At 35.4% G+C, this 72,089-nt stretch overlaps 1 protein-coding gene and 2 pseudogenes across 1 annotated transcript; 2 read left to right on the top strand and 1 right to left on the bottom strand.

Moving 5' to 3' along the window:
• Positions 1-24,414: 24,414 nt before the first annotated feature.
• LOC150032229 (uncharacterized) lies at positions 24,415-26,139 on the top strand (annotated as a pseudogene).
• An 8,667-nt stretch (positions 26,140-34,806) lies between these two features.
• Positions 34,807-37,717, top strand: LOC120067926 (proton pump-interactor BIP131-like). The gene is made up of 8 exons (XM_039019567.2): positions 34,807-35,019; positions 35,241-35,517; positions 35,704-35,895; positions 35,983-36,105; positions 36,217-36,408; positions 36,492-36,686; positions 37,009-37,107; positions 37,311-37,717. The coding sequence occupies exons 1-8, from the start codon at positions 34,937-34,939 to the stop codon at positions 37,542-37,544; spliced, it is 1,395 nt and encodes a 464-aa protein (XP_038875495.1). The 5' UTR covers positions 34,807-34,936; the 3' UTR covers positions 37,545-37,717.
• Positions 37,718-38,395: 678 nt separating this feature from the next.
• On the bottom strand, positions 38,396-59,159 carry LOC120067648 (GDP-mannose 3,5-epimerase 2-like; annotated as a pseudogene).
• Between the last annotated feature and the right edge of the window lie 12,930 nt (positions 59,160-72,089).

Below are 72,089 nucleotides of genomic sequence, written 5' to 3'. Positions count from 1 at the left end.
CTATAACAACTAAATCTACAATTATTTCATTTTTCATATATGATTCAGTTTTTTTAATCTATTTTATCCATGAAAAAGCTAGCCTATTTGTCCAATTTTGTAAGCTAAGAAATGGAAAGTTCGGGCATTTTTTAGAATAGAGATCCACTATTAAGATTATCAATAAACAAAAACAAGTTTTCAAAAGTTATTTTTTTTAATTTTAAAAATCTGACTTAGTTTTTTAAACCATTGGTAGAAGATAGATAACAATATAAGAAATTTGGAGGTAATAGTAGTGTCTATAGACTTAATTTTAAAAAAAACTAACTAAAAAACTAAATGATTACAGGCTATAATTATCTCCTTTTGGATAATGGAAAAGAATAACATTTGAAACAAACTTATAGATAAACCTTAATTAGTTTTTTATTTTTGAGAAACAAATTTGAAACTTATCTCATGAGTAGCTCCTTATTTTATTTTATTTATTTATTTGAAAAACCTTCGATTATTTTTTTAACAACAATTATAGAGATGAAGTTCAAACTTTTAACCCCAAAAAAGGACTATATACCAATTAGTAGTCGGCTTAACTCTCTTCAGTTGTTATCTTATTATTCTTTTTTTAAGAATTAAATTAAACAAGGGAGGACGAAAACAGGACAAATGAAAGTGAGCAATTTAAATTTTTAAAGACCGCTCAATGAGCGTGTTGAGGGATATATAATTTTTCCATTTCTACCTTTTACTTCCATTTCATATACTTGAAAGAGTTATTACAAAAAGCAAGACAAAGAAGTTCAAAACTTTGATACATCTCCAATGATTGGCTTATGCACAAGCAATGATAAAGATTTATTAGCCTAAATTTATTTTAAGACAAAATACACTTTTGATCCCTAGAAATTTGAGATTAATGTCTTTTTTTTTTTTTTTTTCAAATCAGCTGGTTATCTAATCATCTAGCAACCACATCATTTTTCCGTTAATCAACTAACGGTTCAAGAGGCCTTAGGGACCATTTAGAATAATTTCTTATAGCTCGAGGACCAAAGTATTCGTTTTGAAATTTCAAGAACTAAATAGACATCAACTTCAAATCGAAGGGGAATAAAAACGTATTTTGCCCTTTATTTTATAATGTTAGTTGAATAAGTAATTCTACCTTTTTAATTTTGTAATTTGACTTCTCAATTGATGTGCAATTGAATTTCAATTTCCTAAGTCTTATTTTCTCCACTTTTCATTTATCTGCTATCTTTTGAGGAGTTGGACATTTGTTAATTTGGCCTTTAAAATGATTAGTAATGATCTAAAAAACTCAAATGAATGTTATCAAAATCTTGTGTTTAATTAATGTTTATTTGGTGTTGTATCTTTCAAGTCTTGCTTTAGGTTTGATAATTAAACCGTTTCATTGGATTAATGTTAATCAAACTAATTTTGGAGTAAATTCTTTTAAGATCTAAGATTGAATCATAGATTATAAGTTTGATTTAAGAGTTATTCATCCTTCTAAGTTATTGGTTAGAATCAATCAGTACACTAATCTTAATTACGAGTGTACAAAATCATTCAAATAGTTTAACTTTGAAATAATGAATATCATCTTGATAGATTTATTAGGCTTGCTTTCAAATTCTACGTAGACCCATTCATTTTTTAAAAATAAAATAAAATCTTTTATAAAATATAATTATTATAAATATGTTAAATTAGGTGTAACATAGATGCCAATTATTAGCATCCATTGGCCATGTGTCACTTATCCAATAGTCTACGTGTTGTCCATGTATCTCAAGATTACATACTATTAGTGTGTATGTAATCCATCTTCTACTTGTCAAATTGCCTATAAATAGTGGCATTTGGTGGGTTTTGAGAGACACATAATGGTGATCAATCCAAAAAGATTTGAGAAAGTGTAGAAATTCATTTTTGTTATTTTATTTACTTTTTGTTATTTATTTATTTTATATATTTATATATTATATTATATTTATTTTATTATATATTATTATTATTATATTATATTTTCTCCATATCTGTGTTCTTGTTGTGCATCATTGTGCTCCTCAAATTTACAACACGTTATCAGCAAAAACTCCTATCGTTTTTCTCGCTGAAGGTATGTTCTAAAGGTATGTCAGTTTTTCCCTCTTTGTTATAATTAATAAATTTAACCTTATTTTGAATATTTAATATCTATTAAATTTCTTAAATATAATATTTTATGATAGTGCTGCCATGACAAATTTCACAAATTAGAATTTGTCGCCCTGATATTAACGACAGTAATTATTTGTCATGGGTACTTGATGCCGAAATCCACTTGGATACTATGAATCTTGAAAAAGAAGGAAATACGACATCTAGTCAGGATAAAGCAAAAACTATGATTTTCCTTTATCATCATCTCCACGAGGGATTGAATGAAGTATCTTACAATAAAAGATCCTCGTATCTTGTGGAAAAATTTGAAAGAGAGGTATGATCATCAAAAAACAGTTATTCTTCCTAAAGCTCGTTATGAGTCGATGCACTTGAGGCTTCAAGATTTAAAATAGTAAAGTGATTACAACGCCACATTATTAAAAATTAGTTTGAAACTGTTGTTATGTGGAGAGAAAATGACTGATGCTAATATGTTAGATAAGACATTTTCTACATTTCATGTCTCGAATATGCTCCTAGAGCAGCAACATCGAGAGAAAGGTTTTAAACAATATTCTAAACTAATTTCATGTCTTTTCGTGGCCGAACAAAATAACGAGTTATTAATGAAAAATCATGACTCTCTACTAACTGGGAGGACACCATTCCATGAAGTGAATGCTGTGAATTTTAATAATAATTGTGGTCAAGGTTGTGTCATGATCGAGGTCCTGACTGTAGCAAAGGAATAAATAATTATTATTTTCGTGGTCGTCATTCTAATCATTCAAATTTCAAAATAACCACACAAAATGATGATCACAAAAGAAAAGTTCCAAAAGATAAGAGTTCAAAAAGTGTTGAAAATAAATGCTTCTGATGCGGAATGACTAGGCATTGGTCACGTACCTATCATATGTCGAAACACTTAGTTGATCTCTATCAAGCATCCCTGAAGGAAAAAGAGAAATGTGTGGAAGCAAATTTTGCATACCAGGATAATGACATATTTCCGCCCATCCCATATGACAATTTTAGTTGTGGTGGAATTTTTTTAATCTCCTGAAGAGAAAATCGGTAGAATTGATGGAACATCGAGTATTTCCTTTAACTTTGAAATTATCTAGACTTAATGTTGTTTTTTTTTCATCTCCATGTTTTTTTCCTCTTAGTGACCTTTTTATATTCCAAATGTTGTTCTTATTGTAATTATTTTCTTTAATGAAGAAACCTGAATCATTTTCATATGTTCAGTGACTAAAAAATGGATAAAGAAGGTCTATGTCTGACAGACAGTGCAACTACCATACAATACTTAAAAGTAGAAAATATGTTTCCAAATTGACAATGCTGGAAGCAAAGGTTGATACAATATTAGGTTCTGCAAACCTAATTGAAGGATTTGGAAAAGCAAATATTATTTTGCCTAGAGGAACAAAACTTACAATTGACAATGCATTATTTTCTCGTTAATCAAAGAGAAATCTACTTAGTTTTAAAGATATACGTTACAATGGTTATCATATTGAGACTGATAGAAAGAACAATATGGAGTATCTTTATATCATATCTACTATCTCGTATCAAAAACGTATATTGGAAGAGTTGTCTGCTTTATCTTCTAGATTATAATATACTCATATATGAGTAATTGAAACATATTCAACAATGAACCTAAAGTTCATGAGTCCAGACATATTTACAATATGGCATGACATATTAGATCATCCAGGGTCTATAATGATGAAAAGAATTATTTGAAGGAATCAAATTTCCATGGAAGTATGTAAACGCCTTGCATTTATATATTCGAATTTTATGGAAACAAAAACAGTAAATAAAACATGCATTTGTAGAATAAACATTCAAACAAAATTATAAACATATTAGAAAAGAGGAAGAAGAGAATAAATCAAAACTCACCTTTGTTGATTCCTCTAGCTTTCTTCTCTTGCTATTATCGACGATCTCGAACTTCTCCAAGAAGGATACCACCAACAAAGTCATCTTGCTATTCTCTAGGATTCCAAAAGAACTTGGAAGAGTGGTCTCAAAGAAATTTTGAGGAGGAAAAGGGTAGAGAATTTCTAGGGAGAAGTTAGAGAAAAGATAGAAGCTTGGAGGCTAGGTTTTGCATGATCAAAAAACTCTTGCCCTAAGTGGGTCATAAGGATATATTTATATGGCGAAGGGTTAACCCTTTCTCTAAGAATTTCCCTTTATACTCTTAGTGCTAATTAATTAAATAACCCTTATTTAACTAATTAGCACAATAATTAAATAACCATATATTAAATTCTATTTAATATACATTTCATTTAATATCATAAATATCATATATTTATACTACTCTCCAATCTCCATTATTTATTAATAAATTAATTAACCATTACTTAATAAATTAAATAACTATATTAAATAATATTTAATATGGAGTTATTTAACATATAAATATGTCTATCTTCAATCATTAATAAAAACTAAAAAAGTCAAGGTTAATTCAAACCGTGAAAATGGGGTTGTAGGAGAGCAATACAAGCGTCATGTTGCTAGGCGAAGTAGTGGAGGGTTGCACCTTAAATGGCGAGAGTCTAGTAGTCGAAAGCATCACAAGCTTACGCTCTAACGATTTCCCGTTCCTTCTTTGTTGAGCCACCTCTCTTCGCTATTCGAGGTACTACTTCTGTCTTCCCTTTCGAGAACATACCCAGGTGCCTTCCTTTTCCAATAAAAAAAATACCATAAAGCTTCTTCTGTGATTTTACCAGAAAGAAAACGACCGTGATCATTCAATACAACGGTATGAACATGATACCAAGGCAAACCCATGAAAAATAGATACTATGTAACTTTATTGCACTGAAATAAATAAAAAAAAAATGTTGCGATGATTTACTTCACGGACGAGGTCTCTGATTCAAGTCCAGGATGGCTCAGCTACAGCAAGAAAAAGAATAGGCATATCTAGGAAAATTTTTTTAAACAATACCTTTATTTACATGTCTCCGCGAATCCAATTCATTCAAATATATCTCTTTTACATAATTTGACTTAAAGATCATATCTATAATTAACCATTATATATTAATCTGAAGGGATCAAATCTTAAGCGAAGCATGTGAATGCCTTGCATTTCAATTTTTCGGTTTATATGAAACAAATTTAGAATAGAATAAAATAAAAAATAGAAGATAAATCATGTTTATATATTCAACATGCCTTTTAATAAGAAGAAAAAGGAAGAAGAACATTTTCTTACCTTTTGTAGATCCCTTTGTCCTCATGAAAATCCCAAGCTTTTTCTCCGCAACGTATCTCTAATGAACAATGAACACCACCGTAAGAGAGTCCTTGATATTCTCTTGGAATCGAAGGGGACAAGAGTAGTCTCTAACCCTTGGAGGAGGAATGGTGGGAAGGAGAAAATATTGAGAGAATTTTTTGGAGAACTTTGGAGGCTAGGTTTTCAAAATGAAATCCTTCACCTTAATTTGGGCAAAAGAAATAATTTATAAGGAGAAGGGTTTTTCCCTTCTCCAAGTATTTCCATATTTTCCCTTAGGACTCACTTAATCAAATAAAATTTATTTGATTAATTAGAAAACCTAATAAATGACTATATACTTCAAATCTAATTTAATGAATATAGTTAATTAATTAAATAAACATCATATATTTATTTGCCCCCACCTATCAAAATTAACTAATTCCTTATGAATCTGATTCATAAAAAAAATTCATCATTTGAACCTATTCAATATTTCTCTTAATTATAGATCAAATCTATAATTAACCATATCATATTAATCTCATTGATATGTTATTCCATCAATTAATTTGAACAATTCAAATCATTCTTCTTGTATTTCCTTTTGTGAGCTACTGAGGGGACCTTATGGACCTACAGATTAAAAGCTCCAATGATATGAGATTAATTAATTAAACTCTTTTAATCAAATTAATTAATATTCATTAACTACCGAGCACTCCACTAAAAACCGATAGCGGCATTCTTCATACTGTAGATTTATTTACGTGTCCATGGATATAACCAATCAATAGAGTGATGACCCTTCACAAATTCTCATTACTACAACTGGGTCAAAATACCGTTTTACCCTTGTAGTTACATTTAACTTCTTAAGTACTATTGATTCCTCTAATGAACAAACAGTTTATAGTCTAACTATAAACTAACACCTTTCGGCCCAGTGAGAGGTTGAGGCCTCATTGTTCAAGACCCGAACCAGCTAGTAAGGGAGCAATTTATCTACTTTCCAAGGAATGAGAAAAATAAATTCCATCTTGTATAGTTGTGTTCCCAGCTCCCTAATCAGGCAAATCTCCAAAATGGTAGGCTTATTGAGTTGGTTATCATGGTCACTCTCACCCATATAGATCAAAAGACTACCATCATAAACAGGAGTTTACAACTCATTCAGGATTAAGGTTAAGTTCTCTATGGTCATCCTAGTGAAATGTAAGTTTCTTCTAGTAACAATGTTCTATAGAGAGTTTATTCTTTTCGTAGCCTGGTCTTATACAAACTTTTTGTATAGAATATCTTCACTCGCATGACTCCGTATAAATCATCTGGATCAAATTATTTATAGCACTTTACAATAATTGTAACATCTACAAAGCGGGTTGTATTCATAGTATCACCAGGATAAGGTACCCAACCTTATCCATCTACTATAGACCATTTAGGTTCTTACTTAAACATGATCCACCCATATGTCTCCACATACATGTTTAAGTTTCATAAAATAACCTTCGATCTTAGTTTATTGGATTGAATTAGTGCAGTCTAATCGTCAAATAAAATACCTCTAATTTTATTATATAAATAATTTATGTCAACATAACGACAAACCATGAGATACACTAGATTTAGGACATCAATCCCAACAATTTTTCACTTGTCCAAAGCTAGTGGAATGTATCAAAATACAATGAAAAACGAGTGGGAAAGTAATATATCAATATACAATGTAAGGTAAAGTATCAATATACAATACAATAAATTGGGGCATACAATATACTCAATAAAACGTCCAACTTGTTCAAGCTTGGATGACTCATATCTCGTAGACCCAAACCCTTCAGCTAACCCTTAAAAACTTTAGCCGTGAAAGTCTTTGTAAATGGATCAATAATATTATGTAAGACAATCTTTGTGATAATCACATCTCCTTATTGCACAATTTCTCTAAAAAGATGTTACTTGCGCTTTATATGCTTTCCACGTTTGTGGCTACAGACTCCTTGGAGTTTGCCACAATACCATTGTTATTACAATAAAGTGTGATAGGCAACGACATTTTTTGAACAACTTCTAAATCTATGGGAAATTTTCTGATCCAAACGGCTTCTTTAGTAGCTTCACAGGCAACTACATATTCAGCCTCCATGGTGGAATCCACAATATAACCTTGCTTAATGTTGGACCATACTATAGCTCCTTCATTCAGAGTGAACACTTATCCTAATGTGGATTTCCTTGAATCCTTATTAGTCTGAAAATTTAAGTTAGTGTATCCTATAAAGATCAAATTCTTAGTACCATACACAAGCATATAGCTTCTCTTTCTCTAAGATACTTGAGAATATCTTTAACTACTATCCAGTGATCAAATACTGGATTAGATTGATATCTATTGACTATTCATACTACATGGCAGATGTCGGGTCTAGTACACAATATGGAAAACATTAGGCTACTCACTACATATGCATAGAGAATTCGTCTCATTTCCTCAATCTCTTAGGGTGTCTTAGAACACTATTCCTTAGACAAGATAATTCAATGTCTGAAAGATTTTGCATCAAATATCTGACAAGCACTTTGTCAGTATAGGATGCCTGAGACAAGGCTAGTGATTTTTTCTTTCGATCCTTTATAATCTGGATCCCTAGAACAAATTGTGCTTTACCCAAATCTTTCCTTTGGAATTGAGAAGCTAGCCATTCTTTAATGGTAGTCGGGTAATTACATCATTACCAAGTAGGATATCATCCACATACAAACAAGAAAAGCTATTAAACTGTTGATGATCTTCTTGTAAACACAAGATTCATCAACATTTTGATCAAGGCCATAAGATTTTACTGCAACATCAAACCTTGTATTCCAAGATTGAGATGCTTATTTCAATCCATAAATGGACCAATTAAGCTTACAAACCTTTTGCTCTTGACCTTGTTCAATGAATCCCTCTGGTTAGGTCATGTAGATGGTTTCGTCAAGATTACCATTCAAAAAGGCAGTCTTGACCTTCATTTGTCATATCTCATAGTCATAATATGTAGCAATAGATAATAAAATCTGAATAGATTTAATCATAGCAACAGGTGATAAAGTTTCTTCATAGTCCACTCACTCAACTTGGGAATAACCTTTTGCTACTAGTCTAGCCTTAAAGGTTTGCACCTTTCCATCTACACCCAGTTTCCTCTTGTAGATCCATTTGCAACCAATGAGTTTAACTCCATCAGGTTGATCTACAAGTTCTTAGATAGAATTGGAGTGCATAGACTCCATTTTTTGATCCATGGATTTGATTCATTCATCTTTGTCAACATCAACCATTGCCTTCTTGTAAGATGATGGATCCTCAACCTTATCATCTAATATGATGTTTTGAGCTTTTGTTAAACCCAAATAGCGAATAGGTTGGGTTACAATCCTCCCACTACGTTGAAGCTCTTTCAATACTTGAGAATGATGCATTTGACTAGATGAAGCAACATCAACAACTCCTGTTGAAGTTTCAGTAGTTTCTCTGGAAATTTCATTTAATACGATTTGGCTCCTTGGCTTATGTTCACTAATGTGATTTTCTTCTAATAAAGTAGCATTTTTCGATACAAAAACTTTGTTTTCTTTTGGAACGAAGAACAAATCACCTATCTTCTCTATAGAATAGCCTATAATAGGCATAATCTGATAGAGTAAAGATGCATAAAATGGAAGCTAAAAAAATCATTAAGCACACTTATTACACTTAATTTGAGCACAAAGCATCTTGAATTTTAACAAAATGAGGGTTTCAACACGTATACGTTTGAAGAGTTCCTCTAAATCCTTGCAATTTAATGAATTTGACCTTCAAATATTTAGTAGACCACCAAAAGAATCTTCTCTACTATTTCCAGTCTTGGATTTGAGTTGTGGAACTCTGAATTAAGAGGGATTGAAATGGGTTTGAGAGAGCTTGAGAGCAAAACTATTTTTTACTGAAAATTTCTCAAAAAACAGATTGCATGAAGCTTCAATCTCAAATTATTGAAGCTTTTATCATCTTCAAGCGTGCAACCACTAACTAATTCAGCTAATTGACACTTCAAATAGCACTTAGTGAGTGCGATATGTGTTAAAATGTGGATTAATCCATTATCTAATTGAAATTGGGGTAAACCCACTTTCAACAATTAAAAATCATTTTAATTTGATTTTTAAATCTAATTAATTTTACTTTAAAATTAATTTAGAGAAAAAACTAAAATTCAATTCTAAAATTGAATTTTATAAATTAAAATAATTTATTTAAATAATTAATTAATAATTTAATATCAAATATTAAATTAATAAAACACCTAATTCAATGATAAATCTTATTCATGTAATCAATATTTAAATATTTTAAACTCTCCAATTACGTTTAATTATGACAAAATTAAACGTTAATTATATCAAATATAATTATCGAAATCCTAAATTGAAATTGAACATTTCAAATTTCAAACCCTAAATTGAAATTGAACATTTCAATTTCACTCAATTTTCTAATCCAATCTTTAATCTTTACAAACTAGTAGAGGGACCTCATGGACCTACAAATCATGAGCTCCAACGATTTGAGATTGATTGACTAAACTCTTTAAACCGAATTAATTAATATTCGTTAACTATCGGACATACCACTATAGCTCGATAGTCGCACTCTTCTTACTATAGATATATTTCTGTCCACATGATTTAACCATAATTAATAAAGTGATCCTTCACAGGTCGTTTGTATTTATAGCTAGTCAAAATTATCATTTTACTCCTGTAAATATATCTTGCTCCTTAAACTCCCATTGATCCTCTATTAAACAATTGGTTTATAGTCCAACTAATAAACCATATCTCTCTTAACCATGAAAGGGTGGGCCCCTTTTGTTCAAGACCAAGAATTAGTAAAGGGAACAACTTATCTACTAACCTTAAATTGGGTAGGAGTAAATTCCATCTTGCAGGATGGTGATGGAAATTTAGATGTCAATTACTCGACAACTAAGATCGAGTGAAATGTGATATGTGATGCATGTTCTTAATGTATGCGCTGATTATCATGCATCATGGTCATGCGTTGGAATGACTATGCGTTAACAAATGTATGCGATGACCATGCGTTCCTGTCACAAGTTTTCTTGCGCTCACGCCAAGTATAACGTAAACACAAGTTTCTCGGGTGATCCAAGGTTGAACTCAGGGACTTGTAGCTAGAGGAATGCGGTAATGTGCATGCAGCGGTTGAATAAAAGAATGGATGGTAGGTTTCTATGCTAACACTACTCCCACTCTTAAGTAACAAACAATGCAATGAGAATATGAATGAGAGGTAAAAACATGAAAACTCTTGACATGAAGTAAATGGATGGGAAAAATAGATAAAATGTGGAGATGTCTTCATTGAAACCCTTAAAAATGACGGCAAGGGCAACCTAGTCAACGCAAGCCATGCGATCATTGTACACACACTTGAGCCTAGGAATCCTTAGTCAACACAAGCCATGAGATCATGCTACACACACTTAAGCCTAACTCTAGAACATATGCGATGTATCTATGATAGTGTCAGGAAGCCTACGCCGGCCTAAACCTACATAACCCGCTCACGTGCTCTCGCCACATGAGCATGATAGCTGAATACCATCGTATCCTACTTCCTGGACGCATGCAATATCCTCTCCGTAGGGTGCATACGATGTGTGATAGCAAACGGAGCTTATCTCTAAGTTTTCCATTCTTGTTTATGCGTTCCAATCCGCTCTCTCGAGTCTTAGATTTAGATTTTAGACTACTCTCCCAAGTATGCCTAAATGATGAATGAAGTGCTCATAAGACAAGGTAACCACATAAACTTTGCTGACATAAGATTATTCCTATTTCTAGTGAACAATAGCTTACATTGCTTAATGCGACCAACCACTTACCTTTTCAGGCAGTTAGGTGTTGCTAACTTTACTCATAGACAAGCGTTGTGTTAGCTTCACACTAAGCAAATAAGGTTTACTCACACACTCGCGCAACGCACACCTCTCGGTGGTTTGCTACATGCTTCATATCCTTAATCCACATGACTAAATGTGCGATACTTTAGCAATATCACTAAGTGATACAATGAAAGTTAAGGATGCTAAGTAAAGAAAGATGGAGATGGAATCGAAGGAAACATAGAAATGCATTGAACACATCATGTATTAATTCCTTAATCACAAAATGTAATACAATACAATGTAAGAAAAGAAGAGAAAATGAAATGACCAGTAGAAAGCAATAACTTGCTTCCAACGGATGTGCGTCAATGCTGTTGGTGGTGCCATGGAAGGGCGGTGAAGCTGACTCTCTCAAGATCTAACTTCGGTTGAAGGCTCCGGTCGTCACTTGGAATGGAGGAAGGAGATGAAGAACTCTCAATCTTTCTTCTCACGCATTAGTTTGGAACGCAGGGGAACCCTCGATGAGTTGAAATTCTGCTCGTCGACTTCTTTATATAGAGCTTGGATCGTCGACAGCATTAATGGACTACTCTGATTCTGACATTCGGGCGCGTTAGTCCTTTTCTGAATCTCTACTGCTAATGACGTGGTAGGTGAAATGTCAACATCACCTTTTGATTTCCTCGAGATATATGCTGATGCATTCATTCCACCAACCTTGCGTTGATCCTTTATTATGTGTTATCGTGTAGCCGCAATCGTACAGTGACCGCATTTGCTTAATACCGCAACTTCTACACGATGACCGAAATTTCTTGACGAGCGCAACTCCCATGCAATGGATGCATACGGTTGATTACCACAACACCCATGCGTTGATCGAATGCATTCGCTTTGCGATGGAGAATTTCTCCTCATGCAGTCGTCTATGCGGTAGTCCGGCTTCCGCATTTGCGTCTACTTCCTACATTAGCTACAAAAATAGTCAATTCAACACATAATAACACATAATAATGGGTTAGCCGAGATTCATCATGCTGATCAACACAAATTCATTTTCTCATGAATTCCTAACATAATTGTCGCATATTCTGCTTAATAGTCTCATAGTTCCAAATAAAAGGCCTAAGATGACATGACATCACAGGACTATGTCCTCAGTTATCTATCCAGTCTTATGCCCAAAATGGGAGGCTTATTGAGCAGTGTTGTTGAACTACTCTCACTTATGCAGATCAAAGGTTAATCCTGAATAAACAGAAGTTCATAGTTAGCTCATGATTAAGATCTAGTTACCCTAAATCATCGAATTGAAATAGTTAGTTTTAACAGGTCTTATGCAAACATCTTTTGCATAGGATGCCTCGATTCGTATGTCTCCACATGAACAATTCTGGGATCACATCGTTTGTATCAGTATACAAAGTGGGCCACATCCATAGTGTTCTCAGAATGAGGTGCTGAATCTCATCCATATACTTATAGACCTTTTAGGCTATATACTATAACTTGATCCTATTTTATATCTCTACATAAAGTTAAAGTATTCATACTATAGCCCTAGGTTCGTTTATTGGATTTTATAACAGAATGCAATTTCAAGCATACTTTTATTGATAAATAGAATATGTTTCCATGATTATAAACTACGAGTTTTAGGACATTCCCAACATAATCTTGATCGCGATTCCAATTTCTTTGGATTTGCCACAAGCACATGTGCTGGACATCCCCAAATCTTGAGATTTCATAAACTACTTTTACGACCTCTCGATTATTCAAAAAGTGTTCTAGTGACACTCTTTGATGGAACCTAGTTTACAAGGTAAGCTGCAATCTCCACTACATAACCCCAGAATGAAATAGGTAGAGAAGCATAGCTAATCATAGAGCAAACCATGTCCAATAGGGTTCTATTTCTCCTTTTTGATACACCGTTTTGTTGAGGTGTACCAAGTGCTAAGAGTTGAGATATGATTCCATGTTCTATCATATAGTTTTAAGTGTTTTAATCTTTTTGCCTAATAAATTTTCAAATTCAATATTATACTCTTTGAACTTTTCAAGTGTGTCAGACTTATGTTGCATTAGATAAACATGCTCATATCTTGAATAATCGTCCATAAAAGTGACAAAATATTCAAACCCTCATTTGGCTTTTACACTCATCGGACCACAAAGGTTTGAATGTATAAGCTCCAAGGGTTCTTTGGCTCTATAATTTTTTCCAATGAAATGTCATTTTGTCATTTTCCCTTTTAAATAAGATTCACAAGGTAAAGAATTTTCTTCTAACTCATTTAGAAGTCAATTCTTAACCAAACTCTCAATCCTATTCTGATTAATGTCATCTAGTCTTAGATGCCAAAGATGAGCATTATCTTTAAGATAAAATTTTCTTTTCTTAGTTTTAATGGTTGCCATGTTGAACATTTCAATATTGTGGAGCATTTTAGATACTAATGGCCTTCGTACATTTAAGTTATTTTCATTTGTTGCAAAACAAATATCAATACCATTTTTTTGAGACAAATGCTTAATCCCGAATAAAAGATACATTAAAAGAGTGTCTCTAACAAACATAAAACTGAAATCAAGTTCCTTTAAAATTATTAACATAGTAAACATTGTCTAACAACATATACTTTGATCCAAAAAGCAACTTCCAACTTCAAATTGCAACTGCCAAGACAACCTCTCTTGTTCCAACCCAAAGAGTCATCTCTCCCACTGTCAACTGTTTCTAGGAACTAGTTTCCTGCAAAGAAGTACAAATGTGGTTAGTGGCTCCTAAATCAAGTATCCAAGTATTGTTATCATTTTCCACCAAATATGTTTCCAGGACCAGTAAATCATATTTACCTTCTTTTTTCTTCTTTTACTCGACCAAATATTTTGGGCAATTCCTCTTCTAATGCCCATCTTTGTTGCAATGAAAACAGATTCCTTTTGTAACTTTGACCCTCTTACCTTTTTGGATAGAAACAGTAGTGGTGGCTTTATTCCTCTTTCCACCCTTCTTCTTTTTCCACATTTTCATACTAGATGAAGAGGGAGGCACAGATTTAGTTCCAGAGGTCAAACCTTTAATGAACTTTTTCTTGTTGGAGAAGGCAACATTTGCCTCCCCATTATTTCTTTTGGTTTTCATTAAAGACTAAAAAACCTGTAGCTCATTAAGGAGGGTAGTGAGGTTGTAGTCAATTTTGTTTATAACACAATTGCTACAAAATAGCAGAAACCTATCTAACAACGATTGCATGACAAAGCTCACCTGACTGGGCTCATTTATGAGACCTCCATTCATTTCAGCGATATTGAAATGGTTCATCATGTTAAGGACACGTTCCCTAATAGACAATCCTTCAGCCATCCGCGTGCTAAAGATGAACTTAAGAGCATCATGCATGGCTTGTGAGGAAGGTTTTCCAAACATGTCACGCAATGATTCCACGATCTAGCGTGCAATGATCATGGTCTCATACTTTTTGGCCAGCACTTCAGATAATCCTGCCAAAATATAGACCTTTGCCTTATCATTGGCCTTGGTCCACCTCTCATAAGCACCACAACACTTCGTGATGCGTTGTGCCCAGAAGCTGGAGGACATTCCTCCGTGAGAACGAATTTGAGGTCATCAACTACCAAAACCATATTCATCATATTTTTCCAAGTTGTATAATTTTCTCAAGTTAATTTTTCGGCGCCAACAAAGTAACAACTGAGCTAGACATGCTGATACAAAACAAATTACTTATTAGTTAGACACTTGTGCAAAAAATAATTTTTCATTTTTACTCAATCAGTTTAGCAAAAAACTAATAATGAACCAAACATAATTTATTTTGCAATGAAATATTCGATGATTTGGAATAAATGCCACTTCAGGGTGTACGATTATTACTTATCATTGAAGTGAGACACTTTCAATCAAGTATTATCCCAATAACTCCTTATTCACCATTCATTTAAAATCATTAACCACCTTAATGCTTTATCGTAAATGTAACCCTTCATTTTCAACTCTATAACCCTGCCTCAGGGAAGAACATGATTGAAACAATTGCTTATAGCAATCTTATCCATTTATGGAGTTCGATACATCGCTTTCCCATGCAAACACCTTCCTAAGGGGGACGCTCCCAACATGCTACGAGGTTGAGTATGAAAATGACGTTTTAAACCAATGAAGGAGATCGCGGGATGTGTTGACACGTCTTTCTCCCACTTATTGTAAACATTTTCTCCATTCACCTTGATATTGACCTATGTAAATTCCTTCCTAAGGAAGGGTGCATCCAGGACACCACAAGGCTGAGCATGAATCTCACCTTGTGAACTTTTAGGGAGAACGAAGGTGGAGAAACGATATTCATATATATATTTTTCCTCCCACTAAGTGTTCTGCAAAAGGTGGGTTTATTAACTTAGTAAAATTTGACTATTCAATTTTTAGCTAAGTCCATGTTAATTTGCTCAATATAACACTTATATTGAATATTTTAACAATATGTGATCTCATTCATTAAACTTTTTAACAAAATTGATCACTTATTGGATACCTATAAAATATTTGCCCAATTCACCTTCCAGGTCAGTTTCCAAGTAGAGGAGTTCAGTTTCCATTAGCTTAAAAACCTCAGCTAGACAGAACGTTCCTTAGACAAAGGTCCTTATGGGCAATCATTTTATAAATTTAATCTTTTAATCGGAGTTCATTTTAATCTTATTAAAATAAATCAAAAGATTAACCTATTTCTAATCTCATTAGAAACATGTTTAACATAAGTCTAGGTGATTAATTTTAAACCATTTAAAATTAATTTTGACCTATGTTTGCATGTAACTCTTGATTATAGATTTTAATTCTAATTTCATTACTTTTATAACCATTATAAAACAATGAAGAATAAAATCTATAAATTTGCATTTGGTGATATTGATTAAAATATAACGCTTATATTAATCTAAGTAATGTCATGCTCAATGCAAATTCCTTTTTCATTGTAGAATATAACTCTTATATTAAACAATCATTAAGCATCATCAACCATCATGTCATCATACATTATAACAATTATATTATTGCATTATGCATGAACATGCTTAATTTACCATACATCTAGATACTATAACATTTATATTAAGATGCATGAGCATGCTAATTTAATCATGCATCCAAATATATAACATTTTATATTTATGCATGATGCATGAACATGTTTATCCTAAGGTGAGATTTTAAATCTAAATGACATACATTATGCACCATTCTAAACTAATTTAAATCATACATCTCATGTATAATTAAATTAATCAGCAATTAATTGGACTGATTTCTAGCATCCTAGAGAGTAATTAATTAATTAAATAAATATAACATTTATACTAATTTAATTAATTAAACTAATTAATTAAAATTAAGTTACAAGCAAAGTAGGGCAAAAAAAAAAAAAAAAAACTCAAGGGACAACCTTTAACGCACGTGCGCACCGCTTCTTCTGTCAGGCCCTCGGAGCGTCGCAATGCTGAGGGCTTAGCGTTGCGATGCTACGAACATAGCACGTGCCTCTTGCCTTTGCACCGTTGCAAGCAAAATGCCTCAGATTTGCAATTTTCTAGCTTCGAACATCTCTGAAAGCCTCCGTTTCTACCCGATCTCCTTAGCAACTGATGCTCTTTCGATTGACATGGAGTTATAGACTCGAAACAAGAAATTTAATGCCTACAAACACAGGCCCTTATATTTTAATCAAGATAAAATGCAAAATCTATGTGACAAAAACTGTAAACATCCAATATTGCAAACCAAAATTCAAACATTTCAAATGTAGAATATTAAACTCACCTCTAAGCTAGATTTTTGTTTCAAAAGCAAAACCAAAAATTGAAAATGCAAGAAAATTGGCTCTGATACCAATTAAAAGGATCGAATCCCGAGCGGAATCGTGTGAATGCCTTACATTTCAATTTTTCAATTTATATGAAGCAAAATCAGAACAGAATAAACAAAAAATAGAGGATAACTCATGTTTATACATTCAACATGCCTTTTAATAAGAAGAAAGAGGAAGAAGAACATTTTCTTACTTTTGTAGATCCCTTTGTCTTCACGAAAATCCTAAGCTTTTTCTCCGCAACGTATCTCCAACGAACAATAAACACCACCATAAGAGAGTCCTCGATATTCTTTTGGAATCCAAGGGTAGAAGGGTGATCTCTAACCCTTGGAGAAGGAATGGTGGGAAGGAGAAAATGTTAGAGAGAATTTTTGGGAGAACTTTGGAGGCTAGGTTTTGAAAGTGAAATCCTTCACCTTAATTTGGGCAAAAGAAACAACTTATATGGAGAAGGGTTTTCCCCTTCTCTAAGTATTTCTATATTTTCCCTTAGGGCTCAATTAATCAAATAATATTTATTTGATTAATTAGCAAACCTAATAAATAATTGATAGCTTGTAGAAATACATGATATTGTAGCCTTTTACTTAGAATTATGAGGGCTAACAAGTAGAATCTGCGTTAATAATACCAAAAATTCATGCAAAAAAGTGAGCTTGCGTCGACCAGCATCAGAAATCCTCACTAACCTTATATCATGCGTTATTATTTATCAAAGCATCTATTTTTGTAGCCATTTCAAGAATTTACCGCATGCGACGACCTCAGATTTTCACAAGAATAATCGCATGCAAAGGTTCATAAAGATTAGTTTGCCGCATGGAATGTTGCATCCACAATGATCATCGTAATGGAGGATTGATCGCCAAGTGGGTGAAATGTGTTGACACTTCAGGAGAAACAAGCTTGAACACATACCTTGGGAGTATCAACAAAATAAGGTGATGCTGACATTTCCCGTACCACGACAAAGGTAGCAGTGATTCAGAACACAATCATTAATGTTGTCGACATTTGAACTCTATAAATAGCGCCTTGGATCTTCACTTCAAACCATCTGAGTTTCTGCCTTAAGGCAGATCCTTGTGATCATAGATGAGAGCATGAGTAGACACTCTTTGAGGATTCTCCACCTCCACAACCCCTTCTGGGTGACGACCAGAGTTTCGTGGAAGATAGAGCTCGAGAAAGACTTCTCCACCATCCATCCATGGTGCCACCAGTAGCCTTGACGCATTTTGGATGAAAAACAAGAGATTACTTGCATCTAGCCTTCCACCTCTCCTCTTATCTCTATATTGTATTACATTTTGTTTTAAGACATTAATACATTTTGTAATCAACGCATATCTTAGTTCCTTCAGCACCATATTCATCATCTTCTTTGTCTTTATAATCGTTAAGTTGAGTATCGAAAATAGTTGCATACTCAGTCATGTTGCTTAGAGATAGGACGCATGTAGCAATCCACCGAAAGGTATGCGTTGCGAGAGTATAGCGAGTTAATCCTCTTCGCTTGATGTGAGGCTGTCGCAACACTTGTCTATGAGCTGATTAGCTGCAACTAACTGCCCGAGAGGGTAAGTAATGGAACACACCAAAGCAAGGTATGCTTTGTTCCTAAAGATAGGAACGATCTTATGCTCGACACAACCATGCATTATAGAGATATAAGCATGCGGCTGGCCACTTAGAGGTGTGCGATGCGTTAGTGTGGCAAGCTAGGATTACTAGAGCAACCTAACATAATGAACATTATTATACGTTAACAGTTGCTGCATCTCTACCAATTCTCATAGTTAAACTCTTATTGCTTAATCTGTTTAGTTAGGAGTAGGAGTAGTGCATAATCCATTAACTTCTGTCTTTTTACTTTTATTCATCGCCTCAAACACATTGATTCATGAACATTATTGAGTTACAAGTCCCCGTGTTCGACCTCGGATCATCACGAGAAACTTGCGTTCTTGTTATACTTAGCGAGAAAACAAGAAAACTTGTGATAGGAATGCATGGTCATCATATTGTGCTTAACGCATATTTCATATTTTCTAGTGCAACGCATGGCTGTCGACGCATGGAGATTAACGCATAACATATGACGCATATTTTCCTCTCCTCTTTTCCAACCAACAATAACTATGCATATTAAATCTAATTTAATGTATATAATTAATTAACTAAATAAACATCATATATTTATTTGCCTCAACCTCTCAAAATTACTAATTCCTTATGAATCTGATTCATAAAAAAATTCATTATTTGAATCCTATTCAAATATTTTTCTCTTAATTATAGATCAAATCTATAATTAACCTTATCATATCAATCTTACTAATATGCTATTCCATCAATTGATTTGAACAATTCAAATCATTCCTCTTGTATTTCCTTTAGTGAGCTATCAAGGGGACCTTATGGACCTATAGATTAGAAGCTCCAATGATATGAAATTATTGATTAAAATCCTTTAATCCAATTGATCAATATTCATTAATTACTGAGCACTCTACTAAAGATCGATAGTTGCACTCTTTGCACTGTAGATTAATTTTTGTGTCCATGGATATAACCAATCGATAGAGCGATGATGCTTCACAAATGCTCATAACTACAGCTGGGTCAAAATACCGTTTTATCCTTACAGTTATATCTAACTCCTTAAGTACCACTGATTTCTCTAATGAACAAACAATTTAGTCCATCTGTACACTAACACTTCTCAAGCCAGTGAAAGGTTGAGGCCTCATTGTTCAAGATCCAGAACTAGCTATCAAGGGAGAAATTTATCTATTTTCCCAAGGAATGGGAATGAGTGAATTTCATCTTGTGTAGCTGTGTTCCTAGCTCCCTAATACGACAAATCCCCGAAATAGTAGGCTTATTGTGTCAGCTATCATGGTCACTCTCACCCATACAAATCAAAGGAAAGTCATCATAAAAAGGATTTCACAATTCACTTAGGATTAAGGTCAAATCTTCTATGGTCATCCTAGTGAAATGTAAATCTCTTCTAGTAATAGTGTTATATAGAGAGTCTATTCATTTTGTGGTCTAGTCTATGTATAAAATTCTTTATATAGGATAACCCCACTTACATGCCTTTACAAAACAATATGGTTCATATTGTTTGTATCACTTATATCTCATGTAACAATTACAAAGTGGTTGTATCCGTAGTGTTACCAGGATAAGGCACCCAACCTTCATCTATTTACTTCAGACCTTTTAGGTTATTACTTGAACATGAACCACCTGTATGTCAACCATATACTGTTCAAATGACATCATATAACCTTAGATCTTAGTCTATTGGATTGAATTATTGATGTCTAAATTTTAAATAAAATACCTTTGATTCTATTAGATAAATTATTTGTGTTAACAAAACTACAAATCACGAGATACACTAGATTTAGGACATCAATCCCAACATTATTTAGAATTCAAATGGACATCAATTGAAGAGCCAAAAGATTCTTCAATCTAATGAATTATCTTGTGATGCTTGCTCTCAAGTCAAATTAATCATTAGACCATCACCAGTTGGAGTGGGGAAGGAATCACCTGCATTTTTAAAACGAATTCATGGTGATATATATGGACCAATTTGTTGGATTGGTGTCCTAATTTTCCAAGCGGATGTGTCCTATACAAAGAGTTTGTATAAGACCAGACCATGAGATGATTAGTCTCTTTATATAACACCGTTGATAATTGAGACTTACATTTCACTAAAATGACCATAGTTGACATGACTTTAATCCTGAGTGTTTTGGGAACTCCTGCCTATGAGGATGGTCCTTTGATTAGTATGGGTGAAAGTGACCAAATTGCTAACTCAACAAGCCTACCTTTTTGAGGATTCGTCTGACTGGGGAGCTGGGAACTTAGTTACACAAGACAGAATTCACTCCTTCCCAAAGCAAGGGTAAGTAGAAAAATTCCTCCGTTAAGGGCTGATTTCGGGTCTTGAACATAATGGCCACACCCTCTCTTTGGAAGAGAGTACTCAGTCATAGTAGGACTATGACTTATTGTTCATTAGAGGAATTAGTGGTACATAAGAAGTTAGATGTAACTATAGGGGCAAAACGGTGAATTGGCCCAACAGTACTTATGAGCGATTTGTGAAGGGTTATCGCACTGTTGACTGGTTATATGGACACAGAAATATATCTGTAATGAGAAGAATGCAGTTGTTGGTCTTTAGTAGAGTGCCCGACGATTAACGGATGGTGGATCTCGTGACTAAGAGTTACAAGTCTATAAGGTCCCCTTGGTAGCTCAAGGGTTCAAGTTGAGAATCAGGTTTTTGGTTAGTATGAACTTTTTAAATTAACAAGAGGAAATTCAATTATATGTGATATAATTGGTGTAAACCCGAGACTTTCCTTGGATTATTTGCTCTTGTTACATATTGTAGGATGTAGGATTTAAGTTATTGTTGTTTCATTGTTGAAGAAAAATGGCAAAGCTTTTGGTTGAAGTTGTCTTTGATAATTTTGGAATTTATTAATAAAGAAAAGAAAAGAAAGGAAATAAAGAAAATGAAAAGAAAAGAAAAGAAAAGGAAAAGGAAAAAGGAAAAAAAATGAAAGGAAATGGAAACCCATTCGGCACCACCGCCTAACTCATTTCAGCCCATTTCTCCATAATTTTCCATCATATTTTTAGAGCATTTCGAGAGAGAGAGTGAAGGAAGAGGAAGAAGAAGCTTGCTGCAGGTTAGAAGTTGAAGAAGGGAGGAAAAAGTTCATGCAAGTGCAACCATGGAAGAATTTGGGTTCAACCTGCCTATCTAGGGTTTTTAAGTCGGTTTGAGCTACACAAGAAGAACTAAGAGGTGAAGTTTGACTTCCTTGAAATTTAATCCATTTTTTAACAAATTTCATGAATGAAGCTTGAGCTAAATCTGATGATAAGTTAATGGTTTTTGAAAAGGAAAACAGAGCATAGAATTTTCGTGCAAATCAGAAGGATCTAGGGTTTTCTCTGGTTTTTCGAACATTTTGGGGTGTACAGATTGAATTAGAAGCTCAATTAGGTATGGTTGAAAATATTATTCAATTTCCTATAACTTATATGAGGAATTCGTGAGCCAAAAACGATTAGAATTAGGTTTAGTTTCAGGAGAAAAGTAGAGGGTAGCAGAGAAGCACGAATCTGTATTTGCTATGTTCGGGGGATTTTTGGATAAATCCGTTGAGAATATCGTTTTTATTCCTTCAGGTAAGTTGTAGAAGATTCCAAAATGAAGAGTTTTATATATAGTACATTAATTTTGGTCAAGTATTGAGGAAGTTATGAGTGTTGGAATTTAGGATATTGAATCTGGAAAATCTGGAAAAAAAAAGGTGTGAAGTAGGATTTTATTTCTATAATTTAGAATTCATGAGCATGGAATGACAAGACGATTTATAGTTCTAATGCTCAATTTTGGGTTGTTTGACAGGCCAAGAGAAAATAGGTTGAGTCTACAAATCAAGAAACTAGTCAAGATTGTGAGTGATAAAACGAATTTCGAAAATGATTTCTAAACTGTAATTTATGCTTAAATGGTTTACATGCTTGAATATGAACTTATGAATGATATATGATTTCTATAAATGGTTTCAAGCATAAGTTTTGAGCTTAGATTTTCTAATGAGGTTTATATACGAGCACGTGATTATTAAATTCCTGAAATGTAGTTGAAACGATATCATTTAAAGTAAAGTATGTATTAGCAAGTACTGTTAAAAGATTTTCAGTTTTTCACGAGCAAGCTGAGTAAGCTTGAATTGTACGAAAGATAAAGATAAGCAGGCATGTTTTAATATTTTCATGTGGTTTTCTGAGACTTTTATTGACTACATGACTGAGATATTGAGCCCGAGGCTATATGGTACCATGTGCACATAGATTATATTCCGTTGTTGACGTTGAGTGTACTCCGTGACAACGATGTTGTCGTGAGTGCTGGGCAGGCCCCACTACGACAAAGACGATGGGAGTGCTGGGCAGGCCCCACTACGACAAAGACGATGGGAGTGCTGGGTGGGCCCCACTACATCGTAGAGCTAGTAAACGTTGGTTGTACTTGGCGTGCCCTACACAGCATTGATTTGTCATGTTAGTTAAAATGTTTTATATACTTGATATGCCTTGCTATATTTTAATGAGGTACTTGCAGAATATTTGAGAAAGCTTTTAGCATTACACGTTTATGTTTAACACTTTGATTGAACAGATTTATACGTTTAAAGGTTTATCACGTGTTCTGATTTGCGGATTTACAGTTTTAAATTAGTCACTCACTAGGCTTCATAGCTCACTCTTTCAAAATGTTTTCCCACTTTTTAGGTAGAGATCGAGCTCCCGGTGCCTGATAACTGCCAAAGTTTGTTTTCTGCTAAAAGCTTCCAGATCAAGCTAATTACGTGGGTAGAGTTGTACATTGTGTTTGTTTGTATTGTAAATGTCTTTGTAAGAACTGGATAGTTTATGGGTGTGTAAGCACTAGATGTCGTGGTTGTGTAAACCCCAGTTGGATATGTTTTTGGTTGTGATGTCTTTATCAGGTTATTTTCCAAACCGAGTTATGTCAGGATTGCGCTTCATGTGTGTCTAAAGGTTTTTAGGGGTTCCGCTGTGTTGTGTTACATGTAAGTATTTTATATCTAAGATTAGTATGTTTATCAGGTTCAACGTTTCAACAGGGTCAACGGGTATCGTTTGGGAGGACGATGTCTGTTGGCTTCACACCATCTCCCTGCTAAACTAGCAGGTAGTTTAGGAAGGGGTATGACAATTTAGTATCAGAGCGATTAGCTCCATGGGAAATGAGATAGAGCAGTTACTGCTTAGAAGAATCTAGGAAGTAAATAGTTAGACGTTGAGTCAGTTTAGATAGAACTAGCATAGTATAGCCCAAGTATGGATAAGAGTGAGTCTAGTCAGGACTAGAATGTGGGTAAAAGTTTAGTATCATGCATCTGAATTAAGTGTCTATAGCATATTTGATGTGTTGATATGTTATAGGAGTCATGTCACCACGTATACCAGCAAACGACGCAGGCAGAATCAGGACGGGACGCAGGATCCTACCCAAGGTCAATCTGAAAGGGGAACCAGTACCCGAGAGTGCAAACTGGAGCAGGAAATGAGCAATTTTTTTAGATCTGCACAGGAGGTAGGTAGGCCAGAGAGAGTAGGGCCTAGTGATCTAGAAAAGATGTATGGAATAGAACGGGTGAAGAAATTAGGAGCCACAGTGTTTAGGGTTCCATAGATCCAGCTGACGCTGAAGTTTGATTAAATATGCTTGAGAAATGCTTCGATGTGATGAGCTGTCCTGAGGAGCGAAAAGTCAGATTGGCCACATTCCTGCTGCAAAAGAAGGCAGAGGGATGGTGGAAATCTATATTAGCTAGGCGCAGTGATGCACGTACGTTAGACTAGCAGACTTTCAGAGGCATATTCGAAGACAAGTATTATCCCAGCACATACTGTGAGGCAAAGAGAGATGAGTTCCTAGGGCTAAAGCAAGGGTCACTTTCAGTGGCCGAGTATGAGAGAAAGTATACCGAGCTTTCATGGTATGCTGATGTGATTATGGCATCTGAGAGTGACAGGTGTCGAAGGTTTGAAAAAGGGCTGCATTTTGGGATACGTACCCCAGTTACAGCTATTGCTAAGTGAACAGATTTTTCCCAGTTAGTAGAGATTGCCCTACGTGTGGAGCAGAGTATAACAGAGGAGAAGTCGACAAAGGAGCCTAGTCATGGGGCTTCAACAGCTAGTGGTTTCTGAGGTCATGAGCAGCAGAGGTTCACACCTGGAGTGAATGTTTCAGGCCGTCAAGACTTTAAGCATCGGTCTGGTGGCCAGTAATCGAGGAAGATGAGTTCAGGTAGTGCCTATCAGAGGCAGAGCCAGAGAGCACCTAGTTAGTCTGCTAGTTCAGTAGCAAGACCGCAGATGGGTCAGGAGTCCGTTGCTAGTAAAACCAGGAGAATCCCATGTGCAAGTTGTGGCAAGAATCATCGGGGTAAGTGTATTGTTGTTGCCGGTGTGTGTTACCAGTATGAACAGACAGGGCATTTCAAGAGAGATTGTCCACAGCTGAGAGCTGTAGTTCAGAGGGACCAGGGCGTTGAGTCCCACACAGTTGAGTAGCTGAGAGTTTCAGCGACTACAGGAGAGGGCACCAGTGGTGCAAAGCAGAAGGGAGTTGTGGGGAGACCTAGGCAGCAAGGAAAAGTCTATGCTATGACTCAACAGGAAGCGGAGGATGCATCAGACGTGATTACTGGTACGGTTTTTATTTGTAATGTACCTGCACATGTTTTATTAGATCCAGGTGCTACGCATTCCTTTGTTTCTAGTATCTTTCTAACTAATCTGAATAGGATGCTAGAGCCTTTATCTAAGTGTTAGTTATATACACTCCAGTTGGTGACGTTTTACTAGTCAATGAAGTGTTGCATGATTGTGAGGTTTTAGTAGAAGGTCTCAGTATGATAGTGGATCTTCTTCCACTAGAGTTGCAGACGTTGGATGTAATTTTGGGAATGGATTTCTTATTCACTCATTATGCTTCTATGGATTACCATAGGAAGGAAGTGACTTTTAGGAAACCAGGTTTGGCTGAAGTGGTTTTCAAGGGTGAGAGGAAGATTATTCCTACGAGTTTGATTTCAACTCTAAAAGCTGAGAGTTGTTGAGAAAGGGTTTCACAGCGTTTCTTGCACACGTAGTAGAGGTGCAGGAAGAAAAGCTGAAACCAGAAGATGTTTCTGTAGTGAACGAATTTCTTGATGTTTTTCCAGCTGATCTATCAGGTTTTCCACCTGATAGAGAGGTGGAGTTCACTATTGAATTGTTACCAGGAACAACACCTATTTAATAGGCGCCATACAGAATGGCTCCGAGCGAGCTTAAGGAGCTGAAGGTGCAGTTACAAGAACTAGTTGACAAGGGATACATCAGGCCTAGTGTATCGCCTTGGAGAGCTCTAGTGTTACATGGTACCCTTAGATTATGCATTGATTACAGGCAGTTAAACAAGGTCACTTGCACGTGTAATACATGTTCCCTCTATTTTTACGTAACAAGTATCCTCTACCACGCATTGATGACTTGTTTGACCAGTTAAGGGGAGCAGCAGTGTCCTCTACCACGCATTGATGATTTAAGGTTAAGATACCACCAGTTAAAGTTAGGGAATCAGATATTCCTAAGACAGCATTCAGAACGAGGTATGGGCACTATGAGTTTTTAGTGATGCCATTCGGTTTAACGAATGCGCCAGCAATTTTCATGGACCTCGTGAACAGGATCTTCCATCAGTACTTAGATCAGTTTGTGATAGTGTTCATCGATGATATACTAGTTTACTCAATTGACAGGAAAGCCCATGAGGAATATCTAAGGATTGTTCTACAGACACTAGTGATAAACAGTTGTACGCTAAGTTCAACAAATGTGAGTTCTGGTTGAAATAGGTAGTATTCTTAGGGCATGTAGTTTCAGCGGATGGAGTTAGTGTTGATCCACAGAAAGTGGAAGTTGTTGTCAACTGGGAGAGACCAGTTAGTGCAATAGAGGTACGTAGTTTCCTAGGCCTGGCCGGATACTACAGACGTTTTGTTGAGGATTTCTCACGGTTAGCATTACCCTTGACAGCTTTGACAAGGAAGAATGCTAAGTTTGAGTGGTTGGATAAATGCGAACAAAGTTTCCAGGAGCTGAAGAAGAGATTAGTGACAGCACCTATTCTGACACTTCCTGTAATAGGGAAGGAGTATGTGATCTATTGTGATGCTTCGAGGCAAGGATTAGGTTACGTGCTTATACAGGAAGGAAAGGTAATAGCTTATACTTCAAGGTAGTTGAAGAAGCATGAGTGTAATTACCCTACCCAAGATCTTGAGCTAGCAGCAGATGTTTTAGCACTGAAGATCTGGAGACATTATTTATTCAGTGAGAAGTGCCACATTTTCACAAATCATAAGAGCCTGAAGTATATCTTTGATCAGAAAGAGCTAAATCTGAGACAGAGGCGATGGCTAGAACTAATTAAAAACTATGACTGTACCATTGAAATCCATCCGGGTAAGGCTAACATAGTGATAGATGCATTAAGTAGGAAGTCGAGACTTCCGAAGAGTGCCTTGTGTGGTATTCGAGCAACCTTGCTAAGTGAGTTAACAGGTTTCAGGGCGGTTGTGACTGTAGAGAGTTCAGGGAGTCTTTTAGCTCAATTTCAGGTTAGGTCTTCTCTAGTAGCAGAGATTGTGAGAAGATAGCCAGAGGATAGTACCTTACAAAAGATGCTTGCAAAGTCCAAGCAAGGCCCAGAGGCAGAATTTGAGTTGGGAGCAGACGAAGCCATAGTTAAGCAGAGAATACTATGCATTCCGAGTATAGTGAGCTTAAAGGTGCTATACTAGAGGAAGCTCACAGTTCAGCTTACGCTATGCATTCAGGAAGCACCAAGATGTACGGAACTTTGAAGAAAATTTATTGGTGGCCTGGTATGAAGCGAGAGATAGTCGAATATGTTGAGAATGTTTGATCTACCAACAGGTTAAACCAGTGAGACAGAGGCCAGGAGGACTCCTTAATCCACTACCAGTGCCGGAGTGGAAGTGGGAGCATATTACCATGGATTTTCTGTTTGGATTACCTCATACTACTGGTGGACATGATGGTATATGGGTAATAGTAGACAGACTCACCAAGACAATGCAGTTTATACTGATTAAAGCGACGTCTACACTAGATCAGCTAGCTAAGCTATACGTTGATAGGAATATGAGTCAGCATGGAGTGCTAGTGTCCATAGTTTCAGATAGGGATCCGAGTTTACTTCTAAGTTTTTGTCTAGTATGCAGAAAGCAATGAGAACAAAGTTGAAGTTCAGTATAGCGTTTCATCCCCAGACAGATGGTTAGTCAGAGAGGACCATCCAGACCTTAGAAGACATGTTGAGAGCATGTATCCTTCAGTTTAAGGAAAGTTGGGATACCCACTTATCACTTATGGAGTTTGCTTATGATAACAGTTATCAGTCTAGTATCGGCATGGCACCATTCGAGGCTTTGTATGGCAGACCATGCAGAACTCCTGTATGCTGGAATGAAGTGGGAGAGCAAAATCTAGTTGGTCCTGAGTTAGTACAAGTTACGTCAGACAATATTAAGTTGATTAGAGAGAACCTGAAGATAGCTTAAAATCGACCAAAGAGCTATGCAAATAAGCGACGAAGAGACTTAGAATTCTAGGTTGGAGATCAAGTTTTCTTAAAGTTATCTTCGTGGAGAGTGTTCTTCGCTTTGGGAGGAAAGGTAAGCTGAGCCCTAGATATATTGGTCCTTATCAGATGACAAAACGAGTTGGACCAGCAGCCTATAGACTTGAGTTGCCAGCAGAACTTGCTCGAATACATGATGTTTTCCATGTGTCCATGTTGAGGAAATATATTCCAGATCCGTCGTATGTGTTGCAAGCACAACCGGTTGAGCTGAAAGAAGACTTGAGTTATAAAGAGGAAGCAGTTTAGATCCTCGACAGAAAGGAGCAAGTTTTGAGGAACAAAACGATCCCACTCGTGAAGGTGCTTTGGAGACATCACAGAGTGAATGAGGCAACCTGGGAGTCAGAAGACCAGATGAGAAGGAGTTATCCGACACTCTTCACCTAAGGACTTCTAAATTTCAAGGACGAAATTTCATAAGGGGGACGTAAGTTGTAAACCCGAGACTTTCCTTGGATTATTTGCTCTTGTCACATATTGTAGGATGTTGGATTTAAGTTATTGTTGTTCCATTGTTGAAGAAAAATGGCAAAGCTTTTGGTTGAAGTTGTCTTTGATAATTTTGGAATTTATTAATGAAGAAAAGAAAAGAAAGGAAATAAAGAAAATGAAAAGAAAAGGAAAGGAAAGGAAAAGGAAAAAGGAAAAAAAATGAAAGGAAATGGAAACCCATTCGGTACCACCACCTAACTCATTTTAGCCCATATCTCCATCATTTCCCATCATGTTTTTAGAGCATTTTGAGAGAGATAGTGGAGGAACAGGAAGAAGAAGCTTGCTGCAGGTTGAAGGTTGAAGAAGGGAGGAAAAAGTTCATGCAAGTGAAACCATGGAAGAATCTGGGTTCAACCTGCCTATCTCTGGTTTTTAAGTCCGTTTGAGCTATATAAGAAGAATTAAGAGGTGAGGCCTGACTTCCTTGAAATTTAATCCATTTTCTAACAAATTTCATGAAGGAAGCTTGAGCTAAATCTGATGATAAGTTAATGGTTTTTGAAAAGGAAAATAGAGCATAGAATTTTCGTGCAAATCAGAAGAATCTAGGGTTTTCTCTGGTTATTCGAACATTCTAGGGTGTACAGGTTAAATTAGAAGCTTAATTGTGTATGGTTGGAAATCTTATTCAATTTACTATAACTTACATGAAGAATTCATGAGCTAAAAACGACTAGAAGTAGGTTTAATTTCAGGAGAAAGGTAAAGGGTAGCAGAGAAGCACGAATCTGTATTTACTATATTCGGGGGATTTCTAGATAAATCCGTTAGGAATCTAGTTTTTGTTCCTTCTGATAAGTTGTAGAAGGTTCCAAAATGAAGAGTTTTATTTATAGTACATTAATTTTGGTCAAGTATTGAAGAAGTTATGAGTGTTGGAATTTAGGATATTGAATCTAGAAAATCTGGAAAAAAAAAAGGTGTGAATTATGATTTTATTTCTATAATTTAGAATTCATGAGCATGGAATGACAAGACGATTTATAGTTCTGATGCTCGGTTTTGGTTTGTTTGACAGGCTAAGAAGTAATAGGCTGAGTCTACAGACTAGGAAACTAGCCAAGACTGTGAGTGACAAAACGAATTTCGAAAATGATTTCTAAACTGTAATTTATGCTTAAATGGTTTACATGCTTGAATATGAACTTATGAATGATACACGATTTCTATGAATGGTTTCAAGCATAAGTTTTGAGCTTAGATTTTCTAATGAGGTTTATATACGAGCAAGTGATTATTGAATTCCTGAAAAGTAGTTGAAACGATATCATTTAAAGTAAAGTATCTATTAGCGAGTACTATTAAAAGATTTTCAGTTTTTCACGAGCAAGCTGAGTAAGTTTGAGTTGTACGAAAGATAAAGATAAGCAAGCATGTTTTAATATTTTCATGTGGTTTTCTGAGACTTTTATTGACTACATGACTGAGATATTGAGCCCGAGGCTATATGGTACCGTGTGCACACAGATTATATTCCGTTGTTGATGTTGAGTGTACTCCGTGACAACGATGCTCGAAGGTTGAGGACGCTAAGTTGGTGGAAGCTCTATTGTATTTGGTGGAGACTGGTTGAAGGTCCAACAATGGGACGTTTCGACCAGGATACTTATAACACTTGGAGCGAATTCTGCATGAGAAAGTGCCCGGGTGTGCACTGAATCAGAACACTATTGAGTGTAAGGTAAGGAGTCTGAAGAAACAATACAATGCAATATCAGAGATGTTAAGTCAGTCGGGGTTCGGCTGGAACGAGGAGTTCAAATGTGACCAGGTTGAGAGGGAGATTTTCGATCTTTGGGTTCAGGTAAGATTCTAGAAAAAAAAATGTACGGGTACGTGTTATAATATAAATATTAATAATGTGTATGTGTATCAATGCAGAGTCATCCTAATGCGAAGGGGATGTGGAACAAGTCATTCCTACATTACGATGACCTCTCCACCGTATTTGGGAAAGAGAGAGCAGTAGGGCAATCAAGTAAGGACCCATACGTGATGGCGACGAATGGATTCAGAGAGTTTGAAGATGAGATTCGACTTGGATCACAGGTCTGTCACACACCTGAGGTTCGCCAGACAGAATCACCATTAAATCAAGATGAAATAGATGAAGAGCTAGTAGAGCAATCTACAAGTAGAGCGAGTGTACCTGCCGAGTCATCTAAAGGCAGTAAGAGGAAGAGGCCATCATTCTAAGCTAAAATGATCGACATCATGAGATCGACTATTGAAATGCAGAGCGCACACATGGGTAGACTTGCATCGTGGCAAAAGGAGAAGTATGAGCTGGAGTTCGGGTGTCGAAAGGAAGTAGTAAATGCCATATACAACATTGATGGCCTGGATGAGGATGATCAGGTCACCCTTATTAACCTCCTTGTCACAGACATTCAGATGACAGATTGCTTACTTGCAGTACCAGAACACGCACGGAAGAGGTACTGCCTCCGTCTACTAGGAAGAAACATGTAGACTGACCACACCCCTATATTTTGTTTATAGTTCTTTTGGATAACAGCAAATGGACTGTCATGTCGAAAAGAATGATAACTTTTGCATACGTTATGACATGTATTTTTTGTGTTTGTATTATGACACAGATATTATAAGTATCGAAAAGAACATATATTTTGTGATTTTTTTTTTTGGAAATGGCCACATGTTCGGTCGGTTCATATGATTTTTGTGATCTTATGAAAAATGTTACTGTACTACATCACATTCTCACCATCATAATCAAATGAAAGGTGATTATCCTATGTACAATTTCAATTCCAAATATACTATCCATATTATATAAAAATAAACTGTATGATATGTGAAGTAATAAAGTTAAGTTAGCAAGATTCAATATATATACATACAATATACCAATTAGTAATTGGGATAATAATCTTCAATATATATACAAACATTCAATATATATACATACAATATACAATATATCAATTAATTGAGTAGTAATATGAAATATATTTTGTTGGTATGTTTTACCGATTGAAGAGAATTAGAATTATTACAGTTTTTGAAAAGAATATATGAAAAATAATCTATTATGTTCTACAAATTGAGAAAAAAAATTGAGATTGTCCAGTTTATGTCATAAATGATTTGAGAAAATACGTGTATATTTGAAAATTAATCAATAATAGGAAAACATAAAACTAAAAAATAAAAGAATAAAATAAAAAACAAACAGAAAAAAATAGAACTAATGTCATTTACAAAAAATTGCATCAAATTCCCAACTCAACTCAATTCAACTCTGTACAACAAATACAGATAATAATTATCAACTCAACTCAACTCTGCAAACAAACACAGACAATTTAACTCTCCAGATAATAATTACCTAATTTAACTCTCCAGATAATAATTACCAACTCAACTCAATTCAACTCTCTACTTTTATCACACACCAAACACACCTTTATTGTTTTCCATTTCTGTTAGTATTTGTCTTTGAGATCATATTCAAAAGTATCCTTGTGGAGTGATGCACAAATTTTTTATTCGGAAGCAACAATAAACTTATATTATTCTTGAAAATACCAATGACATTGAAAAGGAATAACTTTTATAATGTAACTAGATTGATTTTTCACTGGTTTTTGTTTCGAAGAAAAATAAGAACGAAATTTAAACTTGTGTAGAGCAGATAATTAGTACTGATAGCTGTCTTCTGGAGACAGAATTAAAACTGTAGAGTGGTGAGGCTTCACTCTCCAATTCTCCATACCCAAATATTTATGTTATTTAAACTTCGTAACTAATGTTTATTACTTAATTATTTAAATATTTTTTATGTAATATTTATATCATTCATTCTTATCATCAAATCACATTTCCAAGAAGTGTGATTCTCTATAGTTTCCTATCTTTATACAGTGAACCTAAACAATGATATGACATGTATAGTGTAGTTAATTTGATGCGACGTGACAGATAAATAGTTGAAGGAAGTAGATAACTCAACAAATAAAATTGCAAGATATATTCTCTCTCTCTCTCTCTTGTTTTTTTCATTTTTTCTTTTTGTTTGTTTATTTATTTATTTTTTTTAAGAAACATCATCAAATAATTAAAAATCTGCCATTGCATGTCTCCACTACTAACTATATATGAAGAGTATTGGACATATTTAAATCTAAAAACCAACAAGAAAATTTTGGTTCCCAATGTTTAGACACCGAATCGAAAGAGTACCATACGCTTTAGAGATGTTCAATGTTTTCATAAAAATAGATCATGTGGGATTCAACCCCGAACGATACGAGAATTTTTCGATTTGATAGAAAATAGGGAAAGGAGTGAGAGAAAAATTTTCGTAAGCTAAACAGAGATGGAGACGAAGAATGTATTCTCCTCCCTACCCTAGTTAACCTCTATTTATTTATTTAATATAATTATTTAATATTATGTTGTTATTATTATTAGATAAATATTACACTTAAATTTTAAATTTGATTGTTTATTGATCAAGATAATGAATATGTTTAAATTGAATATTTAAATTCAGATTGTATGTGTGAATAATTTGAATTATATTTATTTGTTTCTTAGGTAAAAATTGAATAATTTATCTTTAAATTTAAATTGTCATGTAAAACTAACCATAATAAATAATTTGGTGATAGAGTTAATTATTTAATTAAAATTTGGTCACATTAGTGATTTAAATTAATTATTTTTTAAAAAATATTAATTGAAAAAAATTCCCGCAGACCCGATCCTTGTGAATTCTCCACAAGAAATCTCCACCCTGATCCTTGTAAAAATTTTACCGGAATGGAGAATGAAATGGGGAACAGGGATAAGGAAGAAAAATGGCATCCTAACCCCACTCCGTCCCATAGACATCTTTAATTAACCGTTGAAAAGCTAGAAGATTACGATTGCAACCCTCAAATGAGAAAGAATCTTGACCCTTATGAAAGATTAAGTGATGGGCAACATCAATAAGAATGCCTAGTTCATAAAAATCAATCTCCCAATTGTAGATATTAGTCTCCACCTGAATATGATAGAGGCTATTGTCTGGAAGAGCTTGAAGTAACTTATCTAATATATTTTGACAAATGGACCCTTACTCTATGTAGGAGATCACGTAGAAGAGAAGATAAAGGGTTAAATGACAAATTTGAGCAAAGTTTCAATTTGATCTCCTTAGTTTTAAAATTCTCACAATTTGATCTTTTATGACATAGACTTGGTTTCAATTTCATCTAATATGATTTGTTTTAATTTAGCTTCTATAGTTTCAAAACTTTCAATTTCATCTATCTAATATTAATTAAACTTTACAACTCGTCCTTGTCATTATCATATATTGAGAATTTGGGCCCATTTGAATATCTTAAAAACAGACTTTCTTATTTTTATTTTTGAATATCTAAAAAAACAGTCTTTCTTATTTTTATTTTTCTATCTTTTAGTTAAGAAAAAATTTTACAAATAGAAAAATATCAAATTGTTTATAAAAAATAGCAATAAAAAAAATATACCGAAAGATTTCTATCATCGTCTATCACATATTATCAATGATAAACTTCTATCAGTTTCTATCACTAATAGATGCCGATAAACTTCTATTAACTTGTATAAAAAAATTAAATTTTGTTATTTTATATAAATAATATTTTTTATTTTTTTTATTTTTAAAAATCTCCCAATCTTCCACACATTTCTCTCTCTCTCTCTTTTATTTTTTTATTTTTTAGGGTTGACATAGCTCACATATCTGAACATGGTCAGCATCCATTTTGTACATAAACCGACAAACAGTTGACTTAAATTTACAAATATTTTAGATACAAACTTGGCGTGGGGAGCAAGTGCTAATGCAGAGCTGAAAAATTCACTCCCCATTTTCCTATAACTCGGTTGAAAGATGATTCCATATAATCCGATCAAAGCTACCATCTTCTCCCAATCACAGCACCAATTTGAAACACCCATTGTTTTGATTTTGAGGTATCAAACGCCTTCTCACTTTTTCTTGCTCTGTTTTTCTTCTGTAATTTGAATTTTCGTTAGTTATGAAGCTTTGACATTGCAACGGTAATGTGAATTCGTTTTAATTTACACCCAAAACAACAAGAGTCCGATGCTTAAGTTTTGAACTGGGTGCACTTTCTTTCAGTGTATTTGAATGGTTTTCATTTAGTTCGAAGTTTGTTTCTGCATTAGGAAAGGAAAAGCGCCATGGAAGAAGGTGAATTCAATTCTAGAGAGAAGAATATGGTGGGGGAAGGATCAGAAGTAGCTGGTGATGAGGAGATAATAGATTGTTCTGATGATGAACATCAAATGTTCGATGAAATGCCTGTTCGAGTTCGACATTTTTATTTTGTCAAGGTTTTGCCACTTGAGAACCCAAATTTAGATGCCATGATCAAGAAGGCTGAAGAGATGATAGACAAAATGAATCGAGACCAAGTTCTGCTGGCCCCGAAGATAAGGGAAAAGATGGTATGTGAAAAGAAACCATGTTCTTTCTCTTTAGAACATGTTATTCAACTCTCCTGGTTTGGCACTAGCACATGTGAGCCTTCAATCATGAAGGATTGGAATTTTTCAGTCAATGGACAAATCAGTTTTCATATATGAACTAACAGTGATATACGACACATTGAATGTAGTGAGTTTTGTTTGTAGATGGATCGTGACACGTTGCGCTCAAAATTGAGCTGGGTGAAGAACTATGATTATTATGGACTCACCCTGAAATGGCAAAAAGAGAGATTGGACATCCTGCATCTATCACTAGACAAACTAACTTTCGCAAACAACGCATATAAAGGGAAGCCGGTTAACTCGTGCTTGTCGTCAGGGGAAGTTGATAAGCAAGTATGGTCAATTGAACTCTTTCTTGTGCATTTCTGCGACACTCGATCTTCTTTGTCTGATGTAGTCTATTTATAATCATGTGAGCAGAAACTGTCTTTCTTGATGCTTCATGGCTGTAAAAACATGGCTGATGAGAGAAAGCTATTAAGGGAAGTCAATGCATGCCAAGGGAAGGATGGTGGCATGACATTGGAAGAACTCCATGCTCCTGTAATATTCAACCTTGAGCATTAATAGAATATTCAATTCTACTTCTTGCTTTTAATCTTTAGTACTTGATGAATTATCACCTCTCTTAAGTTTCTGGGTTCTCATGAATAGATTCAGCGCTTGCGACAACAATTGTCCATTAAATACGTGGGGCGTACAGAAACCGATGAAGATGCTCGTAAACAAGCCATTCTCAAAGACATAAAACAACATGAAGTTAATAGGGAGAAAGCCATTGCTAATGCTGTAGTGAAAGGAAAATTGTGGAACTCTCTAGTCTCAAAAGAGTCCCTTAAAGAAGAAGTAAGAGCAAAAAATAAAATATAGGAGCTTTTTTCATTGTGTATAGATTATAACTAAAAAGTTTGCGATGTTGAACGTTGCAGATACTCAAAAACAGTTCATACGAACTAAGGGAAAGACAGAGAAAAGTAAATGCCGAAATTAGGAAGGTAAATGTAGAACTTGAGAAGGTAGAAAAAGATATACGTTCTCTACAAAAGCTCTTCACAGATGCAAATCGCAAAAAAGATGGAGCATACAACACCATTCTTAGACTGAAGAAGCAGTATGGGGAGGAGGTACATATCATAATTGTACACTTAGGAACTCTAACTTTGAACTCAAATCATGCTACATCAAGTTTAGAAGTCTGGATTTGTACCTTGTTTGCTGAATATATCCGTAAATGAGAAAATTTTAATCGAAAAAGACAAATATACATATGTTGGGTAATTTATAAGTTATATCTATGTTAGAAGTGAAAATTCTGCCTTATTTTCGATGTTAGTCATTGATCTAGATCATCATATCTTGAATTGCATAGTTATTTTCTGATTTCTCATGTTGTGAGTCCAGTTGAACTAATGTATTTTAATGTTTAATGGTATTTTACGTGTAAAGAATGCTTCCTACTACCAATACCGTTCCCTCATGAAGAAAGTCGAATCACTTGCTCAGAAGAAAGACATTGCAGCAATTCAAGAATTATCTCAAATACAGGTTGATCCAATACCCCTTGTTTATTGTGTGTTGTGAGGGGACAAAGAAACACAAATTTTGCATCTAAATCGCACGTGCTAAAGCATGACACAGGGTCGAACTCTCCATGATATTCATAGTCGTACTAGCTATGGCTTCCCTTGTTCATAGACAGTTTTGGGATTTTTAGAACTTATGAAAGCTGATTTTTCCATTACGAACAGGTTGAACAGTTTATGAAGCAGTGGAATGATAACCTGGATTTCAGAAACGATTACAAAAAGAGAGTCGTCCCGTCCTTAAAAAACCAACATCTTGGTTTCGATGGGAGGATGATCACCAACCAGAAGCCAGCAGTTGAGGACACTCGAAAAGTTATTAAACCAGAGGCACTTTCTAAATCTAGATTGAAATGGTTGATGAAAGATCTTGAGGATCCCTCAGAACTTCTTTCTTGATGAAACTAATGCAATAAATGTTTGTTCCCTTCCCTTTGCACATATGCTTGAAGTTTCAGCTTTCATCCATTTGTTGCTTAAAATCTCCATTTCTGTAAGTATTTTTCTGTTCGATCATGTTCAAAAGTGTTCTTATTGGAGTGGGTTATAGAGCTCATAGTATCTTTCTTTGAGGTCATTGTCCCTTGGTTTGGAAAGGCATTAATTCAAATGAAAAACCAACCAATGTCAACCTAAAGAATATCCGTCGGGTATGACATCAATATTGGGGTTTGATTTATAACTTTGTCATCTCGTATTGATACTCTACACATATATACTCACACATATATACTCACATATATATTAACTAATATGAAGATAAATAAAGGTAATTGCAAATATAGCAATTAAGTCCTTGAATCTATTAGGGATATACTATATCGTTAATAGGAGTTTATCAACGTACTACAAGAATTATGGGCTTTAATGTTGATGTCAGTTGATAACCAACATTAAAGATAGTGTTATTAAAGTCGTTTAATGTCGGTTGTCTTTAATGACGGTTTTAAACCGACATTGAAGAGGGTGTACAATGTCGATTGTCAACCGACATTAAAGCCTTTTAATGTCAGTTTTAAACCGACATTAAAGCTCATAATTATTGTCCTTTTTTTCAATTATTGTCCTTTTTTGTCAATACCATATCCGTTTTTTTCAATTATTGTCTATGTATTCGATATAATTATTGTCCAAACCATTTTTAATGTCGGTCACAAAGTTAAAAACAACATGTCCCTAAAACCAAGGCAATCAATTTGTACATGCACAAAATAAATTCTTAATTGCTTTCACAAATCCATAATAATAAGTTACAAAAGAGGAATTCGAAATGATGATTTAACTCTAAAACCAAGGTAATCAACAAATTACCAAAACTCATAAGCATTATATAGCAAAATTAAAACTTTGATCCAAACAAGAGCGAGAACTTGCTTTTTAAACTATAAAATACAAACTATGCACACAATTGTTGTCATTATATAGTGTTTTCCAAATAGTCTTTCAATTGCTCTTTCATTATGTTTTCTCCACCATCCACCACAAATTTGATCCAAATCGAAAGCATGACTTCTTGCAAGCAGAGAAAAATGGGCAAGCAACATATAATAAAACTTATAAAAACATATTAAAGAATGTTGCACATCAGAAAAATATATCATCTGTTCTTCAATGTTGTACATCTTCACAAACTTAATATACAATTCCAACCTTTCAAAGTTTATATAATAGAAGTTGCTCATAACAAAAAATATACACTAATTATTTTCCCTTAGCTAGAGTTGAGCTGAAACCAATAATCCAAAAATTACTTAAACTAAGGTTATTTTCCCTTTGCATTATGTTCATAGCCCACCCCAACTAATCCCAAAGTCCTTGAAGGGTATCTCCAAATGTCTCAAACTCTTTCCACCTTGGAAAACTCTTGAGGTGCTTAAGATTATACCAAATCCAAGACAGAACAAATTTTAAACATGGAATTTACAGCAATTGAGCTTTCTTACCTCAGGACACCTTCTACACATTCATCAATAAAAGTGAAAGATCTTGTTTGAAAACCATCTCCCTACATCTCAAACTTGTCTACAGAAGTGAGGGCCTTTCTTGCATTTGGATCTACCTTTCCATGTTCCAAATGGACCATAAATATTGTGGAACCTCCCAATTCGGCATTTTATACCGAAATCCTTAGTATAATGTTTGCACAACTCCTCTGTAGCAAGCTTCTCCAAACCATAAGCATCTTGGGGCTACGAAACAAATGTCAACACAGATTTAATAAGCACATATCTAATAGTTATTTCGCTTCCAAATCATTAACACATAAGTAAATATGAACCTCAGCAGGCCAAGCACCTGACTCTTTCAAGCTCAGATTAGTTTTCAATTGTTTAAATTCAGGGTAGATGCAAGCACTAGAAGCATAGAAAAACCTGCACTCACATGATAGAAGATCAAATTATCTGTTGGGTACTTCTTTTCTCATTGGTAGGGACAAAATCAACAACAAATGAGGGAATAATCTCATATTAAAAAGATTTACAATAAAAAATATTCCCCTTTAAAAAATTTCCAGCTCATCCTGACCCCACCCCCCACCGACAAGCCATAACTCTAAAGCATAAAAACATTGACCAACCAACCTTGTACAATTAAAGATTCAAAGCATGCCTAAACACCATGAATTGAGAAAATTTTCCTTGAAAACTAACCTCTTCACTCCATTGATTTTTGTAGCTTCAAGCATATTGAAGCTAATCATGGTGTTATTATACATAATAACAGTGATTGGACTGGATGAAGCCCATACCACCCATATCAGTAGCCAGATTGAAGACATGGTCAATTTTCTCAGTCACCTTCATGCAATTATCCATAACTCTGAGATCAACAAGATGGAATTCATGGCAGAACATATCCTCTGTCATGTGTTCATTCTTCTTCCAGTCTGAAGCAATGATGTAATGTCCTTCGCTCTTCAAACGCCTAGCAATGTGCAAAATCTTCACAACTTAATATGCAAAATACACACACAATCAGTACAAAGCCATAATGGTCAAAATCTAATGCACAACAAAAAAGAATTCCAAAGTTTATATCAAAATTAAATAAGATTGACCAATGGATCAAATAAGCAGAAACAAGTAAACAAGCTTTCAGAATCACAAAGTCACCACGAAACTATAAACATGTCACACTCACAAACTATACATCCAAGTGTCTAAGAAAGAAGCCAAAACAAATAATATAGCCTCAAAACTTACAAATAAGTAACATATCATATTTATCTTAACTACCTCATCATTGAAAGTAGTACAACTATAAATATTACATTTTATAAACATGGGGTAGGAACTCATACCTTGTCTTTTATCCAACCTTTCAAATTAAATAATGCTCTTTGACCTATTTACATTACCAATGTGACTGAGGCTTAAAACATGTTATGTTTAATTCTTAAGTTGATAAAAAAAACAAACCTTCATAATCACAAAGTTACCATGAAACTAACTTGTCACACCGACAAACCATATATCTAATTGTCTATGACACTTTAACATCTGGGTTGTAGGGTAATACTCCTATTCCAAACACTAACCATCATAAGTTGAGTAGTACTTGCAAGCAACAAGAATCGATACCTAATGGGAAAAAGACCTCTACACATGGAAGAAAGATTGATATCATGGTTATGAACAAAAAAGTTCTCAACTTTGAAACTTTCACATTTACATTTGTAAAATCCACCCAACGCCAGTCATTTCATGATATCATCCAAATTCTTGAAGAGCTTCATTTACCATTTTATTACAAAATTGGACCAGTTAAAAGAATTTCCTCAGCCAGTTTACTGTCCCTCTCTACTTGGTAAGTATAGATCCCTTCAAATTCTTCTTAAACAGAACCCCTAGCTTCAGCAGTGTCTGGTTATAGACATCTTTGTCTGACCATGTTGTTCAAAGGATCACAAACAAAAAAGATTTAAGACAAAGGATTGAAAGTGAAAATGTGATCAGAATTTATATTCAACTGACCGTGTTTATTGGGAATATGCATAAATGGTACATTCAAGGCAAAATTCTTGTAGTGAATGTGTTGGATCTAGAGTTCCCCAAGAAAAAGCATAAAGAGGTTGCGATACCAAATCTTTACTTCTTTGTTGCACCTGCAAAACAAGAAAACTCAATAGTTGAATAAATGAAAGAATCTTCTTTTTTATGATCTTGAAGAAGAGAAGCTTGGTTACCTACATATGAGCTATAAAGATGATGGAAAATTTTTGGCAGCATAATGATGCTACCGCAACAAAACAAAAAATTTACATTGAACCTGTTCAAAGAAACACATTCTCAATAATATTCCACAACCACTTGTTCTCAACAGAACTATCAGAATTCCTAAAAAATGAATACTCAAGAACACATACATCAATAAGCAAATTTAGCTCACAATGTACTTCAAATCTCGAAAGTTGTCACAAAAGGAACAATGATTTACAAAAACTCTCCTTGTAGGTTTCTTCAGATAGTCAAACATAAACAACAATGATTTACAAAAACTTATATCTGATTACTCACTTGACTATAAATCTTAAAAGATGTCACATGGGCATTCGATCTTATACCTCTAGATTCATGGACTTGGTTCTTATCAATGAAAAGAAAAGCCAAAAAACAAAAACTCAACAAAGTTCAAAATTTCATCAATCCAAACAAATATCACAATAAATCGTGTCCTTAGAGTTAGACTTTTTCTATAAATACTTCATAATGATATAGAAGCCCACGAAACTAGCGAGATTAACGATGTATAACATTCAAGAAAAATGATAATTCAATAAACACATTCAAAATTTTGACTGAGTTCAAAATGAAGAAAACAAAAACACAAAGTTTGATAACATTAATCAAAACTAATTTGGAAACAAAATCATAAACTAAAAGTTACCCAATAACCTAAGCCAACTTTACTAAAGTAACTGGGATGGTATTTCATCTTTCATCTTTTTTCTTTTCTTTTTCTTTCCTTCTTCTCTACTACTACCATTTTTCTTTTCTTTTTTTTTTTTTATGCAACAGACGAGATCCACCCACAAATGATGGTAGTATGACACGATGGAGATCCACGACAGAGGTGGGTCGCGGTAACTAGTAAAGAACAGACCTAGTGGCGCACACGGCAGAGACGCACATGACGATGTGTGGCTGTGGCACATGTGGCAGAATGAGCAGTAGATCCGGGCGACTGATTAGACGTGGGCAACTAGATGCGACAGTGCAGGTTGCACGACGAATAGACCTGCACGGAGGCCAGATCTGCACCACAACAGACTCTTCACCCACGATCAACGAACGAATGGCAAGGGTTTGAAAGAGAGAAGTGAGAAAGAAGAGGATCTAAAGAGGGAAGTGTGAGAATGAGAGAAAAAAGAAAATAGGGGGAGAGTAAAAGGGAAATGAAAAAAATGGGGGGAAAATAGAAAGTGAGAGGATAAATTAAGCGGGTCTTTAATGTTGGTTTAAAACCGACATTAAAGGTACCCCTCAATGTTGGTTTAAAACTGACATTAAAGATCCACTTTTTTTTTTTTAAAAAAAAAAACAAAACCGAAATTATACATCCGATTTCATTTTCTCCAACCGACGTTAAAGCCGAAAATTCTTGTAGTGACGAGAGAGTCTATCAATGTTAGAGTCTACCATTGATAGATTTTGTTGTACTAGCAATTTAGTAATTACGATAGGTAACAATTTTAGGGCTAATACTTAGGTGTATAGCAACATTTTTACAAAATTACAAATATAGAAAAATCTATCAATGACCTATCAGTGATAGTATCAATCACTAATAGACTCCAAAAGTTTGATCTAAATTTTATTATAATGTATTGTGTTATATCTACTAATATTTTGGATTTAATTGCTATATTTGCCACGATCACGATCCAAATTAGAGTTGGAATATGTGTATAAAAATCTCTACATATAAACCCACATGCGATTGACTTTGATTTATATACAAACTTTTGCGTGGGAGAACTTGGTGTACAGCAAACGAATTCACTTTATATTCTGATATGAACAAATCAAATGATGGTTCAATATATTCCCAGTAAAGCTACTATCTTCTCTCGTTCACAACACCAATTTAAACTACCTACCGTTCTGATTTTCAAAAGAAAATTTCACAAAATAACCCAGAAACCAAAAACTTTTCAATAGATGACCTTTTCTAAAAACTTATCTATATCTGATCTTTTTGTCATGTGAAATACAATTCTTACCCCCACTTTTAATACAACTCAAGCGGTGCCTAAATAGCTGGAAAATTAAGGGATCGTTTCACATTCCTTTCATACTCTCGATTTTTTGCTCTTAGTTTTCTCTAGACTCTCATTTAACTTCGACATCATCTTTGATTAGTTTTTCATTGCTCGTCGGTCGGTTTCTACACAGTTTCCATCATCGTTCTCATGATGTGAAAGATATTTTACACGTTTCCTTCAATGCATGTTGATTTTTCCATTCAGCAGTATCAAAATGGTTAGTTTAACAAAATTGATCGGCCAATGTAGGTTAAATGATCATCCAACTTAGGTTATACAATCTCCCAACATAGGGTAAACGATCTCCCAACTTAGGCTTAGACGATCGCCCAACTTAGGCTTAGACGATCGCCCAACTTAAGCTTAAACGATCGCCCAATTTAGACTTAAACGTGCCTGACTTAGGTTAAACAATCGTTTAGGATTTAATAAGCGATCGTTTAGGTTTTATTAAACGATCTTCCACTTATTATCATAATGCATATGTTTGTTACAGTTTACTTTGATGATCATCCCTATTGATAAATATTTTCCTGCTACCGTCTCTTGCATGGTCCACAAAATGAATGACCTAATTAAGAAGAAACTTACCACAAAGCAGATGTTGATGTTTAGGAAAACCTGCTTTGGTCCATTGTTAGATATGGAACTTGTGTTTAATGGACAGTTGTTCCACCATTTTCTGTTAAGGGAGGTTAGTGATGAGAACCCGAATGTTATAAGCTTCAACATACTGGGAAGAAAGTTACATTCACCCAAGATGATTTTAATCTGATAACTGGGTCATGGCCGATCAAGGAAACAATTGAAAGAGATACAAGTGGTGAGAGACTACAAAATCTATTGCTCGGACCGAAGGACCCAAATGAGAAGAAGGAAAAACTTTGTAAGGATGTTTAGATCGCATTTGAAAAATTCAGATTTACAAGTGATGAAAATGTTGTTGGGGTTGATGCCCTAAATCTCATGGGTCATGTAGTTTGTAATCGTAATGTATAAAAAATTTATTTATCTAACAAAATAAGAGGTATTTTATTTGACATTTAGTAGCATTAACCCACAAAACCAATAAACTAAGATCTAAAGTTATCTTTTGTAACTTAAACATGTATGTGGGGACATACATGTTAGTGTTGACAATCAACAAGCAGAAGCAATTAGGATCTTAAGCACTCTAACTACATTGATTTTAGCAATCAAGCATGCATGGTCATAAACATAGAAGTGCAGTTTCTAAAATTCACCTTTGAAGATTCCTCCAAATTAGCAACGATTCCAGCTTCAATCTCTTCTCCTTTGGCTTCAAGACTACTACTTGTCCCTACTATCCTCTTGGCCCTTAGATGATTGTGGGATCCAAAATGAGAATGATTTTAGGGAACATGGGAGAAAAACTGTTTTTTGTGTCAAAGAGAAGAACTCTTTCTTCATAAAATTTCTCTTGCATGAACCTCTCTTTTGCTCTATGAAGCCAGGTTGTGTTCTCCTTTCAAAAGATTGCATTCTTAGTTTGACACCAAATACTTTAATAGACAATGGAATTGGGAGGTGGAAGAGGAAGTGGGAGAAGTGGGAAAAGCCCAATTCCTTCCTTTTTTTTAATTCTAAAAAATTATTTTCTTTAAAATCAATTTGATTTAAAAGTAATCAAATTCCTTTAAATTAATTTCACATAAACTTAATTCAAATAATTAATTAAAATAATTTAATATCAAATATTAAATTATTAAACCACCAATTCCTTAATCACGAATCACTATTCATGTGTTTATCATATTTAAATATCTTTTAGTACTCCAATTTCGTTTAGTTTGATAATTTAAACGTTTAATTATATCACATATAATTAATAATTCCCTTAAATTGATTTGAACATTTCAAATACTCTCATTATGCTATTCTAAAGTTTAGTCCATTTACGAGCTAGTAGGGGAACCTAATAGACCTATTGAACATGAGCGCCAACAGTCCGAGATTAATTTGCTAAACTATTTTCACCGAGTTAACCAACATTCGTTAACTACTAGGTCACTCCTCTAAATCCCAATAGTTGCACTCTCCTTACTGTAGATATATTTTTGTTCATTTGCTTTAACCATGATCAATTAGTCGATCCTTCACAGTTTTTTTGTATTAATGGTCGACCACCAGATTCACCGTCACCCATGAACCTGCACCTACGCAAATAAAATTTATATGCACCGAACTAACCCCTTATACTAACTAGTAGTACAAGCAGCAAGTTTAGGATCGAACCACAGAGAGCCAATTTGGATTCCTTAAAAGTGGAACTTGTAGAATGTAACCAAAGGAGGGGGGTTTTGTGAAGAGTTGTGAAATAAAATTGCGTAAAACGAAAAGTGCGCAATGCAAACGAATATATAAATAATCAATCGAACAAAATACTTAGCTTGGGTATTTATAGTTTGATTCATTCCTCATCAATTCTATCATAAACTATTCAAAAGATGTGCGAGAACATTTGAATTAAAACTTAGCCTACTTGATTAGAATCCTAACCAGTAGTTCACAAAATCAAGTTAATTAACAGAAAAGTGAGAATCCTCAACTAATTAATCAATCAACAGGCATTAAGATTTAAGGTAAAGCTAAGCCAATTAATCAATTTCCATCGTCTAACCAATTAATTGAGCGAGATTTATCTAAGTTAGAAAGTAAATGCTTGGTAAATAGAATCTCAATTTAACACAACAAACTAACTTAACTCATGTTTCTAGGTGACGACCACCTAACGATTACAAATTAGGGTCAATCAAAGCAATCAATTAAACATGCATAGCTAATTTGTCAGATTATCCCATACACGAAAATTGAAGAATATGCTCAAGATAAATTCTCATAAATTCATAATAAACTCGTAGAATTACAATACAAGTCTCAAGAATCGAATTGGAACGAAATTAAACTAACTAACCTAAGCTAAGTTCTTACCCTTTAGCCATGAAACATGTTCAAAATCAATACAATTGGCAAAGGGGAGGAATTTTTTACAAAATTTTGGTATAAAAGGGAGCTAAAATGAGGTTGGAACAGAGCGGTGGCGCTCCAAATCGGGTGTACTCGGCGTATTCTCATCGACTGACACAAATATTTCTTTTATAAAACTATCGCAATATCGCAACGCTAGAAAGAGCATTGCAACGCTACGACGCATAATGGCCAAGCGTCAGGCGAGCGTCACAACGCTGCCTTGACACTATGTTGTATGCGCATTAAGTTTGAATGTATGTATTCTGTCCTAGAGCATTAGAGGGCAGCATTGGCGAGCGGTGCGACGGTGGTGTTGAGGCATCTCCAAAGCGTTGCAACGCTTGGGGCAGCCTTGCAACACTGCCCTGCATCGAAGCATTCTATCCAATAGCATTGAGCTAGCGTTGGACTTAGGTTTAATGAGAGCGTTGCAACACTCGACAGGGCAGCATCCTTCATTCCTTCGTCATTTGATCATTTTAGCTCCTAACTTCATCATGTTAACACCTTTTTGTCCTGAATGCTTAATCCGACTACTTGTACACTCGAGTCCTACAAAATAATCAATTTAACCAAATTAAGTAGCTAAACAACCCTAAGTTAAGTGGAAGAAGATAGCATATTTCCAGTGTTATCAAACACCCCCAATTTAATTCTTAATCATCCTCGAGCTAAAACAAGCAATCATGCAACAATAATCAATTTGTCAAACTAGAGTGTTCATTACTCAAGTCTTAGTAGCAAACTAGGATTAATTTCACAATCAATTAGGTGATAAAAAAGCATTCCACCATTTCAAGAACGGTTTGAAAATTCGTTTTAAAGTTTATTATGTATGTTCAAGCTCAAAGTTATTTATTTTGAACAAGAGCGAGCCTGGAATGGTCTTATGAATCTTCCATTTGTTTTCCCCCTACACTAGCTCGAAGGTTACAGAATTAGTTTTCCTAAATTAAAAATGATAATGACATCAAATTGCATCGATCAAAATCTAATCATCCATCGCCCCTACCTTTTTTTTCTTTTTAAAGCTCAAAGGGGAAACTTAATCTAAGAAACGAACTTTCGTTTTGGCTTGCTCATACGGGTGTCATGCGAGTCATCCAACTATGGGCCAATTTCCCTTCAAAAGTGCCTAAGCTTACTCATTCCTCCAGGATACTTTAGCTCAAAGGGAAACCACGGGTGTCATGTATAGGAACTTTTTTGGAAGAGATCCTTGAGCGGAAGTGGATCGTCCAAATTCCATTAATTATTGAAAACTAAATTTACAATAAACATACAAGATATGCATTCAAAATAAATTACAGTATGCTTGATACAAAAAAAAAAGGGTTCAAGATACATTACCTTTGAAGAACCTTTCTCTTCACGTATCCCTCGAACAATCACGAGTCTCGAACTCAACAACGTCTTGAAGACCTTCTTCAAGAACTTCACGAACCAAACAAAGAGAATACTACCAAAATGAGCCTTTGGTGTTCTCAGGGTGAGAACCCAGGAGTGGTGCGCTCTGACTATTTTGGTTAAGAGGATTTTTTTATTTTGGAGGAAGAAGAAGATTGAGAGAATGCACAGAACGTTTCTCCAAAGTCTCAATCGTATTGTCAAAAACCAATGTTAGCTGTATGTGTGTTAGGAAGAAGAATAAAACTAATTTTTCTTTTATTTCTTTTTGCCACAAAACCAAATAACCATCCACTAAGATGGTTGGAGAGAAAAGAGGGAACTATTATTCAAAATAATAAAATAATATAAATAAATATGATAACTAACTTATCATATTATATTTATATTAAACTATATGTTATATCAAATATGATATATAACATATAGTTTAATATTATATCATATACAATATAAACTATAGTTTCTTTTCTCTATTTTATTACATTTAATATAAATCATATTTATATTAAATTTAACAAATATAAATCATATTCATAAAAAATATATTTGAATCTCATTCAAATATTTATTTCCTCCAATTAAACTGTAATGTATCAAATACATTATAACAATTATATCATATACAATTGAAACGATTTAATTATATCAATATAATTAAATCCCTCTTATTAATTTGAACGATTCAAATTAATCCAAAAACTGATTCTCAACTAAATTCTTATGAGCTACCGAGGGGACCTTATGGACCTGTAGCTTGAAACTTGATGCGCTGCGCAAGCATACGCAATCGAAGTAATAAATCGCAAATAGGGTATCGTCCTCGGGGACCCGCGTGAGCAAAATTTTCCTAAATTTAGTTATTCTTTGTTAATTTTATTCAAGCAACCCAAAAGATGAATTGTATCTATAACTATGACTAATGAAAACTCAATCACACACACAAGAACAAATTCAGAGCAAAAAGATTCAAGGGTGTTGTTTCATTTAGGCAATACAGTGAACATGACATGCAATTGATTGAAATTGATAGATTGAGGCTAAAAGTTCTAAAATCAGGAAATCCACTCTCGAGCTCAAACCCTCCTAATAACTACCCATCAACCCGAATCTCTTTTATCGCTTGAATAGTTACAGCCCTTAAGATCCTTCAATTGCACCCTTTATTATTCTAAATTCATTCTCATGCAATTTCGAATAACAATCTAAATTATTGGGTTTAGCGAATTAAACTCTCTCTTGAGACATCTAATTAACTTAGGTTCATTCAATTAATAGTTAGTTAATCAAAAGCATTAAACAATAATAATTTAGAAATCCATGCAAAATCAATCAACTGTAAATTCAATATTCAGAGTAACATTCCCTAAAATCCACAAACACCCTAGAATAATAGAGTTTAACCACATATGATTCTAATAACAAAATTTCACAAATAATCAATCATTAAAGCAAAAAGTAAATTAATGTAGAAGAATGATCTCCCTTCAATAGGTCTGAATCCCAATCACGATCTCCTTGACTCTCGCCATGAATCTCGTGTTGTTTTTCAACAAAACAGCACACTCACGAAAAATCTTCTTGTCACGAACAGCCTAAAAATGATCTTGAATCTACTCTTAACCAAAATCTCGAGTCTTCTACCAAAAACGATCAGAACTGCTGTAATTCGACTCTTGTACGGACTAAAATTTCTCAAAATCAGCTCTACCTCCTTTTCTCTTTTCTCCTAGCGGTGCAACACTGTTATTTATATTATGCTCACAGCGTTGCAACGCTGGTGTCATGCCAACCGCGTGTAAAAGTCGTAGCATTGCAACACTGCCCTGTTCTAAAATGCTCTCGGGTCTGCAGCGTCAAGAAGTAGGGAAATTTTGGGTGTAATCACTACTCCCATCCCATATCAAACCAAACAAAAACTAACAATAGTAGCTCTAAATTTGAAGGTAATAAAAGCACTTTTTAGATACTTTTCAAAGCTCCAACGGTACATGAATAATGAATTAATCTCTTTAATTACATTATCTGCCATCCGTTAACTGTCGGGCACTCCACTAAAGACCCGCAGTTGCACTCTTCGTACTACTGATATATTTTTGTGTCCATTGGATATAACCAATCAACAGTACGATGACCCTTCATAAATTACTCGTAAGTACAGATGGTCCAAATTGCCATTTTTCCACTATAGTTACATCTAACTCCTTATGTACCACTGATCTCTCTAATGAACAATAGATCATAGTCCCACTATGGCTAAACCGCTCTCGGGTCAGGAGAGGGTGTGGCGTCACATTGTTCAAGATCCCGAATCAGCCCTTAAGGGAGCAATTTATCTATTTACCCCTACTTCGATGAATGAGTGAATTAGATCTTGTGTAGTTGTGTTCTTAGCTCCCCAATCATACGAATCTCCAAAATGGTAGGCCTTTTGAGTCGGCGATCTGGCCACTCTCACCCATACAAATCAAAGGACCGCCCTCATAGGCAGGAGTTCATAACTCACTTAGGATTTAGGTCATGTTACCTATAATCATCCTGGTGAAATGAAAGTCTCTATTATGAATAGTGTTATATAATGAGACTAAACATTTCATGGTTCGGTCTTATACAAACTATTTTATATAGAATATCCCCACTCGCATGTCTAATACATGAATATCAGGATCAGATCATTTATAGCACTTTACAACAATTGTAAACCTACAAAGCGAGTCATATTCATAGTGTCACCAAGATAAGGTATCTAGCCTTATCTATCTACTCCAGACCATTTAGGTTATCACTTAAACATGATCCACATGTATGTCTCCATATACATGTTTAAATTACAACGATAACCTTGGATGTTAGTTTATTGGTTTTATGGTTAATGCAACTAAAATATCACATATTTTATAGACGAAATGAATAAAATATCGTATATTATTAATCATATTTTAAGGTATCAACCCCAATAATGGCCGCCCCAGGTTAATCATACCCTTGAAGAAGAGGAGTAGACCCTTAAACATGCATAAATGAAAATTCTCTCCTTTTTTTTTTTACTAGATAACAGTGATATCAATTGACTACATCTCAAGCATGCATTATTAAATTGAATCGTGGAAAGACTAATATCTATCACCAAGGCCTATTGAAGTTACAACAATCTTATGGTCTCATAATTCAATTCTAAGCAAGCATACAGGGTTAAGATAGATATGCACAGGGCTTGGAGATGTAATAAAAAAAAATTAAGCATAATTTTTCAAAAACATTATGAAAATTATGAATCCTTTCATCCAACCTTTTCTAGTACAAAAATAATTCATACGAGTGCATTATAGACTAGTCATCGTAAGGAACAAAACAGCAAGACAAACTCAATCAAGCAAACATTGTTTGAGCACAACGCTCAAGAACCGCAAATAATATCATCATAAAAAAAACAGCCCAAAAATCTAACATCTCACCCCTAACTTTTAAAATGCACATTGTCCTCTTTGTGATTAAAATAAAGCACGGGGAATCGGAATACTTTCCTGAAAATGGAGTGAAGGAAGGATATAGGACACTCGACTCAACTTCTTTTTTCACCAAAAATCCTAGCAAACAAGAATAATAGAAATAATTAGGCCCAACAAAATTTTTAAAAAAATTATTGAATTGAAATCTAACCCTAAAAAGCAAACAAATTTAAATCATGGCTGCCTTTAGGTAGCGCAAATATTTATGGTCAGTTGTTTGACCATGACCTGTCTCCTGACAAGATACATAAATATTCTCGTGTTTCTCAAGTCCCTTCTTGGATGAATCAGTATAGCCTGGTAAGGCTAAAAGGCTTCTCATCTTAAGAAGAAAACCTAACAAATCAAATTTGATTTTTTTGAAAAATGGTAAAAAGAATAAAAAGAAAGCCTCAAAAGACTCAAATGACTGTAAAGAGCCCACATAAATAAAAGACGTAACAGATTTATGAGGACTAGGATAACAAAACTCAAATATATACAAAATCCCAGAAGTTAGAATAGGGTGAGGTCTTTCTCAAACTCTACGTTAGGTTTTTAAATGATGTATATTTTCTATGTTAATTTCCCCAAAATTATATTGATTATTTGCTTTAATTGCTAATTTTGTAGGTAAAACGGTCCCCGAGATATTTTGGAGTCATTAAGAAAATTGTGCCAAAAAGATTTAAAAAAAATGACTAAGAAAATAAAAAAATTGAAGAGAATCGAGTATACACCCAGAATGCCATCGAGTAAGGTTGTTGAATCATCGACATCGAGTATTTAGCATAATACTATCGTGTATAATCAAATAAGAATGTTGAGTATTCTGCTATCAAGTCATCGAGTTTCTTCTTATTCATTCTTCATCGAGTTAAAGCTATCAAATAAAGGACATCCAGCATCGATCATCGAGTAATCTATCATCGTGCATCGAGGATCGAGTATGAAACAGAAAGCTCACATTTTAAATAGTAGAAAACTCGATGCATTCATTCTTTTTTCGAATTTTGACGCGGTTCATCCTCGCGCCTCATGATGCTTTGCTGCTGGTATAAATAAGTTCAGTTCTTCAATAAAAGGGAGAAGACATATCATTTTTAGATGAGATATCATTTTGAAGAGATCCATCATTCTCTGGAGAGAAACTTCAAAGAAGAGAAATCTATTTTTTAAAGAGAGACTTCGATTTCCAAGAGCGATTCTTGTAATTTTTTGTGAGATTCGATCGATTTGTACTCAAACTTGTATCTGTATGCGACTGTTAATGGACTGCTTGACGAATTTCATACCCCATGAGTATGTAATTCTTTTGCTTGGGGAATTATATTAATTGACATTTTCTTGAGGCTTTTCTTGAATTTTCTTTCATGTAATTACTTTCTTTTGAATGTTTTTGCTATAATTTAGAATAAAATTGATTAAGATTGAATTGACGACTCAAGATTGATCAATTTTTATATGCAAAAATTATATGGTTCTATCACAAATTGTAATTATAGTACCAAGAATTAGTAGTCATGATAGAAAATGTGGACTTCTTTTCCTCTTTTCTTTAAAGAATCTATTAATTCAGAACATTCATGCAATCAATCTTGAATTTTCAGTCTTTTGATTTCAAGATTGGAATAGTTAAGAAAATCCATGAGTTTAATGCAATTTAGGGTTTAATTGTGAAATGTCTTTAGGAAGCATTTAAGACCTAGATTAGGTTAATTTTGAAATTAGCTAATTAGTTAGAGTTCTATAAATGTCATTTGTTTTGGGTAGATAGAATTGATGACACCTATTTCACACTGAACACTCTATCACCTAGATCTTGTCAAATCTAGACCCAAAATTCTCCTTAACCTCACAAAAGGGTAGACATGGAGTAATGTCCTCAATCAGGTCCTCTAAAAGAATTGCAAGAAAAGTCGCGGCTTGTCCCAAATAGGCATACTTAAAATGGTCTGGAAGCTCCTTTAGCTCTACTTTAGGTGCCTGCAAAACAGAAGGAAGCACGTTGTCAGAAGATTCATTATCAGAATAAAAGAGCATACCTACCCATTCTATATTCAATAAAACAGCAAGCTCTTCAACCGAAATCAAGTCTCCTAAATCCTCCTCCTCATTATCATAGACGTCCCATATAACTTCCTACTCAAAGTAGTCAAACACATCAATCATGCACAAATACTGTACATGCCTTTTGGTGGAAGATTTCATATCATTGAAAATATTAAACTTAGCTATCTCACCATTGAACTCGATGGACAAAGTATCCTCATCCACATCAATTTAGTCTTGATCGTCTTCATAAAAGGTTGACCAAGCGAGATGGATGCAAATGAGATAGATGTGGGCTCTTCACCATTAACCTGAACTAGGACATCCTCTATGACTCCTAATGGGTGTATAAAAGACCTATCAGCTAATTGAATTACAATTCCTGTCTCAGTTAGGTCTTTTTAATTCTTGATAAATTGAATAAGGCATAACATTTACTAATGCACCCAAATCTAGCATGGCCCTATCAATTTTCTTTTTACCTATGATGCAAGGGAAAGAAAACATACCTGGATCCTTTTGTTTTTCAGGCAAGTTCTTCTATAGGATCACAAACACAGATTGACTCACCACCATTCTCTTATTTTATTTGGCTTGTCTTTTCCTCGTGCAAAGCTCTTTTAGGAATTTGGCATATTTAGGAATTTTCTTGACAGTATCGAGGAGAAGAATATTTATCTACACCCTTCTAAACATCTCCAAAAGCTCCTTGTCCTTGTCAACCATCAGTTCCTTTGGCCTTACAAGCCTGGAAGGAAAAGGCACTTTAAGCACGTATGTATCTAAAGAAGGATAAGGGTGAGAATATACTCCCTATTTATTTTGTGGTGGTGGTAAGATGGTTGAATTCGAAGAAGAAATTCCTCAGCTTTCCAATTCCGACTCTTTTGACTCAATAGGTGGCTCTAACTCCTTGCCACTCCTCAACGTGATTGGACTTACATTTTCTATAGGGTTTGATTCTGGTTGAGATGAGAGTTTGCCAGATATCTCTCAAATTTACACATCGAGGTGGTTAGTTACGAGACTTGGGTCTCCAAAGCATCAATGACACTCTGAAATTTAAAATGATTACCAGCAAGACTTTTAACCATATCTTCTAAGGACATACCTAAACCAAACGGAGCTCCATGACTAGGTTGAGCCTACTCCTTCTGTCCTCCCCATTTGAAGTTTGGGTGGTCTCTTCACCCAAGATTGTAAGTCTGACTGCATGAGTCCCACCTTTTTGCTTTGCTTATTGAAATTATAGCCTCAACAACATTTACCTCAACCGTTGCTCCTAGCAGAGCACTTGGGCAAATGGCAGCTGAATATGCTGGAATGCATAAGCAAGCAGCGGAAGCAAAACAAGATCATTAAAAATTCTAATTCATTAATCTTGACTTCAAATTCAGCATGCTCATAAACTAAAAACAGAGTTTCAACATTAACCTTTGAAGTACCTCTTGAATCACGATCTTCAACTGCAATCTCCTTTCCTTTGGTTGTGAACCACCACAAGGTCTTCCCTACTATTCTCTTGGAGCCTTAGATTGAGTTGTGGCACTCAAAATAAGCTTGAATTAGGGAAAATGGAGGAGAATGACTGGTTTATCAGCCTTTTGAAGAACTGTTCTTCAGCACACATTTTTCAACAAAATTCGCAACTATTGCATCATCGATTTCCACCTCAAAACTGAAGTTTATATTGCATGACGTTCAAGCAACAAACCTTCTGCATGAATTCCAGCTCATGCTTGAGAATTTGAGCTGTAAAAATGGTGGAACCATGAAGGAAGTCTAGGAAGAAGTGGGAAATTCCCACTTTTCCAATTCTTCTCATTTTCCAATTTTTATTTCAATTTTGAAACTTTTCCAAAATTAAAACTAAAAATTAACTTTTCAATTTTAATTCTTTAATCAAATTGAGTTTTTATTAATTTGATAATTAATTTTTCTAATAAAATTAATAATTAATAATTAATTAAACAATTTAATTAATTTTAATTAATTTAATATCAAATATCAAATTAATTAACCACCAATTTCACTATCATGAATCCCTATTCATGAATTTAATATTTAAATCATATTTAAATATTAATAGATTCTTCAATTTTGTTTAATTCCAAAATTAAACGTGTAATTATATCACATATAATTACTAATTCCCTTATTTCTAATTTGAACGTTTCAAATCAACTTATCACGCTACTCTAAGGCTAATCTTTTTGTGATCAAGTAGGGGGACCTAGTGGACCTATAGATCATGGGCTTCAACAATCTGAGATTAATTGGCTAAACTCTTTACACCGAATTAACTCCCATTCATTAACTACTAGGTCACTCGAATAAAGCCCATAGTTGCACTCCCCTCACTGTAGATATATTTGTTGGGGATGATGCTCTAAAGTCTTGTGTCCTGTAGTTTGTAAACACATTTTGTATGAACGCTTTTGATGTATAATATATGATATTTACTTCACTTCATAACTTTGCACATTGAATATTTTATTTGCTTTACCACAAACCAATAAACTAAAATCCCTGGTTGTCATTATGTAACTTAAGCATGTATGTCGTGACATACAAGTGGATCATATCTTAAGTGATAACTAAAATGGTCTATAGTATATGGATATAGGAGGAAAATATCCTGGTAATGCTACGGATGTGGCCCGCTTTGTGGAATGGTTACAAGTGTTGTGACTTGCCTCATATGGCCTAATCCTGATCATTCGTGTAAGGACATGCGAGCGGGGGCGTCCTATACAAAGAGTTTGTATAAAACCTAACCATGAAGTGTTAACGTCTCGTTATATAATGTCGTTCATTACAGAGACTTCACTTCACTAGAATGACCATAGGTAACATGACCTCAATCCTGAGTGAGTTGGGAACTCCTGCCATTGAGGGCGGTCCTTTGATTTGCATGGGTGCGAGTGGCCAAGTCGCAGACTCAAACCTACTACTTTGAGGATTCGTCTGATTTTCTAGCTGGAAACTCAACTACACAAGATGGAATTCACTCCTTCCCCAAAGTAGGGGTAAGTAGATAGATTGCTCATTTAAGGGCGGATCCCGGGGCTTGAACGATATGGTGCCACACACCTTCTAATGGCCCGAGAGATGTTCACACATAGTGGGACTATGTTGTATTGTTCATTAGAGGGATCAGTGGTACTTAAAGAGTAAGATGTAACTACAGGGAAAAACGGTAAATTGCCCCAATTGTACTTACGAGCATTTGTGAAGGGTTATCGTACTCATGATTGGTTATATCCGAAGGACACAGAAATATATCTGTGGTAAGAAGAGTTCAGTTGTTGGTCTTTAGTGGAATGTTTTTCTGTTAATGGATGGTGAATCTCGTTTCTAAATAGTTTAGTCAGCTATTCACGTATCGTTAGAGCTTCGAGCCATAGGTCCATAAGGTCCCCTTGGTAGCTTGGATACAAGTTGAGAATCAGTTTTTTGGTCAGTTTGAAATGTTCAAATTGAAAAGAAGGAGTTTGATTATATATGATATGATTGACTAAATGTATGAGATACATTAATTTGGAGGAAATTGGATATAAATATGATTTATTTCTAGTAGAGGAGAAAATACTATGGTGGATATATGATATCAAACTATAGGTTATGAATATAATGTGATTATATTTATTATTTTATTAATTGGACAGTTATGGGATAATTGCCTGACATTTTCTCTATAACCATATGATAGTGGGAAGTTCCATTCGATTTTCGTAACTAAAGAATAAAAATGAAAATGGTTTTCATTTTGCAAAGGACATGCTTAATTGCTCATTGAGTGTTTTGCGTTCGATCGCTTAGTAATTCAAAGCCTATATGATAGCGCCAGTTTACTAAACGATCGCTTACACCCGTTCATGCATATAATAAACACGCTTACCTTTTCCCAAACGATCACTTAGCGCATGAGCTTTACTAAACAATCGTATAGACGATCGCCTAGTTTTTCCTACACGATCGTGTACCTCACCTAAATGATCAAGCATCTTGACTATACGATAGTCATTGCCTTCTTCCACATGCATGATCATTGTATACGATCTGTTTTCCTTCTCTCCTCTACCAAATTCAAACAGAGCCCACTCTTTAGATTCTCACTCCGGGAATACTAAGGGCTCCAAGTGGTGGTGTCGTCCCCATCTTTCTACTGTTCGTGTGATTGCTTGTTGAACGATTGATTGCTTGTTGAACGATTGATTGCTTGTTGTTCTAGCGAGAATATGAGGAGTTCGCTCGTGGAGAGAGCGAGATTTCAAGTGAATAGAGTCTTCAACTGGTAAGTTTGTTCATTCTCTTGTTTATTTATGTGTAAGCATGCCGGTAATTTAGTTTTTAATGCATATCTGTATGTGGGAATGTAAATGTGGAAATTCTATCACAATGTTTTGGAAAGATCTGCTTCCGCTCATAGGTACTCTTGTATAAGAGTTCATTTAATATTGTGTCCACTCGATATGACCATGATTAGTAAGTTAACCCTTCACAAGTTATTCGTAATAACGGCTGGGTCAAAAGGTTGTTTTACTCCCGAGATTACCTCTTGTTGCTTAAGTCCCACTGATTCTTTAATGAATAATTGGTTTATGATCCGATCATCAAACCGAGTCCCTCTCGTGCCAACGAGAGGGTAAAGCCCCTTGTTAAAGAACCGGAGTCAACACTTAAGGAAACAACCTCTCTACTATCCCTGAAAGTAGATAGGAGTGAGTTCCATCTTTCACTTTATGTCCCAATCTATCTATCCGGTCTTACCCCTAAAATGGGAGGCTTATTGAGTCGGCACAGTTAAGCCAACCCTCACCTCTACAAATCTAAGGATAATCTCGAATAAACAGGAGTCCATGTTAGCTCAAGATTAAGGTTATGTTACCTAGGCCATCATTTTGAAATAGTCAGTGTTAAACAGTAAATAATGTTATAAAGTAAGAGTGACTTATTTCTTGGTCCGATCTTGCGCAAACTTCACACAAGATGCCCCACTTCTCATGTCACTATATGTACGAATCATGATCACTTCATCTGTAGCACTTTACAACTTATTATAACAACTACAGAGTGGGTCGCATCCAATAGTGTTACTAGAATAAGGCACCCGACCTTATTCATATACTATAGATCATTTAGATTATTTACTCGAACCTAATCCACTCTTATGTCTCTACATAAAGTTTAAATATTCATGTAATAGTCATAGATCTTTTAGTTTATTGGATTTATTTCTAAAATGAAATAAGCAATTCATATATTCAATACAACTTTATTGAATCGAACTTCAATAACAATTTTATTGATTTACAGAATGAGTTTATTGTTTACAAACCACGAGTTTTAGGACATAAAAATCATCAGAATGGTCAGTTCCGTGATACACTTGGCAAACAGTCGCAGGCTGTCCAATCTCTACCTTTGCTAGCTGCTTTACAATAGAAACTAAGTCAGATATTTATTTCTTAAGTTCACTTACCTCATTGGAGGATTTAACACTGATTGCAGCTCTGGTTCCAAACTGTTAATAATTTGATGCAATAGTAGCTATCAGGTTCATTGCCTCAGTTGGGGTTTTATTGACTAAGGCTCCTCCTGCAGTTGCATCTATGCTGCTTTTTTCATTCTGCATTAGTCCTTTGTAAAAGTACTAGATCAAGAGCTGCTCTGAGATCTGATGATGGGGAAACTTGTCACAGGTTTTTTGAATCGTTCCCAATACTCATGAAGGGTCTCCCCGTCGAACTGCATGATGCTGTGAATCTCTTTTCTGATACTAGCAGCTCGAGATGCTGGAAAGAACATTGCCAAGAACTACCTCTACAACTCTTCCCAGTATGTGATACTCCCAAGCGGAAGAATGTAGAGCCACTCCTTGACATCTCCCTTCAATGAAAAGGGGAATGCTCTCATATTTATCTGCTCCTAGGTCACCCCATTTGGTCTCATTCCATTGCACACCACATAGAATTCCTTCAAATGTTTGTGCGGATCCTCACCCTATAGACCAGAAAACGTAGGAAGTAAATGAATTAAGCCAGATTTAAGTTCAAAGTTACCTGTCCTCTCAGGATAGGCAATGCACAACAGCTACTGAGTGAAGTCAGGTGTTGCAAGCTCCTTAAGAGTCTTTTCTCGTTCGACCATTACTCGAAAATTCTTCGGAACGCTTTTTTCTCTAGATGTGTCCTCAACACAAATATCTCTATCAAGCATAACTCGCTGTCTCCTCTTTCTTTTAATTCTCTACTCCTCCCTAGGAATCTCTACAAACTACAACTGTCTAAAACCTTTGGGAATGTGGGTCATGCACCAAAAGAGAAAATCGATTAGCAAGGATAAACACTACAAGTTCAAAAATCAAGGATTCCGTTGGCTCCCTGGCAACGACGCCAATTTGGTCGACCTCTGGATTCACCGTCAGTCGTGAAGCTGCAGCTACGCAAATAAAATTTATATGCAGAACTAACCCCTTTTACTAACGAGTAGTATAAGTAGCAAGTCCAAGGTCGAACCACAGAGAGCCAATTTGGGTTCCTTAAAAATGGAACTTGTAGGAAGTAACCAAAGGAGGGGGTTTTATGAAGAGTTGTGAAATAAAATTGCGAAAACGAATAGTGCGCAATGCATACGAATGTGTAGATAATCAATCGAACAAAATACTTAGCATGGGTATTTATTGTTTAATTCATTCCTCATCAATTCTATCATAGACTATTCAAAAGATGCGCGAGAATATTCGAATTAAAACTTAGCCTACTTGATTAGAATCCTAACCAGTAGTCCACAAAATCAAGTTAATTAATAGAAAAGCGAGAATTCCCAACCAATCAATCAATCAACAGACACTAAGATTTAAGGCAAAGATAAGCCAATTAATCGATTTCCATCGTCTAACCAATTAATTGAGCGATATTTATCTAAGTTAGAAAGTAAATGCTTGCTAAATGGAATCCCAATTTAACACAAAAATCTAACTTAACTCATGCTTCTAGATGACAACTACCTAATGATTTATAAAATATAGACATGCCTCCAATCCATAACATTCATCGGGCCATTTCACATTTTAATATAACTAATTATATCAAATACATAAAACCCTAAATCATGCATAATATATTTTATAACAAATTATAACATATTTTCAATGTATGATACATGCTTCCTTTGGTGGGATTTTAGATCTACATAGCATACTATATGCACATACAAGATTTATTTAATTATCACATACATTCAAAATGCATAAATAACAAAACACACACTGATATGGTCCAGTTTTGGCATCCTAAGAAAGCAAACAGCCTAAATTATAATTAAAAACTACCTTGAACCGCTAATGGACCGCCCAAACCAGCTTGAACAGGCTCCAAATCACCCAAATCAGACCTTCAAGGCTTAAGTTTGGTCTGAATAGGACAAAACCCTATTGAACGGAACCTAAAGAAGTCAAATCGACCTAATCGAACTTCCTGGACCACCGGTCAGGTGCGTGTGCATTCTAGATTGGCTGACGAACAGCGTTGCAACTCTTCAAAAGTAGAATTGCAATGCTGCAAGGCTTTTCCTCCTTTTGCTAGACTGTCTAAAGAACAATGTTGCAACGCTGCGAGACAGAAGCCTCTCCTACTGCAACCAGTTTTTAAGCTTGCTTCAAATCATCTTCAATTACAACCTAATTGTAACTCTACTGAATCTAATAAGTTTACAGACACTTAATCACACATTAAACAATTTGTACGAATGCTTGTGTTGTTAATATATAATATTTACTTCACATCTTGTACTTTTGCTCAGTTGATTGTTTTATTAGCTTTACTAAACATAAAATCTCTGGTTCTCTATATGTGACTCAAGCATGTATATGGTGACTTACAAGTGGATCATGTCTTGAGTGATAACAAAAATATTCAGTAGTATATTTATATAGGAGGGAAACCTTATCCTGATAACGCTATGGATGTGGCCCGCTTTGTGGAATGATCACAAGTGTTGTGACTTGTCACAGATGGTCTGATCCTGATCATTCGTGTTGGGGACATGCGAGCAGGGGGCGTCCTATACAAATATTTTCTATACGACCTGACCACGAAGTGTTAACGTCTCGTTATATAACACCGTTCATGATAGAGACTTCACTTCACTAGGATGACCATAGGTAAAATGACCTCAATCCTAAGTGAGTTGGAAACTCCTACAATTGAGGACGGTCCTTTGATTTGTATGGGTGCAAGTGGCCAGGTTGCCGATTCAAACCTACCATTTTGTGGATTCGTCTGATTTGGGAGCTGGGAACTCAACTACACAAGATGGAATTCACTCCTTCCCTAAGGCAGGGGTAAGTAGATAGATAGCTTCCCTAAGGCAGGGCTGATTTTGGGGCTAGAACGATGTGGCGCCACGCACCTTCTTTTGGCCTGAGAGGTGTTCACATAGTTAGACTATGTTGTATTGTTCATTAAAGAAATTGGTGGTACTTAAGGAGTGAGATGTAACTACAGGGGCAAAAAGGTAATTTAGCTCAGCTGTACTTACGAGCATTTGTGAAGGATCATTGTACTCATGATTGGTTATATCCGATGGACATAAAAATATATCTGTGGTAAGAAGAGTTCAGCTATTGGTCTTTAGTGGAATGCCTGACAGTTAACGGATGGTGGATCTCATGGCTAAACAATTTAGTCAGCTATTCACGGACCATTGGAGCTTCAAGCCACAGGTTCATTAGGTCCCCTAGGTAGCTTGGATAAAGTCGAGAACCAATGTTTGGGTTAATTTGAAATGTTCAAATTGACAAGAGGAAGTTTGATTATATATGATATAATTGGACTTCTTAATTATATATGATATAATTGGCTAAATGTATGAGATGCATTATTTTGGAGGAAATTAAATATAAATATGATTTATATCAAGTAAAGGAGAAAATACTATAGTAGATATGTGATATCAAACTATAGAGTAAAAATATAATATGATTATATTTATTATTAATTAATTGGTTAATTATATGATAATTAAACCAAAAATCATGTTTGGACGTGGGATAGTGAGAATGAGTCGGTTATTGTAACCGATGAAATAAAAATGAAATTGTTTCATTTTTTGAATTGTTCGTTTGATAGTTCAATCGATCGTCCAAAAGAAATCTGATAACTAGTAGAAATACATGTTATTACAGCTCAAATAAGTAAAACAATGAGAGAATGCAATGGTAAAATAAGCAATATCATGCCTGAATGCGCTAAACTGAAAGGGATTGCGATCGCAAGTGCCCATCGCATAAAAGCAGTTAATTTACTTATTTTGTGCAAGAGCAATGCATTGGCGCATGAGAAGTTGCGATCCTAAAGAACAAGGCGTCAGCACGCTTGAAGATTGCGATCGCAAGACATGCGATCGTGAGAAGTTTCTTAAAAAGGCGACCGTAGAAAGAGTGCATTTCAAGGAACAATGCGATGGCACATATGAAATTGCGATCCAAAGGAATAAAGCGTCAGTGCGCTTGAAGATTGCGTTCACAAGTCATGCAATAGCGAGAAGCTTCTTAAAAAGGTGACCGCATAAAGACTGTGCATTAAGGTGACAGCATAATAAATCATGATGGGACGGAAAGCTGATAACGGTCGAATCTGAATTTAGTTGACAAGTCATTAAAAGCCACACTGTAGCAAGTACACTCAACTTTCGGTGACCATTAATCGGCGCATCAGAGCAGGGGAAGTAATGTCTCTGATCATTGCAATAATTAGCAAGAAAGGTTGCTTCACCTTGAGCTTTATAAATACCGAAGGCCACCAGTGTAAAAGGGGGTTACGAGTTAGCGAGTTAGATAGTTAGTTAGTCTGTTCACGCACATACTCGTACATATACTTAGAGAACGGAGAAGAGCAAGGAGACGAGGAAGCCGAGAGTTCATTCCCGAACATATCGAGATATTTTCGGAAAGCGTTATAAGGGAGAGAGGGCTAACACTTTCGAGAGCAAGAATACACATCTAGAACAGACTTGGAACGAAAAAGAGCAGTGTAAAAGTCCACGGGAAGCAAGACACCGAGCGTCTTATCTCTCAAATCCATTTGATATTTTGTATTCAGTACTTTATTTACAGAAAATGAAAATCTCATTTCAATCTATGTTCAATCTCTCTATACCACACATGAGTAGCTAAATTTCTGAATGGGTTGAGAAGTACTTAGCTAGAATGACTTAAGATTTACATTTTATGTGATCAACTTGTCTTATGTATGCATCACTCATCATTTGGACATACATGAGAGAGTAGTCTAAAGATAGAATCTAGGCTTGAAAAAGTCAGATTAGAATCTAGGCTTGAAAGATTCAGATTAGAATTGCATAAGCAAGAAATAGAGACTTAGACATAAGCTCTATTGCTATCTACACATCGCATGCACCCTAGAAATAGGAATGATTGTATGCGGTCACCTTGTTTTATGTGTGCATCATTCATCATCGCATAGACAAGAGTAGAGGCTTAGAAATAAGTCCTATCAACTGTTTCGTATACATATCACATGCATCTTAGAAATAGGAATAATGGCATTCTGCATTGAGAAATGTAGTACTAATATTTGTGTGTAGCATGATCACATAGCTTGTGCACAATCTTAGGAAATGTTCGCTAAACCCCTTCTCAACCCCTTCATCACATACTCATTGTAACTCTATGCTTTCATCAACCCTACGTTCAACTCCGTCGCATAGGAGGATTATCAATCAAAATACTATCCACTTCATTTTTTTTTACTACTGCAATAGAATCAAAGTGTCTATCGCATATTTACTCAGTAGTCCCTATGTTCGACCCTGGACTTACCAAGAAACCTAGGAAGGCTTATACTTGGGCCTTGTTAGGAAAACTTGCATGTTCACCGCATAAGATATCACCCCAAACTTGCGCCATAATGCATCACAAATTACACACATCAAGTTTTTGGCGTCGTTGCCGGGGACTACGGTATATATTGCGCTAACAGCAAACCTCTTTGATTTTCTTTGCAACTTTCGACCTCTATGCATTGCCATTCCTTCGGTAAAGGAAGGATCAAGCGTCGCATGAGCGAAGGACACGCTCCTGAGCCCAACTATGACCCAGAGATCGAAAGAACATTCCGAAGAAGATAGAGAAACAACCACCGACAACAAGAAAGAACTCCCAGAATGGCTGAATGAGCCACGAATGCAAACAACATAATGGCAAATCCTATCCTTTTGGCGAATGATCGCAATAGACCCATTCGAGACTATGCGTCACCTAACTTGTATGATTTCTCCCTAGGAATCATGAGGCCAGCTTTGGATGGATCGAGGTTCGAAATGAAGCCGGTAATGTTACAAATGATACAGACGGCTGGATAGTTTTATGGACGGCATGGCGAAGATCCGCACGCCCATCTTCTGAGTTTCATTAAAATTTGTAACACTTTTGTGTTCCCTAATATCTCCGCTGAAAAAGTTCGACTCACGCTATTATCATTTTCATTATGCGATAAAGCAAGAAAATGGGCATACTCCCTCAAACCAAGTGAGATAACTTCATGGGAATAGGTTGTCGAGAAGTTTATGAAGAAGTATTTCCCTCCTACAGAGAATGCCAGAAGGGAGAAGTTAATCATAAATTTTGAACAAGAAGAAGACGAATCGCTCAGCGACGCGTGGGCGAGGTTTAAGAGATTAGTGTGCGATTGTCTGCACAACGGATTGTCGGATTGCCTCTAGATGGAGATCTTCTACCATGGATTAAATCATGCATCACAGACAACTGCCAATACGACAGCAGTAGGCGGTCTGCTAGACAAGACTTATGAGGAGGCAAAGAACATCCTTGATTACATATCGAAAAATCATGAAGATTGGCAAAAAAACGATCAACGAGTAGAACCCAGAGAAGGTAATACAAATAATGGTGCCATCACATCTTTGCAAAATCAAATGAATGCGATGATAAATTTGTTACAGGGCATCACAATCAACAATCCTTGAATGCAAAGAGGGCAAGTTAACGTGATAAAACAAACAAGCACGAGCTGTGCTACATATGGAGAACTGCATTCAATTGAAGAGTTTCAACGGAACCTGCAGTCAATCTACTTTGTCAAGAACAACCCTTTCTCAAATACATACAACCTCGGGTGGAGAAACCACCCTAATTTTGCTTGAAAAAATGACCAACAACAAGGTTACCAACCTATGGCGATAAAAGAAGGACCACCGAGATTTTTCCAATGAACTAACGGTTAACAACAATAACAAGCCAGCAGCTCGCAAGCACTGCCATCATCCTCTCTGGAGAACCTGCTAAAATAGTACATTGAAAAGAATGAAATGGTCCTCTAGAACCAGGCGACTTCCATCAGCAATCTAGAAATCCAAATAGGATAGATATTGGGAGAGCTGAAAAATAGACCACAGCGGAACAAAGAAATGAGCCTAGCAGGACCAATCCGAATGCGATGGAAGCAAAGAAACATTGATACAAAATGAATCAGAAGAGCCCGAGATGATGGAACCTGAAGTTACGACCACCTCTAAGCGTCTAAACCACATAACAGAGAAGGTACAGCTACCACCATTCCTGCAAATACTGAAAAAGAAGCAAAACGATGAAGGTTAGTATCATCGCTTCATGGAAATATTAAAAAAACTACACATTAATATTCCATTTACAGAAGCAATAGAGAAAATGCCGAAATATGCCAAGTTTTTGAAGTATATGGTGTCGAAGAAAAGAAGCACAGGAAAATTCGCTACGATGGCATTAACACAAGAGTCAAACACTATAATCCCACCGAAGATGCATGACACAGGAAGCTTTACGATACCTTGCTCAATTGGCGGGATCTATATCGGTCAAGCACTATGCAATCTTAGGGTCAACATAAATTTAATGCCCTTTCAATATTCAAATAGTTGAATGTGGGACAGCTGACGCCCACGACGGTGACTCTCTAGCTTGCAGGCAGTTCCCTAGTGCACCCTGAAGGAAATTTGAAGGATGTCTTAGCCACAATCGACAAATTCATTCTACCAGCAGACTTCATCATTCTAGACTATGAGGCAAACAAAGATGTGCCTATCATATTGGGACAACCATTCCTGTCTATTGATCGTGCCCAAACAGATGTGCACAAAAGAGAGATCACGATGAGCATCAATGGAAAGAAGCTCAAGTTTAATATTGTCAAAGAAATGAAGTATCCAGAAGATGAAAGCCTATCAGAATCTGACGATGAACACAGTTGCGATGAAGAATTAGAGTCCAAAGAAGATGAAGAAGGAGAGGATGCAACAGCATCTGTAGAAACCTACCGTGTAATGTAGAAACCTACCATGTAATAACGGATACATTAAACAAAGATGAAAATTTGAATTTAAATGAAGTGAGAAAAACACAAGAACCTTCCTTAGAGCAACCACCTACCTTGGAGCTGAAAACTCTGCCAAGTTATTTGAAGTATGTTTTCCTTGGTCAAAATGAAACCTTGCATGTAATAATATTCTTTGCCCTACCAGAAGAACAAGAAAAATGTGTTGCTCAGCATTTTGAAGAAGTATATCAAACAATCAGGTTGACGCTAGCAGATATAAGAGGAATTAGCCCAACATACTGCATGCACAAAATTCAGCTCAAAGAAAACAAAAAGGCTCTACCGAACCTCAACGCAAACTGAACCCTACGATTAAGAAGGTTGTAAAAAAAGAGATCATTAAATGGTTGGACGTCGGCATCATATACCCTATCGTCGATAGCACGTGGGTTAGCCCCGTGCAATGCGTTCCTAAGAAGGGTTGAATGATAGTAGTCCCGAACGCAAACATCGAGTTAATCCTCATGAGGATCGTCACTGGCTGGTGGATTTGTATGGACTACCGGAAGCTTAATGCGACGACGAAGAAGGATCATTTCCCTTTACCTTTCATTGATCAAATGCTAGACCGACTAGTAGGGAATGACTACTTCTATTTTCTTGATGGGTATGCGGGCTACAACCAAATAATGATCGCACCAGATGACCAAGAAAATACCACATTCACCTGTCCATATGGAACGTTTGCTTTTCGCCACATGCCGTTTGGATTATGCAATGCGTTTAGCACATTTCAAAGGTGCATGATGGCAATCTTCTCTGAGTATCTTAAGGATTCAGTAAAATTTTTATGGACGATTTCTCAGTTTATGGGCAAACATATGAAGTCTGTCTGAAAAACTTGGAGAGGATACTAAAAAGATGTGAAGAGACCAATCTGGTGCTGAATTGGGAGAAATGTCATTTCATGGTTAACGAAGGAATTGTGCTCGTGCACAAGGTTTCAAAGGAAGAGCTAGAGGTGGATAGAGCAAAAATTGAGGCCATTGAAAACTTCCACCTCCAGCAAATGTGAAGGCTTTAAGGAGTTTCTTAAGACATGCAGGGTTTTATCGACGATTTGTGAAGGACTTCTCTAAAATAGTTCAACCATTGAGTGCTTTGCTAGAGGCTGAAAGAACTTTTGACTTTGATTCATAATGTCTCAACGCATTCAAAGCACTGAAGGACGCATTGATTACAGCACCTATTTTGATCGCACCCGACTGGACAAAGCCATTCGAGCTGATGTACGATGCCAACAGTTATGCGATGGGAGCAGTGTTAGCACAGAAGGAAAAGACAATGTTACACCCCATCACATATGCAAGCAGAACATTGAACTCCGCCCAAGAAAACTACACCACCACAGAGAAGGAGCTTCTAGCGCTAATCTTTGCGATTGAAAAATTTTGACCTTACTTATTGGGATCCAAAGTTATAGTTCACACCGACCACTCGGCGATAAGATATTTAAGGACCAAAAAAGATGCAAAGCCGAGGCTAATCCGATGGGTTCTCCTCCTCCAAGAATTTAACATGGAGATAATTGACCGCAAGGGAACAAAAAACTAGGTCCCTGACCACTTACTGAGATTAGAGAATCCTGAAGAGGATCGCATTCAATCGGAGGTGAACGCATCCTTTCCAGACGAGCAGTTGTTTAAACTTGAAGAATTACCGTGGTACGCAGATGTTATCAATTTCTTAGTCTGTAACCAATTTTTGGAAAATTTCACAGCCCACCAAAAGAAGCGGCTCATTCATGAATGTAAATCCTACTACTGGGACTAGCCGATCTTTACAGAAGGGGACCAGACCAAATCTTGAGACTCTGTGTGCCAGAGACTGCTTTTCAGCGCATACTTTTTCAATGCAATGACTGACTCTATGGCGGACATTTCGGGGGACAACGCACAGCAGCAAAAGTTTTACAAAGCGGGTATTATTGGCCAATTCTATTTAACGATGCAGAGACTATTCTATGAAATGCGATAAGTGCCAATGCATTGGAAACATTTCAGAGAAAAATGCGATGTCGATGAACATCATATTGGAATTGGAAGTTTTCGACGTTTGGGGCATAGACTTCATGGGACCATTTTCACCATCAAATGGTCACAAATATATTCCATTGGCCGTCGATTATGTCTCCAAGTGGATTAAAGTAGTATCATGTGTCGCAAACGATACGGCAATAGTCTCCAAATTCTTACAGAGAAATATCTTCACTCATTTTGGCACCCCACGTGCCATAATAAGTGACGAAGGATCCCATTTTATCAATCGTATCATTAACAAACTGCTACTCAAATACAATGTCCATCACAAGATCACTACTGCATACCCCCCCAGACTAATGGACAAGTCGAGGTTTCTAATAGAGAAATCAAGTTGATTTTAGAAAAGGTGGTGAATCCCTCACAACAAAACTAGGCCATGAAGCTTGACGATGCCTTGTGGGCATATAGGACTACCTATAAAACACCCATTGGCATGTCCCCGTATGCGTAGGTGTTTGGGAAGGCATGTCATCTACCACTGGAATTAGAGCATAAGGCGTTGTGGGCTGTAAAGAAGCTCAACTTTAATTTGAAGAATGCAGGGGAGGAGAGGAAACGTCAGTTACTTGAGCTAGACGAATGGAGACTTCAGGCGTATGAAAATGCTAAGATCTACAAAGAACGTACAAAGCGTTGGCATGACAAGCGACTGTGTGAAAAGAATCTCCATGTTGGTCAAAAGGTCTTACTATTCAATTCTAGGCTACAACTCTTTCCGGGAAAATTGAAATCACGCTGGTCCGGACCATTCATAATTAAAGAAGTATTCCCGCAGGTGCAATCGAATTAACAAATGAAGAAGGGTGCAGTCGAATTAACAAATGAAGAAGGGACCAGCGCATTTAAGGTCAATGGACAAAGAATCAAGATGTATCATAGAGGAGACTTTCATTGCGAGAAAACCTCCGTGGACCTGAGGAATCCAGAATGAAAAAGAAACGAGCAGTCCCTGCGTTGATATGCGACACAAACTCATCAGGGACGAATCCTTTTTTTAAATATGCTTTTGATATTTTTCTTTCATGAATTTATCTTACTTTTTGCATAACCACTACTCTTTAAAATTCCCAACTTAGGTTTATTGGTCTATTCTCACCGACACAAACCTAAGTGGAATCCAGAATGAAAAAGAAACGAGCAGTCCCTGGTTGCGTGTTTTTTAGAAATCCAATAAACCTAAGTCCTTTGACTATTATATGAGTACTTAAACTTTATGTGGAGACATATAAGTGGATCAAGTTCAAATAAATAGTCAAAATGATCTATAGTATATGAATAAGTTTGGGTACCTTATTCTGGTAACACTATTGGATTCGGCCTACTCTGTAGTTGTTATAAAGTGTTGTAAAGTGCAACATACGAAGTGATCCTAATTCGTGCATGTTGAGACATGAAAAGTAGAGGTGTCCTGTGCAAATGAGTTTTATGCAAGATCGGACCACAAAACCTGTCACTCTTACTTTATAACGCTGTTTACTGTTTAAGACTAACTATTTCGAAGCGATGACCTAGGTAACTTAACCTTAATCCTGAGTTAACTATGAACTCCTGTTTGTTCGGGATTATCCTTTGATCTGCTAACGGTGAGAATAGACCAATTGCCTCTACTAAATAAGCTTACCATTTTGGGGATAAGACCGAATGAATAGCTGGGAACATAGGGTGCAAGAGGGAATTCACTCCTACTCGATTAGGGTTAGTAGAGAGGTTGTTCCCTTCAAGTGTTGATTCTGGGTCTTTAACAAGAGGCCTCACCCTCTCATTGATCTGAGAGGGATTCGATTTATTGATTGGATCCCAAATCAATTGTTCATTAGGGGATCAGTGGAATTTAAGGAACAAAAGGTAATTTGAGGGTAAAACAGAGATTTGACCCAACCGTTATTACGAGCAACCTGTAAATGGTTAACTTACTAATCATGGTTATATCGAGTGGACATAATATATCTACAGTGATGGGAGTTTAGCTATGGGTTTTAGTGGAATCACCCATTAGTTAACGAATGGAGGTTAGATCGTTGGAGCCCATGATCTGTAGGTCCACGAGGTCTCCCTACTAGCTCGTAAATGGGTAAGCTTTAGGGAAACTTGAGAAATTAATTTGAAAAATTCAAATTAAACGGAATAAGAGAATAAACATTTAAATATGATTTAAATATATGAAGATGATTATTGTGCAAAAATTAATTTAATATTAAATTAATTAATTTTTTTAAATTAATTTATGAAATTAATTTAAGAAAATCAATTTTTGAATTAAAATGATTTAGAAGTCATTTAAAAAAAAAAGAAAATGGAAATTTGTTTGCATGTTGCACAAAATGGAAAATGGGTTTTCTCCATTATCATCATCTTTATGCTCACACAAAATGCATTATCTTCTCTACTTTGATTCTCCAAGCAAGAGCTGCAAGCCATGCACTTCATCACTTTGCATATTCATCTAAATGTATAAAGAACATTGGAGTGTTGGAGAGGAAAAAAAAATACGAAATTTGAGAGAAAAATTACGGTGAAGAAGAAACTGTCTTCTTCAATTTGCTGCTGTGAGCTTTTCTTACTTCTTAACATCTTCAAGCTGTTCTTGAGTCCCACAACTTTGCCTAAAGCTCTAAGAGCATAGTAAGGAAGGTTTTGATGCCGTTCACATTGATATCAAGTGAAGACAGCAGCTGAACAGACGTTTTCTTGGAGAGTTCATCAAAGGTATGTTCTGAAAACCGATTTTTATGAAGAGCATGCTTTAGTTTTTGCCAAAATTAGTGAATTAGAATGTTTATGGATCCTTGATACTTCCGTTGCATGTTGTTTAACTCTTACAGAGACACGTTTTCTTGTGTCCCCCTACAAATGGCATTTACATGACTTTTTACTCAAACTCTAGAAATGGATAGGATTGCTTTAGTTTTTGTCCCAATCAGTTTTTCCCTATGGTTAGCTCATTGGGGCGGAACTCTAGAATCTAAAATGAGATGTTACACTTATAAGAAAAATGATAAGCTAGTTAATAATTTTCTAGACCAAACAATTGTGCCTAATAATTATAGGAACAAAAGTTTTTCTGGTGTAATTATTGGTTGATATAGCCTCAATTCAGTGAAGGAATAACTGATCACCCTACGGTAACTTTTACCCTGCCCACTGAAGCATCATGGCAAAATAGATGACACATAAGATGCATTAGATTATTTTGATAAATTGATTGGTTGTTTAAACAGGGTAATGCTTGTATAACTAATATAAATAAATTGTATGTTTCAGCAATATTTAAAATGGCAACCGCTATATTAAATTTGCTTGCC

The sequence above is a fragment of the Benincasa hispida genome, chromosome 12 (assembly GCF_027475165.1).
Source record: "Benincasa hispida cultivar pf3 chromosome 12, pf3_genome.v1.1, whole genome shotgun sequence".
NCBI lineage: Eukaryota > Viridiplantae > Streptophyta > Magnoliopsida > Cucurbitales > Cucurbitaceae > Benincasa > Benincasa hispida.
Note: the sequence above shows the minus strand (reverse complement) of the source record. Positions and strands in the feature narration are given on the sequence as shown.

What these genes read in the sequence shown, in the direction of transcription:
- LOC120067926 (XM_039019567.2), top strand. Translation starts at nt 34,937, where the DNA reads ATGATTCCATATAATCCGATCAAAGCTACCATCTTCTCCCAATCACAG. An exon ending in CGAAGATAAGGGAAAAGATG is followed by an intron (nt 35,518 to 35,703) that starts GTATGTGAAAAG and finishes TTTTGTTTGTAG; the next exon opens with ATGGATCGTGACACGTTGCG. An exon ending in AGAAGCAGTATGGGGAGGAG is followed by an intron (nt 36,687 to 37,008) that starts GTACATATCATA and finishes TTACGTGTAAAG; the next exon opens with AATGCTTCCTACTACCAATA.